Source organism: Mus caroli, chromosome 16, assembly GCF_900094665.2.
Source record: "Mus caroli chromosome 16, CAROLI_EIJ_v1.1, whole genome shotgun sequence".
NCBI classification, from domain to species: Eukaryota; Metazoa; Chordata; class Mammalia; order Rodentia; family Muridae; genus Mus; species Mus caroli.
In genome coordinates this window covers 34,842,652-34,914,740 of record NC_034585.1, presented here as the reverse complement: position 1 = coordinate 34,914,740, position 72,089 = coordinate 34,842,652, and the positions used below count along the sequence as shown (strand labels likewise).

Here is a 72,089-nt window from a genome sequence, read left to right as displayed (position 1 = left end):
ACACCTGGTCAGAACATTGGCAGACACCCAGGTTCGAGGAGCGGCCAGAGCATTCTGTGCCTCTATTTTTCTAAATCAGTGAAGCTAGTTCTACTAACAATGAAATCTATTTTGCCAATTTCAGGGCTTCTGTGACCTTTTACATTCTGTCAGGATCTTTCAAAACAAAAACAACAACCCCTGACCCCAAACAAAACCAAAGAGTCTATCAGTCCAGAGTGTCCCATATTAACAGAGTCTGGCTTCTTTATCTTGTTTTTTTTTTCTCTTTTGCTTAAAGATTTACTTTATTTAATCTCGCTCTTCCAACATGTCAAAATCTGAGTAAAATTCAGAAGTCTTCATTGCAAAATAAAAGATTAAAATTATAGAGGATTGTGTGTCCTGTGTCCGTCTCACTGGGGTATGCATCCGTGTTAGATGACTTGGTGAGGTCAGAGCAGAGCAGACACTCTATCCTTCCTCTACAGCAGGGTTTTCCTTTGTTTTTATAATGATGTGATTTGGGTACCTTGCCAACTGAGGAGAGCCTAAGAAAGAGATACTTTCCTCAGATTATCATGAATATGTTTGCTAAAGTCCTTTATGCATTACTGGCTGTAGAAATATCAGAGATTAAACGCCGATGCTAACTTGAACTTTTCTGTTTGTCCAGTGACTTATTTTATCTTCATTATTCTTGTATCTAGATTTCTAAATCTTTGCCATCTCTGTGCTTTTTTGTAAATGGATTTCCTCTACCACTCTGCTGTGGTCTGAATTGTATCTTCCCCTCAAATTCACTCTTTGAAATTTTTACAACCAAAGTAATGGGGATAAGAGATTGAGTCCCTGGGAAGTGTCTGGGTCGTGAAGGCAAAGCTCTCAGGATGAGATCAGTGTTCCGGGAGAGGGGCCCCTTGTCCCTTCTACCGTGTGGGGACAGATGAGAGGTGCCGTGTATGAGCCACAAAGGGAGTTCTTGTCAGACACTGGATCTGTCAACAGTTCAATCTTGGGCCCTCCACTCTTCTGAACCATGAATAAGTCATCTTGGTGATGATATATTGTTATAGCAGCACATGTGAAGTTAGGCATCTTCCTTTGTTCTATTTTGGGGACCTTGGTGTGACCGGTTCTTTCCTGTTATTCGAGTTCACAGGACTCAAACTTAGGTTATAAACAGAGGAGAAAATAGTAACAAGACATTAAGAAGAATAGAAAAGAAAATTGTTCTGGAAATATTTTTAAATTTATTCTATCAAATATTGTATACAACTGCAGTTTCCCCTCTCCTCTCTCCCTCTAGTCCCTCCCCTCCCCTCTCCTTTTCTCTAGATCTGCTCTTCCTGTTTCCCTTCCAAAAGGAGCAGGCCTTCTAGGGACATCAACCACACCCTGCAGAACAAGTTACAATAAGCCTAGACACAAACCCTCATATCAAGGCTTGGCAAGGTAAGCCAGCAGGAGGAAAAGGGTCTCAGAAGCAGGCAAAAGAGTCGGAGGCAGCCCCACTCCCAGTGGGAAACAGACTTTTTAATTGGTTCAAAACCTTAATTTTGTGAGTTAGATAATTCAGGTGATAAAATAATTTTATTAGTGGGCATAAAGAATATATCTGCTTCTAAAAACCAGTGCATAGGATATTCTAGAAAAGGGACAAATCAGGGGGATGGACCTGTGCATTTGTACAGAAATGATATCTATATTCCTGTTTACTTTACTCTTTTAAATACTTGTGTATTTATTTATATATATGTATGTATGTATGTATGTGTGTGTGTATGTATGTATGCTTGTGTGAGCTATGTTATCAGTATGCATGCAGGTGCCTACAGACACCAGAGGGCATTGGGTCCCCTGAACCTGGAGTGACAAGAAATTGTGAACTTCATGATGATGGGTGTTGGGTAACAAACCCTGGTCCTCTCTCTCTGCCAGAGCAGTAAGTGCTTGTAACGACTGAGCCACGCCTCTACTCCTTGTTATTAAGGTAAGCTTTGAGGTATGTGCTAAGGGTTGCTCATACCTGTGGGAAATCAAAGCGGGATGTGGACCACTTTAGGATCCCTGGTCTGAAAGTGAGAGGCTGTGCTGATGTCATTAGAACTGTCAGAGATGGGAGATGCGTGTATTAATTCTGTGAATTCAGCCATTTCATTACAAGGAACACTGACTGGAAATGAATGTTTTATGTTAATGTAACAATTTTAAAAACAAAAAGGAAAACGTTATAGAATGGGAGGCATGAGGATTTGATTCCTGTCTCTGTCTATTTCTAGTTCTGTGGTCTTGGAGACGTTCTTACGTGTATGCCTGCCTCCCTGTTCCTCTTCTGTGAGATAGTTTGACACAGTATGGAAACTGAGGCAATATTTGAGTTAAAGACATTGATAATCATGATAATTGACACAATATTTCTTATATGTCAGAAATTTTTAAATTAACACACATTAGCTTATTTAATCCTAGAAGGGTATAGGGGGAGGGGGGTTATAGGTGTAAGAGTTAGAGGGGTCAGGACCTAATAAGAGTAACAGTAATAATTATTATTTTATTAAAAATGATTCAATGAAACTCATTACTTTGTTTACTAATTTGCAAAATACAGAAAGGACAAAAGAGATGCCTGTGAGATGACCAGCAGGTAAAAGGCACTTGCTACCGAATCTAATAACCGAGTTAGAGCCCCAGAGCCCACGTGGTAAAACGAAAAGAAAGAAGGCTTCCACAAGTTCTCCCCTAACCTCCACATTCACACCGTGTGTGTGTGGCAAGGCTCCACCACGTATACACAAAAATAAGTAAGTGCAAAAGTATCTTAAACAGCACAAAAAATACCATCCCAATTAAATATATCGGGGCTTACAAGAAGAGAGAGAACAAGAAAGAAAGATATCTGTGGAAGATTAAGAACCTAGGAAAAAAACTATAACCTCAGGGCTTGGGAGGCTGAGGCAGGAGAATGGCGAAGTTGAGACCAGCATGGACTGCAGGGTGAGACTGTCTCTCAAAAGATAAATGAATAAGATAGCTGTTTACCAGATCTGCATATGGATCTAGGGCAAGAATATTAGAGCCAACAGAATTGTCTCAACTCCTTGAAAAGGAGAAATTCTGGTAGTTTCTGTATTTAAAATTAGGTCAAGAACTAGGAAGATAAGGTCCCTTTTCTTCTGTAGGCAAAACCTTCTCACACATACTTTACTCTTTTGACAATTCTACACCTGTCTGGATTTAAACAGTGTATCCTTGGCTTACAACCGTTGTAGCAATTCATTCTCCTTACAAACCTGTATACTCTCACGTTTCTATTTGTTTTACTCCTTTTATCTGACCCCAGCTGGTCAGGCCAGGCATCGTAGCACTGGCATCTCAGTGCTAAGAGTCAGCTTGTGGTTTCCTCTTCGGTCCTCCCTGGTTTGCTCATTCTATTTTCCATCCAAGTTGTGCTATTCCGTGTGATGCATAGATGGTGGATGATGCTTCTGTGCCAGTTTTGATCTCCAGCAAGCCTCAGACTTTCCTTTCCTATCTGGATTTCCCACATGTGCGTGTTCTTTAGTACAAAGCAGATTCATTGTACAATGTTTCTGTGTTGATGAGGCCAGGAGGATTCAGGAAAAACATGTCTTGAGTTTCTTAAGAGGTTTTTCCTGATATCCAGGAAGTTGAGACAGGAACCTCTGGAGTTCAAGGGCCTCCTAGGCTATGCAATGAGACTCTGTCTTTAACAACAACAAAAGGATACAGGCATTTGGCACTTTACATCAAGCCTGCCCAACACAACAGCTCCATCTCTTTATACGTGTCCATGGCTGCTGGTTTGTCCCTGCCCGGAATACTCTCTCTAGCCCTGGATCCAGATATGCAGTGCAGCCTAGATCTAGAGCCTTCCTATTCAACTACAAGATGTGTTCATCATGACATCTCAAGATAACTCGGATTTAACGTATGTAGGACTCTCATTAATTCTCTCCCCACTCAAGTGTTTTATTTTCACAGTCTTAGATAATGACACTATAGACCAAGAGCCAACTCCTGCTGAGGCTACCTCCTTAAACTTTTGTTAATCTCAAGGCCATTATCTCTGTCCAAATCACTATGATTTCTTCCTTCATTTCTGTAGTCTCCTGTCTTATCTGCTAGGACTTGGCTCTTCCTGTCTATACTACATCTAATCTAAAGCCAGATCTGGCCATGCCTCTCTCCCCCCCCCCCCAGTCATTAGCCCCCATTAGTTTTCTGCTATCCACAAGATACAGGCTGTACAAATATCTCTACCTCAAGGCCAGCACTGATTGCTTTTTCCGTTGGCAGTTCACTGTATGCCAAGATCTGAACATGTTTGCTTCATTTCACTTACACATAGTGTTCTGAATAAATGTTATTTTTTTGTTCTATAGAAAAGGATAGCTCCCACTATAAGAAGAATGGCAAATACTCAGCATTCATTAGGACTTTTAGATTTTTCCTATATACTATACTTCATTTTATTCTCATAACAACTCTATAAAATCCAGATGATTATTGTCTCCATTTTATAAATGAAGATACTTAAGGCACGTTTGTTTGATGTGATACAATAATTGGGATTCAGACCCAGGTCTGGTCCTGTAGCTCTTGTCACTTCTCCTCCATTTACACATCTCCGTATTTGGTACTCCCTCTGAGTGCAATCTGGGAAAATCCTGCTTGTGCCAAGTCCACCTTGTTGTTTATGGTGGGTTTCTTTTCTTTTTTCCCATCCTTTGAGACAGGGTCTCACCCCTTAGCACAGTTGGGCCTCAGATTTGTAATCCTCTTGCCGCATCCTTCCTTGTTCTAATGTGTTGGGGCCACAGGCAGGAGGAAAGAGAATGAGCAAAGGGCCTTGGAACTTCCAGGGGACGTTGGGAGTATGTTAATATCAGTGTGCCAGAGTTTAGCCTTTGCAGATAGCATTCTCTAGTGGAAATAACAGAATCACTGAAGAACACTGATGTAGATAGCAAGCACTTCGAATGTCTGGACAAGTAAGGTCTGGGGTCTCCTAAACCTTACTGTCTTAGAGATAAAATTCTGTTTTACAACCAGCCTAAGCCCAAGATAAGGAGAAAAATGACACCCGAGACCTAGATAAAGAAAAGGGAGGAACAATTATTGCCTTGATGAATTTTGCTATCCCAAAGCCCCACCCGTGGGGCAGTTGTTCAAACGTTGCTTGTCCTGCCTGCTTCTTTTCCTCTAGACATCATAACCTTCAGCCTACTCCTTCTTGTAGCTAGCTGCCAAGGTCAACCGCTGCCTGCTTGGCCACTCAGGGGACCGTCCCTCTGCCTCTGAGAAACTGTCCTTGGGGTCCTAGCTGTGTTCCTTAATGTATGAAAATTCGGAAGCGAATAGGACTCCCATTTAATCATGGCGACCCCTTCAGTGTTTCATCCCCTTCCTCTCCCTGTGTCTCCTGAGATTAGAGGCATTCACCACTACATCCAACCTCAGAGTTTGGTTTAGAAACCTCACCCATGATTGCTGACTTCACAGTGCTGATCTTGTTTCCCAGACTGGTCTCTTATCTTTGTTGCAATGTGTTCATGAGATAACACAGCGGCCAGACACATTTCCCGAGGACAAGAGGCTGATTCTGATTTTATTTGCCATGCCAACTCCTCTTTCGGTGCCCGGTATCAGGGACTGCAGAGACGTTTGCTCCACTCTATTTCCTTTATCTGTTCAGACTTCCTAGTTCATTTCTGCTAACAACGCATGCATCCACCTTTCTTTTCTACAGATTCAAATGGTATCTATGGACCTAGAGCTCTTACAAATAGGAATCCAACACTCCTCACTCTATCAGAATCATTGTGAGGTCCACTTCACAGGCCACTGAATGTACAAACGTGCAAGAGAGAATAATTCTGGTTGACACAAAGATACAGAAGGAGTTTTAAGGACTGGGCACACAGGCAAAGTGAGAAGCACTCACAGTTTCCCCATTTGCTGAACTGTAGATGCCTGTCTCTCATCCAGAGTAAAACCCAAGTCTTCACATGGTTGTTAAGAAACACTCCCCTCCTGTAACTTCCGTCCCACCTGTCACTTCTCCCTGTGCATGCCCGCCACTCCCTCTCTCTCCTGACACTCATGCTCCGGCTCCCTCATCTTGCTATCTTATTGCTTTCTTACATATCATGTAGTTTATCTTTTATTATCCTGCTATCTACCTCTCCTTACTGGAATAAGGGCTTCTCGAAGCAGAGATAGTTATCCCCCACCTACACTGGTTCCTGGTGCATCCAAACACTTCATACAAATGCTTAGAAAATGCTTAGAATATCCATAAATGGTATTGACCTTAGCATCTACTTTATCTCAACAAAAGAGCTAGAAATCACTCCTAATGAGTCACAACACAGACCTGATTGTAGGATGACATGACTCAGCTCAGATCCTCTCCTGAGCTTCTCATACTCGATTCTGGAATATTCCCAAAACTGCTATTCTAGATTTGGCTTATACACATCTCAATTCTGGTAATGACTGCATTACACCATGATCCGAATATTCTCCAGAGAGTTTTTGTTGTTGTTGTTAGTGGTGGTGGTTTTTTGTTTGTTTGTTTGGTGTCTATTTTGAATAACTTTTGAGTTATTCTGTGGTTGTTTTCTCTTCTTTGGCTTCTTCAGTGGCACACATTAATGATAAAGGAAAAGATGAATAAGTGCGCTTATATAAGCAGTGAAGTTTGAGAGGGAAAAAAAAAGAAAGAAAAAAAAGAATACCACACATAAATCAAGGAAGGATGAGCAAAGTAGGAGAAAATAATTACTAATGCTTAGGACATGAAGAACTAATTATTACTGACCTAGAGCATAAAAGGCCAACAAATCACAAAACACGAGCAAAAGGAAGAATCCAAGCCATGGATAGATGCCTAGTCTCTCAAACAGAACAACAAAATCAGTAACGAAAAATAAGCACACAGGGAGCCTCATATCCGTCCTTGGTAGCCAGAGAGTCTGCAGGCACAGGGAAGCCGACTTTCGTAGATATGTACTTTCCGTGGGAATGTCTATTGCGTAACCACCTTGAAAGCAGTTACAAGCACACATACAAATGCACTCATTCTATAAGATGATTTTACCTGTTACGTTTTCTTTGATAGACTCTAAGAATTGTTTTTTTTTTTTTAAATCATGCACATGTATCTTATTGACAGGAAGAACACCTATTAAGACCCCAACACTGACCTGCTGCATCCCACGGTGTAATTGTGGGAACCGGATGAGGTCCCAAGAGAATATGTGCTGTTGACAGTAGCATGGCCATATCAATGATGCCGAGGGTTGGCACCATGTGCAGTAAGTATCAACTCCAGCTTCCTCCTCCCAATAGCTGGAAACTACTCCCCTGCAGAGAGGCCCTGCCAAGGCTAGCCAGCCTCCTCATTCAGCTCTATACCATAAACCCGCCTCCACACTCAGACACTCTGAGTTTCTGCACTGCTGGTGGGTTTCCGTCAGAGGGCATGGCTCACTCCATCGAGGCCTTTCTGTACACGGGTCTGTCTTGCTTCATTCCCTGATGCTCCAGTCAGATCAGTCTCAAAGCAGTGCAGGATTTCATAAGTGGAGCCTGAATGGGAACCTTGACCACAGGGTACCCACATCCGTCAGGCGAGGGAATGCTCTCATGAGAAGGGCCCCAATCCAGGTAAGGAGGAGGCCACTTGTGTGTGTTGGGTGTAAATCAGGAGGTAAGCATAATCTAGAGACACGCTGTTGTTACACGTTAGTACTTTGAAGATTTCGAGGAACCACAGACAGAACATAAAATCATTTCAGCTCCATCAGCTCTTAGGCTGTGTTAGGGAGCTGGACGCTTGGTTTCCATAAGAAGGGATGGAATTGGCTCCTAGAAAAAAAGAGCAGGTAAGTTAAGAGCTGGATACATAGCTGAAGCCTCTGAATGAACTCCTGTTTTGACTTTTTTGGTTTGTAGAATCTTACTTAAACTCCCTGCTACAAAGGACTGGCCCTCTGTCCCTGAGAAAGCCACAGATAGTGACAGCTGCAGCTCTTACGATGCCACCAGGACCTGAAGAGACAGAGAGGCAACTTTGATTCACATGCCATCCTTGCCCTGACTTACCTGACACCTCAGACTGGTACTGAGGAAAGTGAGGAGAGGATGGGGCTACCCAACCCACAGTGATAGTGCATCTTGGGTCTGGGCCACTGAGAGCTTTAAGGTGATGGAAACTTAATCCTCACAGCAACCTCGTTTAGGGGAAGACAGTTGGGGAAGACATTAATATTTTTAACTGCTTTCCTGTGTTTGTGTGACCTGATCCACAAAATCCAAACCAAATGGTGTGTTATCATGAGACACTGCCTTTCAAATCCTTAAAGAAGATCAAACAAGCCCATATAGCCAATGGGCCTAGGCTCCATATGCACAAGGATTTATTCAGAGTAGAGTATCCTTGGAGACAATTCCTGGCCTCATTCTGACTGGCTAAGCACAGCAAAATCTTACCTCAAGCCAGGGGATTCAAGACTGAGTTTACAGAATCCTGTCAGGACCAGGCGCAGTGGAATCTAGTTCACGGAGCTGCTGTAACTGCAGGCATGCTCATGGGTACAGGATCTCAGGGAGGGACTGGCACCAAGTCACACTGTCCTTTGCAAGCCAATCAACAAATCAACATAGTCACCTCAAGGGGAGAGAGAGAGAGAGAGAGAGAGAGAGAGAGAGAGAGAGAGAGAGAGAGAGAGAGAGAACCCACCACCAAATTGGAAAATGCTGTTGAGATTCACCAAAGCCTACAAGGATTGTACTAAGACTTTGTGGCCTGGCTCTTACAAACTTAGAGGCAGGAACAGCATTTCCAAGACAACTGGCTTTTGAAAGTGTTAAGACTTGAAGGAGTTACTCAGGGGTTTGAATAAGCACATAGGTAGGAGCTGGTTAGATTCTAGATCATGTGTGCACATGGGTCCTAGCCATCTTCGAGGTACGGCTCTGACAAGCAGCCTCCAGAGAGCCATGCTTCAGGGAAGGACTTCATCCGTTTCCAGGTGTTTCCTGTTTTGGTGAAGGATGACCTGAATAAGCGAGCCCAGAGACGGAGACGTGGAGACGTTTTCTTTCTTTCTCTGTTGGTTCTGGACACTGCACAGAGCTGGATTAGAAGTCAAGCTTCGTCAGGAGCAGTTACGAAAGAAGAAAGGGGGAGATGTGTAGAATAGATGAATCTCCTAAGTGGATGTGTACTGTTGACATAAACACGGCTGGGTCAAGGAAGCCAGTGCCTCGGACACATGAAAATCGCAAGTCTCCCTGGTCTGTGTGTAGATGTTGACAGGATGTACCAAGAGTATCAACCACAGCGTCTTCCTCCCAGATAAACTGTGGCCTGAGACTGCTCCCCTAAGAAAGGCGCTCTACCAAGGTTAGTTAGCCTGCCTCCATCTTCAGTTATGAATAACACACACACTGAGTTTCCAGGATGCTGCTGCATCTTCATCAAAACCAATTCCAATTCCACCCAATCGATGCTTCCTTGTATATGTGTCCATTGTATCTCTGCTCCCTGTCACTCCAGCCAGGTCAACCTCAAGGCCATGTGGGTCACGGTGTGTAATAGTGCCTGGTACCAGCAGCCCACTGATGTCTTCATGTCCCATCTCTATGCTAAATTTATTCCAAGGGTCTGATAGCATCTGCTTAGATCTATCTAATCATTCATATTCTACTTCTTTATTCATTCATCGATAGATATTGAGGCTGGTCCTATTTCTCAGCTATTGTGGGCAGTGGGTGCTTACAGTGTAGCTGAGTCAAGTTGCAGTTCTACTCTTGGTTTCTCGAGGGACCTCCATGCTGCTTCTGAAATGACTACACCAGGTCACATGCCCACCAGCCGTGGGTGAGGGTCCTTCCTCCCTACATCCTTTCCAGTACCTTTTGTCTTTTGCTTTCTTCACAAGAGCTGGGCAGAAATGGAATCTAAAATTACTTTTAATTTGCATTTCCCTGATGGCTAACAGTGCTGAAGACTCTTGCAGTATTTCTTTGCCGTCTGTTTGAGGGTTGGCATTAGTTCTCTTTATTGATTTACTTTTTTACCACTTACATTTTGCAGTTCTTTATGTATCCTGGGTATCGGTCTCCTGTTTGACGTGTAATTGGTGTAGGCTACCATTTTACTCTAGTACAGTGGTTCTCTACCTGTGGGTCACGATTGGGGGGGGGGACAGGGCTCATATCAGGTATCCTGCATACCAGATGTTTACATTACAATTCATAACAGCAAAATTACAACTATGAAGTAGCAATGAGAATGGTTTTATAGTCGGGGTCACCACAACATGAGGACATGTGTTAAAGGGTCATAGCATTAGGAAGGTTGAGAACCACAGCTCTGGTGCCTGTTTTATTTGCTGTGCAGAGGCTGTTGCACGTCCTGTATTCTCAGGTATCAATCCTTGGGACTATTTCCTGTGCCATTAAGTTCTTCTCAGAAAGTGCTTACCTATGCCTCTCACTTTAAGGATTTTGACTGCTTTCTCTATATATCTCAAATCTTCTGCTCTTATGCTGAGGTCTTTGCTACATTTGAATAGATTCTTGTGTAGGCAAAGAGACACAGACCTAGTTTCTCACTCTTCTGCATGTGCACAGAAGAGTATCATCTGTTGGAGAGGCTGTCCCCCCTCCCCCTTTTTCATGTATTTCTTTTTTGACAGATTTGACAAAATCAGGTTAGCTGTAGCTGTGTGAGTTTCTTCTGGGTTCTTTCCATCCATCTCCATCTCTTGGTGGGTGGGGGCGGGGTTCAGTACCAGGTGGTTCTTGTTACTATACGTCGATGATTTACGGTTAGTTACCGGAATTCCTCCAGCATTACGTTCTCGGTTTGTGATTTCATTCGCTGGTGGTCTTTTGTGTTTTTATACAAGTTTTAGGATTGTTTTCCCCAGTTTTGTGAAGAAGGGAATTTAAATGGAGATTGTATTGAACCTGTAGATGGCTTCTGGTAACGTAGCTATTTTCACAATACTGATCTTGACAATCCATGTACATGGGAGTTCTTGCCATTTTGTTTAATTCTTCAATTTCTACCTTCAGTGTTTTAAAGTTTGTATTGCAAAACTCTTTCATCTCCTTGGTTATGTTTATTTCTTGTATGTGTCCGTGTGTGCGTAGTTGTACATGTGTCCCCCTCCCCCAATATAACATACAGGCCAAAAGAGGGTAGTAAGTGTTTCAACCTTCTTCCTTTGAGGCAGGGTCTTTCATTGAACCTGCAGCTAGGCTGGCAGCCAGCAAGCTTAGCGATCCTCTTGTCTTCTCCACTTCTCTGGGGCTATAGATATGCACAAAGCCATACCAGGGTTTTTACATGGGTGCTAGGGATTTGAACTCAGGTCTCTGTGCTTGCTCAGCAAGTGTTCTTAGTACTGGAAATCTCCCAAGGGGACTCCTGGCATTTTGTTTGTTTGTTTTGTTTTTGCCAATGAGGATACTTTGACCTCTTTCTTATTTGTATCGCTTTTATTTCTTGTCTTATTCTTCTCAATAAGACTTAGCTCATCCATTAAACAGTGGTGAGAATAGGCATTCCCAATTTTAGAGCAAATGTTTTTGGTTTCCCCCACTTAGTGTTGCCTAAAGGACCGAAAAGACGTTCCTTCTTATGTTGTCACGTGCTCCTTCTGTCCCTAGTTCCATAAGAGCTTTTACCATGAATAGATGTGGAGTTTTGTCAAAGGCTTTTTACCACATGGCTCCTGCCCTTATTTCTGTCTTTGTGTTGTATTATAATTACTAATTTATGTGTCTCAGACCAGACTTTCACCCCTGGGGTGAAGCCATTTTGCTACAGTATGATGTTTTTAGAATGTTTCATGAACTTAACTTGCCAGTATTTTACTGAGAATTTTGATGTCAAATTTCATCAGGGGGATTGGTCCATTGGTTTGGTTGCTGTTCCTCGTGTCTGTGTTCTGAGCTAGCTTTGATATGAAGGTGATGCTGGCTTTGCAGAATGTATAGGTAGGGCGCCTTCCTTTTGGGGGGCTGGGGAACACTTTCAAGAGTATTGATACTAGCTCTTTTTAAATAATTATTGGAAAAAAAAACCCACTTCAGCTGGGTGGTGGTGGCACACGCCTTTAATCCCAGCACTTGGGAGGCAGAGGCAGGCAGATTTCTAAGTTCAAGGCCAGCCTGGTCTACAAAGTGAGTTCCAGAACAGCCAGGGCTACACAGAGAAACCCTGTCTCGAAAAACCAAAAACCAAACCAAACCAAAACAAAAATTATTGGGTAGAATTTCGCAGTGGATGTGTCCAGTCTTGAGGGATTTTTTTTTTTTGAGGGGAACTTTTTATTAAAACTTCAATTGTGTTGCCTGTTATAAATATGTATCAGTGTTTGTATCTTTTAACAGATTATATGCTTTAGAAATAGATTCATTTCTTCCATATTTTCTAGTTTTTTAAATGTAAGTTTGCAAAATATGATCTGGATTTCACTGCAATAAATTTTAGCACCCCCCTTTCATCTCTAATTTTATTAGGGTCTTTTTTTCTCCTTGTGTTACTTAGTTGAGCTAGGAGTTTATAACTTTTATCATTTCAACGAAGCAGCTCTTTGCTTGATTCTAAGTATTATTCTTTTAGTCTTTATTTAATTAATTCTTCCCTGAACTTCCTTCCTTTTTTTTTTTTTTTTTTTTTTTTTTTTTTTTTTTTTTTTGTTTTTCGAGACAGGGTTTCTCTGTGTAGCCCTGGCTGTCCTGGAACTCACTCTGTAGACCAGGCTGACCTCAAACTCAGAAATCTGCCTGCCTCTGCCTCCCAAGTGCTGGGATTAAAGGCGTGCCTGGCTCTGAATTTTATTTCTTGACATCTATTGCTCTTTTTCCCCCCTAAGACTTCGAGGTGCATCCTAAGGTTATTTATTTCAGATCTAATTTTTTTCTTAATGTAAACACACATAGCTATAAACATTACTCTGAGACAGGATGACCTGTCTCTTGTCACCATTACATTTTGGAAGACACTTCCTCTGGGAAGCTTGCTGACTAGTTTTATGTTGCTGTGACATAAACTAGAATCATCAAAGGAAGGAAGCTCAATTGAGAAAATGCCTCCATTAAGACGGGTCTGTAGGTAAGCCTGTGGGAAATTTTAATAATAATTGATGGGGAGAAATCCGATCATTGTGGGTGGGGCCATCCCTGGGCTGGTGGTCCTGGGCTCTCTATGAAAGCAGACTGAGCAAACCATGAGAAGTAAGCCCTTAAGCAGCACTCCTCCATGGCCTCTGCACAAGCTCCTGCCTCCAGGTTTCTGCCCTGCATGAGTTCCTGACCTCACCGCTTTTGATAGGGAACTTTATAGGAAACTGTGAGTGATATAAAGCCTTTCCTCTCCACGGTGCTTTTGGTCATGGTGTTTAGCCACTGCAATAGTGACCTTAACTAAGACAGAGGCCAAATGTTTGGAGCTGTGATCAGCTTTGATTCTTCTCCATGTGCTGTCTTTTACTTAGCCCATTCCAGCCATTTTATCGCTGCTGTTGTTAATTCTCAAGATCTTGTTCTGTCTCCTTGAAACAGACTCCAGTCTTATACTAACTCTTCTCCTTAACCAGTTAGACAGAGCCATCTTAGCTGCCGAATCCCACACCAATTGGCACTTGCTTGAGATGGACACTGGTAGATCCTCTTTAATTTATGTAAAAGAAGTTTCTTCATAGTTATGGACCATGCTTGCCAGACTATCGTCTTCCAGGCAAGATGTGCCCATTGGTGCAATAGAAGCATGACTATGACTGATGCAACCAACTCTCTTCTGATTGGACCCAATGCCCATTCCATAGCCAGGACTTTATGTCTGGTACTGTAAGCCAGAGAGAGAGGTGAAAGAATAGCCATAGTGGGGGAAGCTACGGCTATTGCCTTAAGCAGCTGTGCTGTGCCTATTAAATTGTCTTCTAGACACTTCTTTACTGCCACAGAGTTTTGTTGCTGTCAGCCTTGGTCAGTTATGGGCAACACTTATTGCAGAAACTCATAACTGGTCAAACTGCTGAGAATAAGTGACTGTTGCCATGCATGGTGGCTCAATGCTTAGCATCAAAGAGAAGGAAATAATTATGTATTCATATCACCCCTACCAAGGCTCCAAGGAACTCAGAGCCTACTTTTACACGGTCAAAGATTAATATCCTCATGATTTCATTTGGCCTTCATTGGCGATAAGGAAACCAACTATTATTTTATTTTATTTTTATTTATTAATAGTAACAAAAATCAGAAGTAACAAAAAAAAAAACAGTTAAATGGAATACAGAAGCACAGTAAATACAAATGCATTTTCAAAACCACACGGGCACAGAAATCTGTTGAAACCATTTTCTGAAGTTTAACTATTTAGGTCATAGGACTAACCAAGGCATTCGGAGTGTTCACATGGATTTGGTTGCCGATGGAGGAGCCTGCTTCCCCAAGACTGACAGTAGTACCCAAGAGTCCTGGTATATGTATGTGAAAAGACTTCCCTGGGTCCTGGATCTTAAGAGACACTGATGTTAATAAAACAACAAGAACAACAAAAAACCACAGAACAAAACCCCAGAGCAAGCCCAGGGAGCTTGCAGTCTTGCTTTATAGGCTTCTAGAGGACTCTAGGAAGGGAAGTAGATGTAATCCTGCGTGTTGGTCCCATGCAAATCTCAACCCAAGTCTCCCAAACCAGGCTACTTAGCAGCTTTTCATGAATGGTTCAAGGATCACCTGAATCTATGGTGGTTCAGACAACAGCTGCCCTAGTTACACTGAAGTAGCAGAAGAGGAATGTAGGCTTGCCCTCTGGTATTCAGTGTTACAGGGTTCTAAAGATGATTGGCCAACAGACACTGTAGCTACTTGACCAGATTGATACTCCTGCCCTCTCCCATCTCCTCCAAGAACCAGCAAAACTTTTGATGATGGCATTGCTGCTGTGAGCTCTCCAAGGCACTTGGAGAGGGGGATGAAATCTGGGCTGCATGAGTGGGGCTCAGAGCTTTTGAAAGGGATGGCGCAGAACACTAGGCAGAGCCAAATCATCTTGCTCAGATGAGATCAGGGAAAACTAGGACGAATTCCACTCCCATCTCAAGAGCTCAACATTCCACACTTTCCTATGCAGGAAAATCTCCATAGTTTATTCGGATGGTCTGAAGTTTGAATTTTTCAAATGAGATAACGGTTAGATTTTTTTGTTATGCTAAATGCACAGGAAACAGGACAATAAAGGAGTTTGAGAATCAGAGGCCCAAAGAAAGGATTGACTTTCAATAACAGTTTCTCCCCCAGTGCTGAGTTAAATCTCAATCCAGATTCAATCTCCAGTTTTAACGGCTCTAAATCTGAAAAGTTTTATCATTATGTGTACCTCTGACTCCAGAGATCACACTCATGTGTACCATTCCTAGGGAAGCTGCTAGTTGTCCTTCACACTCTCTTCCTGGGCAGAGTGACCATGAAGCCCTCACACCCAGTCACCTGCTAGGATCATTTCAACCAAAGCAAAACCCATCCATGCTATTCCTGGCTGTTTTTTCTTATGGTGTGGATTCATCTATCCTAAGAAGGTAGCTCTCTCTGGACCAGTTGGCTAAACCACGAGCTACCACTTATTAAATTCCAAGATTCATTCTTACCAGTTCACTAAATAAACTGACACCCAGAACCAGGAGCAGCTAAGGACCAAAGTGGCTGACTCTGCCAGTTAGCCACAGATCACAGCAGGCTGGCAGGCTGGGATAGCCTGAGCGTCCATCCTTGGAACTTCTTACAAGAAACAAAAGCAAATCAACTGTTTGGATCTCAATGTCTATGAAGATGCTTTGTCCTATGGCTTCTGTCTGAGGGACCTCTTGTGCTTCGTGGCATGTAGCTGATCTTCTAGAAGCTCTGGGTTGGGGTACAGCTCCGGACTGCATCCGGTCTAATATGTGACAGGGTATGGGCTGTTTGTGTTACAGAGTTCCCTGTACCTGGAAAAATGCCCAAACCCCCTTCACCTTCACTTCTGAAATAGTAGGACTAATGAAAAAATAATTACAAAAGCTTAATATCTAGTCAAAAAATGAAATATTAAAAAACAACAATAATATAACGGTAATAACTGAGGAATGAAGTCAGCTTGGAAAAAAAGTCTTTTACAGAGAAATAGCACCTTTGGTAAAAAAAAAAAGAAAAAGAAAAATGTATTTTAAAATTTTGGTTAGGTCTCCATGGCGCTTGAAGTACATAAGTGTCTGCATCATTTAAACACATCCTCCAGGAAACTCCATGCAAGGCTGAGGGACACAGGTAACTAGTTGGGCGGCTGTGTATTCAGGTGACTGTTGGGACCAAAGGGAGAAGCAGACTTGCTGCAGGTCTGTCATGCTGACAGTGGTGACAAGGGTCAAAGCAGCAGGGTTCCTCCCCACAAAGCTCCCCCAACTTCCTCCAGCAGGGCTAGTTCAATGTTTCTCTACGCTTCTCCTGTAGTCTCCTCGCAGCTGCTGTGACCCCAGAAAGGCTTCATTCAGACCTGCCTCTGCTCCTCTGCCAACCCCATGCTGTTTCCTTAGTTGCCTCTCATCCCAAGGCGTCCTTTAGTTTCTCTTAAAGCATTCCTACAGGTGAAGGTTGTGGCCTTCCCTTGCTAGGCTGGCCACCCTCATTTCCTTTATTGCAAAACAAACAAAATAAGATTCGCTGCCATACAAGCAAATACTAGTGATTTGGTGGTTGCTGCAGACTCTGTGTGTACTGGGCTCAGCGCTGAAGGGGAGGCGCTGGGCTCCGGACACGGTGCTCTGTGCCTCTTCTTAGATCTCTTTGGTGTTCACCTTCTTGGTCTTTTCTGCTGTGCCCTTTGAGATGTAAGAGGATATAATCATTACAAAGATATTAAAGGTTGATGGTGTTTATCCAGGTCCCCAGACCTTCCATAGCATCAGTAGACTCGCGGTTATGCTAGATTTTAGTTGCTGACTTGTATGGTTCCTTCTTGAGTGATAAACATGAGGTTATGTCAGTTTGTGGCATGGTCTTTTAGGGGTAGTCTGGGATTACCAGCTGACCCTGTATGAACATCCTATGAATCAGATATTATTGTCCCAGTTTTAAGGATAAAAGGGTACTAAAGGGAATGTGTTCTGAATCCAAATCCCACAGATGTAGTAAAAGCAATGGGCCTCAGGGGCGTACTTGTCTGGGCTTGAACTTGATCATGCCTAGTGTCCTTGAGAATATTTTGAAGTCTACAATCTTAACACTTTCAACCAAGTCTTACAATAGGGCCTGACACATTCCTTCAAATGTACAAGATGTACAGATAGCCAACAAGGGCTTAACACCACTAGATGTTAGAGGGGTGCAAATGGAAACACAATGAGACACGTCTACACATTCAGTTGGTCGGATGAGATAAAGAACAGTAGTAACACACGTTGGCAAGGATGTAAAGAACACGGAGGGGAGGATGTACAGTGACTGGTATTTGGAAAGATTAAAAGAGTTATCTTTTGGTGGGGTTTCTATTCCTAAATATACAGGGGGAGTGAAAACATATGTCCACACAGGAACTTGTACAATAACGTTCACAGCAGCATCGTTCATCAGAGTCAGAAGTCACCTAAATACGCATCACGTAATGAATACATTCACAAACTATCACATATATGGAGTGGCACTCACATAAAGGGGAGGGAAGCAGATTCATGCTACAAGCATGAACCCAAAGAGCATTATTCTAAGTGGAAGAAGTCAGACAGAAAAGGGTCATTCTCTATGACGCACCCAGACCAGGCACCCTTCTAGGATCTAATGGTGTTAATAAGCCCTTACTGGCTACCTGCACCTCTTTGGAGGAATGTGTCAGGCCCTGTTCTAAGACCTGATGTAGTATTGCTCTCATGTAACAGTTGAAGACGTTAAGATGTAGACTTCAAAGGACTCTAGGACAGTTGAATAGTCAAGTAAGGCCCAGATAAGGGCACCTCTGGGACCTATTGTTTTTAATACTTCTGTGGGATATGAATTCCGAGTCAGGAAATAGATTAGCAACTGTCAGAGGATGAGGACAAGGAAAATGAGGAGCAATTTCTAATGGGATGGGTTTTTCAGGGGAGGTTAAGATTCTCTGGAATTAGACAGTGGGGAGTAGCTGACAAACTTAGGAATACATTGAAAGTCACTCACTTGCATAGCTGCATATTTAATTTTATTAATTATTATATAGCATTATTTTATAATATTAATTTCATTAATTAATTTAATTTTAGTTTTTCTTTGAGACATGGTTTCTCTGTATAGCCCTGGCTGTCCTGGAACTCACTCTGTAGACCAGGCTGGACTTGAACTCAGAGATCCACCTGCCTCTCCCTCCTCTCTTGGGGAGTGCTGAGATTAAAGGTGTACACCACCACCACCTGGCCAAAATTGGGTCTTTGAAAGGGGTAAATTTTATGACATGCTAATTCTCCTCCAACTTAAAACCTGAGCTAGGAAACTGCTGACAACCGTGGCTGGCATCTATGAGACAGAGTTGGTACTCCATGTCCAGCTGCCTGGCACCGAACCTTCCTCAGCGAACACCAGCTTGATGTCTCACTGACTACACCTGCCTCTCTGCCTCAGGGTTTCTCTGATCTTAGAAGCCCATTCGGCTCACACGTGTTGGAGGATAGAAATGCTAAGAACTGTTTTCCTGGTAGCAGCTTTCAGGTGATGGCTGAGAGAAGGTTTTCTAGAGGTACCCCAGCCCCTCCCACCCCTGTCACAGTAACTCCCTCAGGGAAGGGTCTGTATCACAGTCCGATGGGACAGATGAGGTCATCATCTGGTATCTCCTGTGTTGAATGAAGTGAGTTTCTCTCATCTGCTGAGGCACTAGACACCTTCTTGGTGGTGTTAAGAGTCTGGTTTGAAGCCGGGCGAGGTGGCGCACGCCTTTAATCCCAGCACTCGGGAGGCAGAGGCAGATGGATCTCTGAGTTCGAGGCCAGCCTGGTCTACAGAGTGAGTTCCAGGACAGCCAGGGCTACACAGAGAAACCCTGTCTCGAAAACAAAAACAAAACAAAACAAAACCCAAACAAACAAACAAACAAACAAAAAAAGAGTCTGGTTTGAACCGGCACTGTGATTGCCACTCACCTGGTGCTTCTGGAGTTCCTGGACATATCTTGTCTTCTCCTCCTCTGTGTGGGTCTGGACCCCTTTCTGATTCTTTCCTGCAAGAAGAATCAAAGTTCAGAGAAAGGGGGCTGTGCTAAGCCAGGGAAGACACTACCTAACAGATTCAACATTTACCCTGTGGAGGGAGAGTTAAACTGCCCACCTTTCTCTGAGTATTACAACATCCAAGGTCATAGAAACAAGAAAGCTATCCTAATTCTTTGGCTTGTGTTCCTGCTATTTTCCTTAATGCACACCCACAAGACATGCTAGTCCTACAGAAAAGCAATGGGGTCAACTGGGGTCCTGGCTCAGGAAATTCCTCTGGGGTAGCGATTCTCAGCCATTCCCACAATGTCCCAGATGTAATTTTTGGCTCCGGATGTAGTTCACTGGCAGGGTGCTTGCCCAGCATGCAAACCGCATCCCCACTCCCACGCACAACTCCCTAGAACTGCAAAACAAAGAGAAAAAAAAATTGAATGGCCTGGCTTTCACCTGCTGGAATTTTGATGTAATTGATTGGGGTGGGTGGAAGCTGGGTGCCAGAGATTTTGCTTTTTGAAGCGTTCTCTAGGTCGGTCCGCACACCCAGGGCGGATTGCTACAACATCTAACAAGTATTTCTCAAGCACAAGGATAAAAAAACAGTAAAAATAAACAAAACAAAAAACCCAAACAAATGACCAAACCAAAAACCAATCCTTCTCAGATCCTCAAGCTGTTCTTTTGGTAGATTACGACCTAGAAAGTTTGAAAGGATGCCTGGGACTCAGTTTACTGAACACAATATTTACCATTAGGAAACTGCAGATACGGATAATCAATTCATCCCTCATAGCCACTTCTCAGGGCCCCGGCTCCTCTAGGCATTATTTCAACGCCCCTGATTGTTTGTGTCTTTGAGATCTGTGATCTAAAATGGTTCTGCTAGTTTCCAGGTACTAGCCTGAAAATGCCTCTTGACTCTCCTCTTACATCACACAGCCTGTACACCAAGATGTGTTGAGGATCCATAGACTGTACTCTCTGGGTGGAGGGCATGCAGCTCTCAGTGTGGCTATGGCAATCTCATGGGATTAAATTCTGTTTGATGCACTGTGATTGGGCTTACTCAGATGATGGTGTTTAGGGTTCCATAAGTCAGTGCACACTGACTTCTACATCTTAGAAATGGAGGAGGGATACCTTCACAAAGCCAGAACCAGAGCAGCTCTCTCTCTCTCTCTCTCTCTCTCATATATATATATATATATATATATATATATATAGAGAGAGAGAGAGAGAGAGAGTTTGTATATATATATATATATATACAAACTGAGGATGCTTCCTGGTTAAGGCAGGTGGGTCGATGTTTAAAGGGGCCTTCGGATGGCTTCAGTAGCTACCATGTGTGAATCTGGCTATCAGGTCCAGTAACTTCTAGAATATTCTTGTCTCTTAACAGTCTCTTCTGTGTTTTCATCTGCTCCTATGGTTAGGTTGGGCACCTACTCTCTCATGTTGAAGCAGACTTGGTCCTAGGAAGGTTATTGCATCTATGGATAACACTGGCTTCCACTTACATGTTGGTATTCTGGGCTCCCTGGCTAACGTGCTTTCCTGGGGCTTTGACTTCTGTCTCTTAGTCACCATCTTACCTGATCTCCCTGAGCATAATATTGAGTATCAGCTTTTTCTGCCCCAGTTAACTTCCTAAAATATAAGTTCAGGGTCATTCCTGCAGGTATAACTTTTAAGTCTGGTTCTAACTGACATGAGCGGAATTCCTATTCTGGACCTGGCTTTAAGACTGGTCTCTGATTTGCTTTCGTCTTGACTTGAACCTGGCTTTGATATAAGTTCTCTCTTGATCTCTGGCGTCACTGTAGTAGAGGTCTCTGATGGGACACAAGTGGTTCTAATTTACTCTTTGACCTCCACTCTGCCTCCCAAACTCCGACACCTATATGTCCCAAATCCATCTTGTTCATGTTGCAATGATCTTAATTTTTAATTTAAAAAAAATTTTTACACTTCTTCTTAGATTGTTTTTCCTACACGTTATGGCAAGTTAAGTCATCTTGACTTCTGAATACCTGACACTTTTATAAAATATACAGTATTTCCTTAAGTGTCATAAGGATGAAGTTGGTTAGGATGCAAAAACCATGGAAGAGCGCTGGCACACACTTCTCACAGATCAGTGTTTTCTTTCATGATGATGGTTTCAGTCTCATATTGCTATTTATTCATGCTGTGGCTCAGCCTTCTCTCTAACTGGAGGCTTCTGGGGTGATTGTCACACCTGACACACCTGAAACAAGCGCTTTACACACAGTGCTGCCACTGGGGAGCTGCGGGTCTGCTGCTTCCTTCCTGGCCTTTCTTTTCCTCATCATACCCCTGTCACCGTCTCTCATTTAAGTCACAGCGCTGCTCCCTCCTTCTGCACTAAGTATGGCTCACCATCACAGGTCATTGCTGTGCAGACCCAGTGGCCACAGGAACAGACACAGCGATTGCAGTCCACCTCAGTCTCGGCTCCATCTGCATAGGTTTCGTCCTCCAGGGCACACTCTGTTGGACCATAAACAAAGGCAACAGTTGAGACATGAGATTTGAGCTGGGTGATGTTTTTGATACAGTCTGGGCACTTACATGTCCCTTTCTCAGACAAGGACGGCCTTGTATCTCATGGGGAAATGCCCCATATGTTTATGGCCTCAATCTTATCATGGAGGTGATAGGCTGGTGACAGCCCAGTTTTATGGATGGGGGCTAGATCAGTTATCTCTGGAGAGTTCTACCAGTCTTTCCTTCCCTGCCAAGCTTCCATCCCCAGCAGCACTCAGTTTCTAGGTTGGACATACTCTTCTCAGGAGGGTTGAAGGATGGATTGAGACACTTGAGGAACTCTTGGAAGCTGAGTTTCCAGTCAGCGTTCTCATCAGACAGTTCAATGAGGGCATCAACACAGAGGCTTCTAAAACGAAACACAGGAAAGATGCCATCAGCAAGGCCTGGTTTCTCCCCCTAAGAAGGAAAGCAAGCATCAGGCTCACAGATACCTGGAGCCCCAGGCAAGATGACTGTACACTGAAAACACTTCCCTCCTCTTTGACCTGTCACACTGTGGCCCAGTAACCCCAAACCTCCAACCTTCAGCTTCTTAAGCTGTGTCCCAGATCACTTAAGCTGCTCATATGCGTCCCCAGTGACAACCAACGTCTTGTGAATAATTTAGTCCACCTTTGGTTAACAAATGCTCCCACCATTTGCATACCTCCTCTAGTGTAGATTGTCATCTGTTAGATGACTGTCAAGTCAACCATTCCAGAAGAGAGATGACAGATGATATGAAAAGGAGTATAGGGCTTGAAATAATGTAGTGGGTTCGTCTGGTGCTGCTTGTATTCAAATGCTAGATACTGGCCCCCAAGATCTGGTTGGCTCCCCCATGAAGAGATCCTCATGTAGACCAACTTTTGTTGGGTAAACCTTGCCCTCCAAGTTATCCCTGATTGGTTAATAAAGATGCCTACAGCTTGGGATGGGCAGAAGAGAGGAAGGTAGAGCAAAGGTTCACAGGCTTGAGGTTGGAGGAGAGATGAGAAAGAAGAGGAGGAAGAAGGAAGGAAGTCGCCATGGGGTAGTTGGATGGTGAGCACATGGCCATGAGGGATGGCTTGGTGGAGTACGAGTAGCTCAGGCAGAACATGGCAAGTGATATCTTGGGGATATTGACAGGGAAATAGATAAAATAGCATATAGGGGTAATATCTGCTCAGCTCTAGTGTTTTTCTTTTTACCGTATCATAATCTAAAGGCTCTGTGTCTTTTATTTGGGAACTATATGGTAGAAACCCTTAATATATTTCCAACAAGGGAGTGTAGCAAACCCTCAAAATAATATTTATGCCGACAAAAGAATATTAAACTTAAACAAGAATCACCTCATTGTCATTCTAAGAGTTCTTTTTTTTTCTTTTTACATATTTGTTTGTTTATTTAATGTATATGAGTATGCTGACACTGACACACCATTTACAGATGGTTGTGAGCCATCATGTGGTTGCTGGGAGTTGAACTCAGGTCCTCGGAAAGAGCAGCCAGTGTTCCTAACCACTGAGCCATCTCTCCAGCACTAGAGAGTTCTTTCAGAAGTTTTATTGAGTCTCCCCAGCTCTATCACCCCCTGTTGCCTACGACTTGGGCCCTGGCTCAGCCATTTTCTACTCAAATGATCTTGAACTAATTATTCAATCTTTCTGAGCTTATTTTCCATAAGGTCAAGGACTATGGCTAGGAAGAATCACAAAAGCTGCACTTTGAACTTGTTGTGAACAAAAGAGAGGCACCTTTCCCATGTTTAATTCTTACTGATGTACCTACCAGCTCCATACTAAAAGCTTCTTTGTTTATTAGTATTTTTCTAAGGCAACACTAAGAAGGACATACACGCATAACAATTAGGGAAATCTACACGGAACAGCTTGGATCATCGTAAACACCAGGAGCAGAACAACATTATCAGTTCCTTCAGAAGCAATGTAGGTATGACATGACCTTGATCATTTATTCTGAAATTACATTCTTTTATCCTTGCGAGTCCTGACCCCAAACAGTAACTGCTTGATCAGATATCAATGTGGCTCGATACTCCATTTTTGTAATGTTCACAGAATAGATTGGGACAGAAACCTCACTTTTCGGTTTCTTTCACATTGGCCCTGGCAGTACCACTGTTGGTAGAAGGGGTTCAAATCCCACCCCCCCCTTTCAGGCAATCTTCCCTGGAGACCGTAGGCCCAATCACCCACTCCTCACCTGAGCAGTTTGTTGTTCTCCTGATCTGCATAAGTGGTGATGTTGATGGCTGTTTCATTCTGCTCCACGAATTTCAGGAATTCACTGGAGTCCAGGTGAGAGTCGCCATTATCAAAGCTCTAGAGAGAGATGACGAGGCCTCTCAGCAGTGCTTAGACAGCCACAGTTTTATTGGTGCACCCTCTGGCCTGACCCCTCAGTTCATCTTACTCTTAACACACTCCACCTATCCTAGCCCACAGTAGTAATGGTTCAGATCACTAGGAACCCCCAAGATGAGCAAGTGTAAGTGCCTAGACAGAAGCCATGGGGAGAGGGATTCTTTCAGTATGGATCCTGCTCAGGAGGGCAGCCTGAACAGATGTCTGACCCAGTCCCTGACACTGTCCTATAGACCTGGGTTCAGACGATTGGTAAAGTCACTGTCTCACACCCTAGTGAACACATAGCAAGGTGTGGCATTATAAGCAGTAACTTAGAATCTGGGAGGTGAAGCCCAGGGGACTCACAGAAGTCTATCTTGCTATTTTAAGACCAGCCTCCTTGCCCCTATACCCTACGCTGGGGCCCCAGTGCAGATGTGTGTACAGGACCTCAGGCCATACAGTGCAGGCAAGATGACCTGTTGATACCCCAAGAACACAACTGAACAGGGAGTGGTGAGGTCAAGCATTAATCCCTCTAAAGCAAGATGCTAAACCAAGACAGCAGCCATTGACAACTATTCAAGATGCCTATGTCCTAAGCAACAAGAGGAGGCATCAATCCGAAGGTTTAGATCAAATTCCATGTTGAAGGTGGCTGTTCTCCTAACTAGGTCCAGCAGTACCCCTTCATTCCCCACGCTTTCTGAAGGCTGTGCTGGATAATGATCAGCATTTCCATGTTGCTTTCAAGTTGGTTCCTTACGCTATGGAAGAGAGTCTGGAAGAAATATCTGCCTAGACTCCTAGGTAAGGGCAAAACATAGCCATTTTTTTTCTCCTCTCATGGCTGCCACAGGTCATGTGTTGTAAAATTTCCATGGCATATATAGTGAGGGGAATCCATGAAATACCCATTAAGCCTTTGCTTAGAACCTGCTTCTCACTCTCGTCCGGATTCTCAGGACCACGTCTCAGGTGTGCTTTATGCACTCACTGTATGCTTGCCCTGAGGAAATCTCACAATAATTCACTTGTGGGGTTTTGATTAATTAATGATGTGCAATTCAATCAGCGTGATCCGGGAGCATTCAGAGGACCAGAGAACTTTCCCGAGGACAACTAGAACAAACCCTGTCTGGGGACAAGAGTGAGTGAAGAGAAAGCAATGGTCCTGCAGTGTCTTCATAGCTGTTGACTGGGCTATCTGGACCTAGAACTTCACCAGTGACTGCACAGCCATGGACTGGGTGCTCTGGACCTGGTATTTACAGTATAGCAGGCTCTTAAAAGCCAGTGCTTTGTGCACACCCTTCAACTATCAGGGAACCAGAATGCAGGCCTAGAACTAAGGGGCCATTCTAGCTCTTGGCAGCCTCATCTCATAAATCTGATACCTGCCTAGAAATAGCATTAAACTGTGAGGCATTTCAGTGTCTGGCCAGAATCCAGCATAATTCACTCAACTAACCAGATGCAAGGACCCGATACTTTTGCATGCCCGTATCTGTAGCTCTATTTCTGAGACAGTAACATTTCCATTTTTGGTTTTATGACTATAGAAAGGAAGGAAGATGAGTATTTTGAGACCCATGCTTGAGAGCCATCCTTATATGTTCATTTAGTGTTCAGAAGAGGCGGGTTGAGCCCGGCACTCACTCACACGAAGCAGCTGAGGCGATGGGGTGTATGGTGTTAGGGGCCGGGAGGTAGGAAGGCTGGCTCCAGTTTCAGTGCCAGGCTCCGAGAGTCTCCCATCTAGTGCCACAGGGTGTGAATAGCATGGGGATGTAAGGCTTTCCCTACCAGCCTCCCTTTTGATTCTGTTCTGTGTTCATCAAAGAAATGGTGTCTGCAGGAGAAAGGCAGTTTGGGCCTTACTCACATATTGATTGGATTTGCTGTTCAACTATCTGGTATGAGGAAAGCCAGCTGGGATGAAGAACTAGGCTCTGAGATATTCTCTCTCTCACCTACAGGCAGCTGTGGACCGGGCAGGATGGCATCTCCCTCAGATGTCTTGAAAGAGGAGCTTTGTGTCTGTAAGCTGTGAGCATGCTGTCTCAGTACAGTACTCCAGAGAAAAGCTGCTTTCCCAAGCGGCCATGCTGAGATGCTGCTAGGAGCCTCCAAGAGTGTTTCTGCTTGGGGACATGGTGATGTATTGGGTAGCCCTGTGGCCTGGGTACTTGGCAATCAGATTTAATAGCAGGTATCAGAAGTACCTGAGGCCAGGTGTCATCTACAAATGGTTATCAGATCCCAAGTGGCACTTGGAAATAGTGTCATGTGCCCAACAGCTCCATGTTGTAAGGACAGGATAGAGTGACTACTTACAATAAGCCATGTAGATACTGCTCATTTGGCTTCAGGAAAAATAATTTTCTTTTAAAAAAATTAAAATTACATTTATTTATTGTTTATGTTTATATGTATGTATGCGTATGTATGTGTGTGTGAGTGAGGGTGTCATGATATAACATGTATGTGATGGTCAAAGGACAATTTGTAAGAGTTGGTTTTCCTTTTTCACCATGTGGCTCCTGAGAATTGAGTGCAGGTCATCAGACTTGGCAGCCGACCAGCCCCAAGTTATCTTCGTTACATTGCTTCTACCCCCATCTGACTCCCCTGCTCAGTGAAGTGATGTGGTTTTCTGTAGACTTGCCAATGTCTTCAGTGCTTTGGCAATGGCCAAGAGACTGCACGCAGAGAGTGGGAAGAGCTATGCTTTCTCTCCAGTGTAATATCAAAAAACTAGGAATCCAGAGTTTAAATCTGTGTCACAGTAGAAAAAATGTCTATCCAATAATACAGGAGACGCCTTAAGTCAGTAGTTCTCAATCTGTGGGTTGTGACCCCTTTGGGGGCTGCCTAAGACCTCCAGTAAACATAGAAATTTACATGACAATTCATAACAGTAGCAAAATTATAGCTATGAAGTAGGAATGAAAATAATTTTATGGTTGGGGTCACTACAACACAAAAAACTGTATTAAAGGGTCGTGCATTAGGAAGGTTGAGAACCACTGCCTTAAATGATCAAATATTTATTTCCATCCAAACCAGCATCTCTTCATCTGTGGGTATCCATAATGCCAGCTAAGGAGCCCATAGACTAGGCTGGAATGAAACATACTTGGGGAAGGGGAGCACAAGAACGTCCAAGTCCCCTGGATGTGTGGAGCTACTCTAAATTCTGGCTGGCTAGTGGTTGGGACAGCAGGCTTTGTGCACAGGCACTGGAGTGGGTACCCGAAGCACTGACCTCATTATGTACATCTGGAAAATGCAGGGGCTTGGTGCTTCTGTGCGCATGCAGTACTTGAATGTGTGGCTGAGTATAGGGAGTGTCTCTGTGTTGGAAATATTGTAGGTGTGTGTTTGTGTTCTTGTCAACTAACTAGCAGAGTGCCTTTAACAGTTTCTTCCAATGTTTGCTCCATGTGGTGCACTTAACCCCTACCAAACACAAGTTCCTCACTCATTCCTCCTTCAAAATCAGTATCTGTCTGGGCCTCCAATGGAACTGCCTCTTCTACGGTAGACATGGTAATATGGTAGACAGCCACATTATGAGGATTTGGAATATCTCTAGTCCCACGTATTCCTGGCTTCTTCTCAGACGAAGAAGCTACAAATGGCCAAGTTAGTGATGTGGAGAAATGGCAAGCTGGGCAGGAAGGATGAAGTGGGTCTGGTATAGCAGAAGGTGCTCTGTACCAGCGTTTGAAGTGTTACACTGGGCAGGAGAGCGCTTGGCCACATTTCCCACGGTAGCTCCTTGAGATGTTGGTGGTTTTAAGGGAAAGAAGAGCACATTCATGTTGGATCTTAAAGGTTAACTGCTGCCAACCCACTGGTCAGACAGGTCACAGGGCACCTTTCACAGCTCTGTAACATAACTGGTGGAGAGGACACACTCAGGCCCCGTGTCTCCTGGGAGTCATGCAAGGGGCAGATGGCGTCCTCCTTTCCCTTGGTACTGAACACGGTTGGCCTCAGCTCTGCTTACCTTAAAGTACTTGTCTAGGATCTCACTGTAGTTACTGCCTTTAGAGAACCAGCCATCTGGAATGATCTCAGCTTCCAGCCACTGGATGAGGCGCCGTCGGAGCTCATCACGGTTAGCTTGATAGCAGACAACTGCAGGGAGGAGAGGAATGTGAGGTGAGTGGGAGGAGGTGAACCCTGTGGTCATCAGCACCCCCTGCACAGAGCCTCGTGCCATTCAGTTCTGCATGTGCCACCCTGTTCAGTCTTTAAAGCATCCAGGGAGGCAGGGCTATTGCACCAGAGTACAGAAATGTGTCTAACCCAGGAGTGATGCTCCCCCCCCCCCCCCGTGTAAAACATATATAAAGACTAGGTTGGGGGCTGCATAACAGGTACTTACATTACGATTCATAACAGTAGCAAAGTTACAGTTATGAAGTAGCAACAAAAACAATGTTATGGTTGAGGGTCACCGCAGCATGAGAAACTGTGTTAAATCGTCTCAGTAATAGAAAGACTGAAGACCACTGGACTAGAAACTTAGAAACTTGAAACAGAGGAGTTGTCATTTAAGAAAAAAAAATAAGGAAAAGAAATAAAGGATGTTTTCATGAATGTTAGGGAACAAGGAAGAAAAACAGTCATTATTAAAGAAACTCTCTTGGTTCTGAGATGAGCTGAAGGTATTGACATATCAATAAATGAAAACATTACAGTTGTTCATGTTGCCGGATTGCTGCTCTTCTCCCAGCTCACCGACTGAGCTTTTAAAACTTTCTCCCATCACCCTTATTATAAACAGCAGAAAAGGAAGGGCCAAGCCTCAGCCCTGCTGTGGGTGCTGTTGCAAGCCATGTGGGAGCAGCAGGTGGGAATCAAATGGGAAGAGAGGCAGGCTAGAGACAGCTCTGGCCAAAGGAAAATCCTGGAAGATAGCAAATGCTAGGCTCTGAAGAGGGTACAGGGCCGGGGAACAAATATACGTGCCTTCCCCACTCTGCCTTTCCTAGCTATGTGATTTAGGGGAAGAGACTTAATTCTTTGAGCCTTTACACCTTAAGGTAATTACAGTGAGACCCACAAGGTTACTGTGAGGTCTGGGACTATAAACCATGTTGAGATTTTAATATATTTTTAATAGAGAACTCTGGTAGTCTCCACACTGGCATTCCCAACTATCCTCTTTCAAAAAGAGCTGTGTCTTCTGATTTCAATGGGTCCATGATATGAACATGTCTTACAAGGCCCTGAAGGGAGGGCTCACCGGTTGTCCCTACAGTGAGGTCACTAGTCAGCAAAAATGTAGCACAGCCAACATTCAGATTCAAACAGATCCTTTGACCAGTTTACTCCAAAACAAAGGAACATCTTAAAAATGCAGTTTCATGGTTTTACTGAGCTGTGCTGTGCTCAGACCAGATGTGAATCAAAAGTCCTGACTCACAGATGACCTTGGCAGCTCAACAGAACCTGTAGAAGACAAGATGCTTGCTTCCTGGAACTTGTAGAAGACAAGATACTTCCTCCATGAAAAGTCTCCACCCTAAGGTGCACACACACTGCAGAAAGGTCAGGCACTTACCTGGGCTGGCAGATGGACTCGCAGACTTCTTTTCTGCAAAAAACAAAAACAAAAACAAAAAAAAACAAAAACGAAAGGAGATGTGTAAAGCAAAGAGAAGAATAAAAGAAAATGTCTGTTTCTAGAATTAAAACTGCCAGGTCTTGCAACCTTGTCATAATTTTACCTTAAGTCCTTCCCCTCCCCCCTTTCTTCCTTCCTTTCAACTCATTTATTTTTATTTTATGTGTATGGGGTTTTGCTTGCATGTATGTCTGTGTGCCAGTGTGGCCAGTATGCATGTTTGGTGTTTGAAGGTCAGAAGAGAGCGTCGCATTCCCTGGAACTGGAGTTACAGATGGTTGCCAGCTTCTGTGTGGAGGCTGGAAACTGAACTCAGGTCCTCTGAGAGGGTAGTCAGCACTCTTAACCACTGAGCCATCTCTCCAGTTCTCTGCCTTCAATTTTGAGCTTTTCTTTCTTGTAGCATCTAAGGATGTCTGTCTGTGGACACGGGATTGACCTTCTAGATTTATATTCCTTCCTGCTGGGTTGAGCAGTTCCTGGGGTTTTGAAATTTCACATGGAGATTAATTCTGCACAGAAGTTGGAGAGGAGACTGGTATCTGGGACAAAGCTTTGTGTTTTTCCAGGAAGTCAAGAATGGACTGTCTGGGCAGGCTCTAAACTTGGAAAGGTCTGGTGGCTAATTACCAATTATGCTTGGAAATCCATTTTTCCAACCCTGGAAAATGGTAAGAGTGTAAAATAAAGGAAAATAAAATATTGCTAGGTTGAGAAATGCCCTAAAGCAGGGTAGGGAGAAATTGACCTATTTTTTTTTTCTCTAAAATGTATGGAAGTCCTTTAAGGACATTTTTGCCATTGTGGACTACTGATGCAGTTACCTTACCTACTCTACAGCTGCAGATACTACCGAAAGCAGACCCAGGTCTGATGCAGGAAACAGGACAAAGGCCCCAGCCAGTCAGTTCAAACCTAGTAGGCTCCTGAATGTGAGGAGGGAGCATCTCCAACAAGAGAAGAGGTCTCCCCTGCCGGGAGCTGACACTGGACAAGCTAGTCACTAGCAGGTGGTCTTCCTGAGATGGATTTGCCTTAGATTAAAAATTTATGACAGATTTGCTCTGATAGGCAAAACCTAGGAAATATCCATTTTAGGAAAGATTTATGTTATTAATATGCTTTTCCTGATATTATCAAATATATATATAACTGTCACTAGGTATTAGCCCACCATTTTGAGCAGATCTCTGCAGAACAACAACATCTATTTGTCTATATAGGGGTGCTATATACACAAATAGATGATTTCTTAATTCTTAATGATGATCCTATAAGGATTCCTAGAATTATATCAGTATTTATTAAATCCCTTTTATAGTGGGACTGCTATTAGGTCTTTTGTGATAGTCAACACCGCAATGAAAACTCTACCAGTCTTTAGTGTCATGAGTTAATTGCTTCTGAGATAGTAGGCAGGCATCCAACTCTTCAGAGCACATTCCAAAATGGTAAAACCATTAACCAAAGGTCGTAAAAAAGGAACTAACAATCTATTATAGGTGTTGGGACAGAAGGTAAAACATTGACTGGGTTTATGTATACGAAACTTCACTAATAACTTAGTCATGTTTTTTTACCTCTCCATGAACCTGTGGAGCTTTGACAAGTGATGAATGTTTAGCCAGAGAGTTACACCTAATGGGTATGCATATAAAAATTCCCTGTTTAATAGAACAAAGGCTGCTTCACTTAATCTCCTGCTGTTTTAGGATGCGGTGCTAAATGGTTTTCCCCCCTCTGCCTCAGAGGAAATCAGAAGGCAGGTCAGCTAGGGAAGCAAAGTGACTTAGAATTGAGATAGGAAAACATTTTATTATTATACAGCAACCCTACATTTCTTTTAAGACTTTTAAGTCTTAACCCTGTTGACACTCTTCCTCTTCTGCTGCCTGAAGAAGAACCAAGAAAAAAGAAAGAGGACCCACCAGGGCTGCCCACCCCCCAGCCCCCAGCTCCCAGCCCCCAGCCCTCTCCCCCCCAGCCCCAAGGCCCCAGCACTCTCAAGCTCTAGGTAGTCGTGGACTTGGTAAAATGGAGCCAGGCCACACTGCTCTGGTTTCTGTCTCTGTCTCCCCATCATAAGACCCACCATTCAGTGATGACATATGCCTTACCTTTGCAGTGCCCATCATAATCAACCTGGATCTTGGATCCAGTGAGACAGGCATCTCTATGAAGTTCACAGTGGTTGAGGTAGGTCTTGCCATTACTGCCACACACAGGCCTCTTGTGAGGTTTGCATTGCTGAAACAGACCAGCAGGAGGGTGTTTGTGTAGCCATGGAGGCCATATGCACTCACCCTGCCATCTTGTCAGGTGACCACCTGACAAACCACCATCAGAGATGGAGCCTGTATTCCGTCAGAGCCCAGGGAACCCAGTTCTAGTCATCAGTGAGTCTACTATGCTTGATGCAGCAGACACTCATTACCTCAAGTTCTCCATGTCCCTCTGTCTATCCTAGTCCAGTGTGAGTACACAAACACTCTGCTGTTGCTATAATAGTTGTACTACATGAATCCTCGCTGCAATGGCATGAAGAGGCTGTGCTTTCAGGAGGGGATGAAGTTACCAGGGCTCCTTCCTCATGAACAGATTTCAGGCCTTTACAGAAGGGATTTCAGAGCATTTATGTCTTTGGCCTGCTATCCTTTCCTTGTGAGAATACAGTGTTCAAATGTTCACTGGCAAGAAGAAACCAGGCCCTCACCAGACAATAAATGAATTTGCTTTGATTTTGCACCTCACAGCCTCCAAAACTGTGAGAAGTATACAAGTCTATGATTTAGAAAAGTATCTAGCTCAGGCATTCCACAATGGAAATTCTGTCTCTGTCTCTGTCTCTGTTACAAGGACTTCTTTCTCTTCTTCTCTGTAGTATCTGGGAGCTATTCAGCTTTTGTCCTGATTTCACAACCAGTGTTGTAAGGCTGACAGAGAGGGTGAAGGACTGCAGGAAACCATAATGGACAGAAATACGGAATAAAGTTCATTTGGCTTGTAGGCACACTAGAGTTACGTGAGGTATGAAGGGGAAAACAAAACAAAACAAAACAAAAACAGCTATAAAAAGAAGCAGAGTTCTGAGCCAGGAAGTGACTCTGACCCCTTCAAGGTAAGAAAGGTGGACTGTACTTATTCACTGAGCCGGCATTTACTACTGTTGATCACCATGTTTTCCACGCTAGGCAAAACCAACATGGGTATTACAGCAACTCCTGGGAATTTGTTTGCTTAGAATCACACAATTACCATGGACAAGCTGAGCCTAGAAGTCAGATTTTTAGTCTAATTTATGTTACCATATGGTAGCATACATACTTCTAATGCAGACCTCCAGCGTGAAGGGATCCTAACAGGATTAGGTTTTAGGTTTCAGGTTGGTACATTTTCCCTTAAATGCAATGAGTTAGGGTCTAACCCATTTCCAGGATACAGGGCAGCTTGATAGAAGGGAGAAGAGAAAAGCCCATGGCCATTGTATTCACATTCATATTAAGAATGAAGATTTATTAAAGTCTTGCTTACTTCTCAAGGCTTATTTTGCCTTTCAAATGCCACTTAAAAACAAAACTCAAAGCTGACACTCTGTCTGATAATTTAAAAATTTGCATATCCTTTGACCCAGAAGGTGCCCAGTGGCCATCATTCTAAAAAATAAAGGCTATTTGTAAAATGATACTATTGTTGTGGTAAACAACCCCAGAGAACCACTTAAATATCCATCTCTCAGGAAATGAATGAATAAATTTACATTTCTAAATATTACACAGTTGTTTTAAAATGAGCTAAAAAAAAAATCTATGCTGATATGGGTGGCTTCCATGGCCCAAAGGTTGCAAAGTAAATTGCACAGAGCTATGTATGGCAATGTTATTTTGTATAAAATAGGGGAAACTCTAGTGTTTAGAAAAGTTGTTAATGCCAGTTACCTAAGACTAATGAGAACTGAGAGCCATTAGTACAAATGTCTAAATACCTATGCTATTTAACACATAAACAATTAGTAACTTTTTAATTTAAAGATAAGTTTAAAATGTACTACCATACCTAATTTCATGTATTGCAATACTGTTTACATATTAAGTAACACTGCAATGGAGTGACTTCATAGAGTTTTAAGTTGAAGGAAAAAAGGAACCATTTACTCTTACAGAGTCTCCTCAGAACATTTTTTTTGGTCACTTTTTCAAAGTGGGTCAATGTGACGAAATTACTTGTGACTAGCCATGTGACGTCTTGTTACACCAGCAGTCAGTGGAATTACAAAGATTGTTCAACTATCACAACCACTACCTCAAAGAATGGACACATGTTGGATTTGTATGGAAAACTACATAATTCTTGCTCCTTCAGATGCAGCACAAAAACAAATAAACCCAAAATTCAAAAGTTAAAAACTCTGACAGACTAGAAACTAGACAAAATATTGATGTACATCCTTTCATGACTCATGCGTCCCTCTGTCCATCCTTCCTCACCGATGACCGCATCGTAACACCCCTTCCTCTCTCAGCCTCAATTGTACCCTCCTGTACACCTCTCTGTGTTATATGTGTGGTCTGGGATCCACATGGGAAGGAGAACATGCGTTTTGTTTTTCTTCCTGAGCTTGAATCATCTCACTTAATAGTACACCTTCTAGGTCCATTTATTTTCCTACAAATTTCATTTTTCTTTAAAGATAAATAATATTTCTTTTTATATCATTTTAAAAACTATTATTTTATGTATGTGAGTGCACTGTCACACCAGAAGAGGGCATTGGATCCCATTATAGATAGTAGTGAGCCACCAGGACCTTTTTGAACTCAGGACCTTTGGAAGAGCTGTCAGTGCTCTTAATCACTGAGCCATCTCTCCAGCCCTGAATAATAATTCATTGTCTATATGTCCCACATTCACATCACCTGCTCATATGCTGATGGACAACCAGACTGGTTCTATTTTCTTGCTAACATCATTTTTTTTCTTTTTTGGTGTTCATGTATGTATCGAGGCCAAAGATCCATATTGTGTTGTCCTTGGTTGTTAGAGTTATCACTATGCCTGGAGCTCATGATTTGGCTAGAATGACTGGTCAGTGAACTCCATGGATTTGCCTCCTCTCGCCCAGCACTGCGGTCAGCACCTCCTGCTGCCATGCCAGCCACCTGTGTAGGTCCTGAGGCTGTGATGGCAGCAAGCACATCCCCTACTGAGCAAGTTCTCAAGCACCCCCTAAACAGTCACCACCGTCCATGCCTGACATCAGGACTCACCTCAATGCAGAGGCACGTGGGCTCCCCCTTCTCTGTGACGGCACATTCCCTGCCAGCTCCACAAAACACATTGGCGCAGATCTTGGATTTGCTTCTTGATTCCTCCTAAAACACAGATCATAAAGGATGCCACGTTACTGAGATGAGCCCAACACAGGATGAACCATTGGTGGTAATGACCTTTCAGGCTTGGGGCTTCCGTGTGCCACAGGAAGCATCAGACTCACAGGCATTGTCCTGGCTCAGGTACAGGCACTGAAGATTGTTCCCCTAAGAGCAAAGCAAGAGTGACTTTCTTGCATCCTTCCTCATTAAAAAAAAAAAATACGGTTTGAGCATTTGTGATAATGCTAGCACTACGTTAAGGGCTAGAGATACACAGGGCAATCTTTGATCTCATGAACTCTGTGACTCTCAGGGAGGAACACTCTCAGGAAGGGCCACAGTGGGTGCTCTGGGGAGCAGGGATGTATGGGAGAATCAGATGGCCCTTCCTGAAGATTCCACACCTTAACTGTCTCTTTAAGGATGAGAAGTCTAAGCTAGGAAGAAATAGAAACACTGGAGACACATCCAGACATCTTAACACCAAGGCATTTAAGTGCAATACCATCTGAAAGGATAGAAGGATGGTCACCATGTGGATATGCTATGATATTCAGCCACTCTCTGTGTGTACCCAGGCTACAAGATGAAGAGGACCAAACCCACTCCAAAAGGAGAATGGCCCCCAAGCTTCTTGCTGGTCAGGTTTCCTGTTCAGACAGATGTTACAGAACTGCAGGGAGAGGAAGGTCTGTAGGCCACATGTGGATTGTGATAGGACCGGTTTGTTGGTGGTACATTCCTTTACTCCCACGACATTCACCCCCCAGCTCTGTGGTAGTGGTGGATAAACAAAGACAGGGATTCCCCCGGCGCCTCTGTTCCGCTAGGCTGGCCTGGCTGAATCACCCAAGGCTTCCAGGCCTTAGACGACTGGGCTGGAGCTGGTTACGAAACAACAAAGACAGAAGAGGCCTAGGAATGACTTGGGTAACAGCAAAGTCCACGTTTGCAGCCCTTGCCTACAGTGTATCTAAAGAACTCATACCTACAAGGCTTACTGTAACAGTAAATGTCTTAAACGGGGGAACCAGGAACAGGACAGACAGACACCACACACACACACACACACACACACACACACACACACACACACACACACACACACGGAAACAAAGTAGAGGCTTGAGAGGTGATGGGTCCAAAATAGCTGCTCTGCTGCCACTTGGAGGCTGCTCTGCAAACTCCAGGTTATTCTTGTCTCCCATAAGCCCCCTTGCCTGCCATGCAGAGCTCTCATTGGTCTAGAACTCATTTGCATTCTCAGATCTCATTGGCTTACATGCTGTTGCTAAACTAACTTTTTTTAAAATGTTGCTAAGGAGAATTCAAAAAAGCTGGCAGACAGTGAAGAAAAGAGGAAGTAATTCCCAGAAGGGTGGAGGATGGATTTAGATCTTTGTTTCCTAAACAGAGAGGGGGAATAAAATTGAGCAAACTCTTCAGATAGACAGGGCTCTCCCTCTTGTGGGAGCTGTGTCTCCGAGCAAAAAGCAGAGCCAGAAGGGAATAGAAAAAGACAGTGCTGATTGTTATAAAAGACAATTCCAGTGGCCTCTTCAACTTCCCTGAGCTGAACACTTTAACCCCTGGGCCCATCACAGGAGCTGAAGATACACAAATGCACACAACAGTGAGCTTTGGCATATGTCTGCATTCAAGGAAAAACTCAAATGTTCCCAGTGTGTACTTAACTAGTCCCTCTGATCCTTCAAACTACACATCTCCTCATCTGTGGGGCAGGAGAAAATGGGGGTGGGGTGGGGTGGGGGAGGGGGCGAGTGTGATCAAGGGGACACCTTACAGGGCTGCTTGCAGAAGATCCTGCCGAGTTCAGAGCCTCATCTTGTCTCGTGTGCATGTATATTGTTTAGTTATTGGTGTGTGGGAGGGACATACCAGTCAGGGCAAGCATGTGGAGGTCAGAGGGCGGCTTGTGTGTGTGTGTGTGTGTGTGTGTGTCTTTCCATCGGGTAAGTTCCAGAGATTGACCTCTGGCCCTCTGGCCTGGCTACAAATGTTTTTACCCAACGAGCTACCCCCTCTTCTCTCCCACTTTGGTAAATATTACTAATAAACACTATTATGTGGAATCTGAATTCAACCCAAGTCATTTATTTGCACAGGCAGCTCACAGACGTTATGTTGGGAGGAGAATGCCTTTTTCTTTCACCCTAACGACTAGTACTTGAAGAGTGCAATTAAAAATGTGAATGTTTTCACACACAGCATTTCACCTTACTGCATGGCTAACCTGAGAAGAGCATGCATATGAGTATTAGCTCCATTTTACAAACGAGCAATTTGAGGCTCCAAAAGGTCAAATAATTTGCCTAAGTTCCCCAAACTAAAAAAGAGAGAGAGAGAGAGAGAGAGAAACCTCTATTCAGTCCACAGGTAACTAAGAGTCCATTTGTAAACACCTGGCGTCCCTCAAAGTGACCTACTATGGTTGGTGCCACTTAAGCACTATATATGTTCCTACAGAGTCATATTATCCCTCTTTTACAGGTAGGGAAGCTGACCTGAGAGGCCCAGTAACAAAAAGCGATAGAGTTGGACGTCCCTCCAACCAAAGGCAAATGATTCCTTTATGTTTGGTTGGTTCTTACATCCGTATGCATTAAGGTTAGGGAAACTATAATGGGAATATGGATGTTATAATAGCAAGTGTAAGGCGTTGAGATCCCATATGCAGCACTCATACCCAACCGTCTTCTTTATCTGCCACAAGTATTCTCTTGCAACCTCCTTCCTTGGGTGCAGACATAAAACATTGAAGGTTAAAATTGTCTTGAGAATTAACTGAGTCACGCCATGTGCTGTGTAACAGGAAGCGACTGTCATTACAGGGGGTGATTTATTTTCAGTTTCCCCTGCGAAATGATGTCACTGTCACCTTGGACTGTCATGACCCCATTCTTCCCTGTCTCATTGACAGTGGAAAGGTACCGCCAGTGCCGAACTAACAGGATGCAAAATGCAAAGGGCCCTGCAACCCCTGGAGGGCCTTTCATACAGCAGAGGTGGAGGAGGCTCTGGTTATACAAGCGGTCTCTTTGCAGGTGATATATCTGTCAATAGGTGGCAATCTCTCTCTTTGTCTCACACAGCCCTGAGCCGCATTGCAGAAGAGCCTTCCTGGCTGCTGCAGCTCTGCCCCGCTCTGTCCTTTCAGTGAGAAATGCAGGCGTGAGGGAGAGGAGGGTAGACCCACCAGGGACACAGGCAGAAGGATCTGCCAGTGTGGAAAGGCTGTCTATTCTGTGGTGCTCAAAGCCATTCCGTCACCTCCTCACAGTGAGTATGCTTGATTACAGACATCAAGGTCAAAAATGAAGGACACTTCCTCTAGGGAAGCGTTTCTTTGTGCCATTCAAAGCCGTCCATTAAACCCCAACATCTTTGAGAAACCAAAGTATCAGAGCCATTCCTTAAGGCTGTTGGAAAGTTCCTTAGAGTCATAAGTGGGCTTCTGTGGAGTGGCTGGTTCTGGCCAGAAAGTCTAAGGCAGTAACCTAGTCAGGGGTTGCAAAGGCCTTAGGCCACGGACTGACATACTGATGCTAACTCAGCCCCCACAACAGTGCGAGCCTCTGCAGACATCTGTGCTCACCATTCCTGTTCAGGTGTTGGCATTTTCAGTTGCATGTAATAAATGCAGGAGTATTTGGGACTCAGAAAAGCTCCGTGGGAGCACCAGCGACAGGCAAGTCAGGAAAGGGACACAAGTTGACCTGGTCCCTGAGTCTCCACAGTCCCTTCTCAAGTAAAGCCAAGAGAGGGCGCTGCAGGCAGAGGGGCCAGCTGCACGGCCTGGCACAGGGATGACGTGCAGTTCTTTCACTGTTTACACTGTCATCAGTCATAATGACTTTTGGGAAAGATAACCACATTGGCCTGTGCACAGTTTCCATACAAGGTCTCAGGCATGTCCATTCTTATAAACGTGTGAACAGACACATAGATCTGAAGGTACTCACGATGGATGAAGTATTAATAGGTAATAGGGGCTATGTTCTTTTTGTTTTGTTTTGTTTTGGTTTTTTGAGACAGGTTTCTCTGTATAGCCCTGGCTGTCCTGGAACTCACTCTGTAGACCAGGCTGGCCTTGAACTCAGAAATCCGCCTGCCTCTGCCTCCCGAGTGCTGGGATTAAAGGCGTGCGCCACCACGCCCGGCTGGGGCTATGTTCCTGAAGCCTGAACACCTAGATGTAGCTTTAAAAGCCAACAAAACACTTGTATGGTGGGCCGTGAGAGACTGAGGCATGAAGATATTGAGTTTGAGGCTGTTGTGGGCTACATAACAAGATTACTGTCTAAAGCAACAACAACAACAAACAAACCCAAAACTACAAAACAAAGCAAAAATCCCCCAAGCAACAACAATTAAAATAAATAAACAAGAAACAAGTAATAAATAAATAAATAAATAAATAGAAACTCAACAAGCTTTCTGCTGCTGATTTAGTTAGGGTTACTATTGCTGTGATGTAACACCATGACCAAATGCAACTTGGAGAGGAAAGGGTTCATTTGACTTCCACTTCTGCATCTCTGTTCATCATCAAAGGTCAGGCCAGGAACTCAAGCAGGGCAGGAACCTGAAGGCAGGAGCTGAGGCAGAGATCATGGAGGAGTGCTGCTTACTGGCTTGTTCCTCATGGCTTGCTCAGCCTGCTTTCTTATTGAACCCAGAACCACTAGCCCAGGGATGGCACCACCCACAGTGGGCTGGGCCCTCCCCCATCAATCACTAATTAAGCAAATTTGCTGACAGCCTGATCTTCTGGAGACATTTTCTAAAATGAGGTTCCCTCCTCTCCAGCTTGTGTCAAGTTGACATAAACTAACATAGTCTCCAAAGAGAAAAGCATTAGGGACTCGTAGCTAGGATCTTCCACCTTTGACCTGTCTCCATGTTGTCTTCTGAATGCATATGACAAGCTAGACTTTGAAGAGTTAGTCTCATGGCTAATTTCACACTACAAAATTCTTCTGGGCCAATGAATGCCTTTTACCAGTTGAAAACTTTCAGCTCTTGCATGTTAACGATGCTGTGTGATTGCATAGCAATTTTTAAATCAATTAAACTTATTTTAAAAATTGATGTGTGTGTGTGTATGTGTGTGTGGTGTGTGCATCTGTATGAGGATAACCTGTGGGTGCCCAAGGATGCCAGAAGAGGGTACTGGGTCTCCTGGAGCTTGAGTTACAGGTGGTCATGAGCCAGCACACATGTGGGTCGTTCTCTCTCTCTCTCTCTCTCTCTCTCTCTCTCTCTCTCTCTCTCTCAAAGGAGCTTGACACTAAGCCCTTCCATATCTGAGATGCTAACATAATGATTGCCCCAAGATGACATTCATTATGCCCTGGCCCTAGCCTCCATCTGTCAAATTCAGTCTAGTTCCAATAAACCATTCTATCTCTCTACAAACCAAGGAACAGATCATCTTCAGCCCAAGGTTTTACAGATGGGTAATTATTATTATTATTTTGGTCTTATTGCAAATAAAAAAAAGAAAGTTATTTGGAAAAAAAAAAAAAAAACCAGTAGAGGAGATCCTGTGCCCTAGTCTCTGGGTTGAACAGCCCAAAATATACATTGAAAGGTTTCTAAAAAGCCTGTTGAGGTAAAACTGTTTCTACAAAACATGGGTTCTGGCAAGGACGGACGTTCTTAAGCAAAGCTGTTCATGTTGGCTTAATGCAGCCTCGTTGTTTTGCCAGTTGGAACTGGGTCAGCAGCATCGTCTCTGTTCTTGCCCCCACCCCACTCCATTCCTCCTCTCACTCTGTCCTGCTTATGCCAAGGTGGATATGCAGCCCCATTTGCCCCAGCTCTGTAGTAGAGCAACTTTGTTGACATGAGAAAGGGTCTCCTTGCTTCGTCAGAATTAGCCACAGAAACTTCACGAGACTATCAGGACCTCTCAGATGCTCTCCCGGAGTACAAGTTCATAAGAAAGCTAGAGAATTTGGAGGAGAAAACGAAACCTCTTCCAGCTGCTAAAATCTAGCTGGAGCATCTGTCACATGACCCCATGCAGTCTCTGCACTTCAGCTTTGAAATGGAATGTGCAAGCCATCAATGGACGGGGAAAAAGAAGGGGGAGAGCTGCTCTACAGCAGTTGGCCCGATTTGCTTGGCAGTACACGAAGCATTTGTGCCAACCCCACACTTAAGAGTCCTTTGCCTGTGTGTGTTCCCAGCCACGGCCTTACCTCAAATTTAAGAGACCAGGGCCACGTGTGGATTTCGGGAGGCCTAAAGCTTGAATGTTTGGGGCGGGGCTCTATAAGAACTTGCAACTGTGAATGCAAACTGGAGCCCAGGGTTCTGGGTGGGAATGGCAAGCAAAACCAAGGAAACATGTGCTTAATTAGCATCTAGGTCGCTCCCACTGGCCATTTGCTTCATTGTTTCCGTCTTAAACAGAGCTTTCTAACAATGGCTTTGGGCCTTTTGTCAGTCTGTCCGTTAGAGCCCTGAAGAATAGCCTGCACACATATGGCTTATCTCAAGCAAGTGGCTTGCATACTTTGGCTTCCCACAGACCCACTCTTAGAGAACAGTTTTCACATTAAATGCCATTTGGGAATTCAAAGCTTCAGTTATACGAGATGAGAAGTTTCTGCAGACTATGTATGGTATTTTGTGAACTAAACTGTAATGGATGGTTTTAATTTGCAAAAAAAAAAAAAAAAAAAAAGGAGGGGACCTTAAATCTTCTCAGGGCAGGCACACAATAGTATCCATTACTTAGAGGTAACAGAAATGTTAGTCCATTTGGTTGTATATGAATTAAAACAAAACAAAACAAAACAAGAATTTTCTGTGTACTTTTGTTTTTTGATTTTTGTCTCAAATACATATTTTTTTTTTGTATACCAGTCAAAGCTTAGACTACCTGATGAAACTTCCTAGCCCAGAACATTTATCTATTCGAAATTAGCCTAGTAGATCCGTACAAGAGATTCATTCTCCATGCTTTCAGCCTAAGGTTTGTACACTTTAGTAGTCAATGTAGGGCATATAAATAGTTCTCCAGGCTTCTTCAAATAAGGAAAGGAAATGACTTCAATGTATTTAACCTTAGATCTGATATATGCCATATTAACTAAAGAATGATGACAGCACATGCCTGCAATCCCAGCACTTGGGAGGAAGAGGCAGGCAGATCAATGTGAGTTCTAGGCCAGCCAGGGCTGCACAGAGAGTTCTGCCAGCCAGGGCTATATCATGAGGATCTAGCTGAATATGGTGTTGAGCACACCTGTACCTCCAGCTCTGAATGAGGAAGATCACCTGAGTCTAGGGGCTCCATACTCGCCTAGGAAGTAAAATGACACTGCCTCAAAACAAGCAAGCAAGCAAGCAAGCAAATGAACAAAAAAAAAAAAAACAAAAAAAAAAAAAAAAAAAAACAATGAAGATAACAATCTGTGACCTACACAGCACAAGGAATATAGCATAAGTTTAAAAGGATCTGAGGGCATGGCCTCCATCTTTAAGAGGTTTCTAACATAGCAGGGTGCTGAGACAGGCATGTTGACACCTGTAATCCTGCCAAAAGGGGGGCTTGTTGTACCCCCTGTAGTATGGCAGGGTCTACCCATAAGCCCTGTAGATACATGGAGAAACAAAGAAAGGACTGGGAACATGCTGAGACCACTCATGAGAGGAGGGTAGAGACATAATTAAAGGACATTTAAAACTTTCTAAAGAATATGGAGGTCTGCCAATATACTGGGTGTTGGGGAAGGAAGGAGCCATGGAGGCCTTTAGTCTTGGGGGACCATCAGGTGGAGGAAGGTCTCTGTCAGAGACACAGCCTTGGCAAGAGGGTAGGGGGACACAAGGTAGGCAGAGTCAGGTATGGACACAAGTCTAAGCAGACAGTAGAACATCCCCACTGGCAGCTGGAAATAGGGTTGGAGATGCACATCTGGATGTCATCTTGTAGGAGTGAGAGGTGGGGGAAGAAGAGCCTTTGGACTTAGGAGAAAGGGTGGGGGGAAAGGCTGAGGGCAGCTGTGGAGGGGAGGGAAAATCGGAAACAGAACCCAAGAACAGCAGAGCGTGTGCCCACCAGCCCACCAGGGGTCTCTGCGAGCAGAAAGGACACCTTCTCTCCAGGCAGATGCAGTAGCAGACTGGTGTACAGGGCTTGGCAAGCACAATGCAGGTAGGGTTACAGGCTCTCTCCTTTCTCCGTAGTCAGCAGCCTGCTCAGCGTGCGAGGGCTCTAAAGGTAAAGCTGCCAAGAGAGTAGCAGAGGAAGATTCAGGATCCTGGGAAGGAGGCTCTGAAGAATGGAAGATGAGTGAATGGTGACTGGGTAGACGCTGGGGTGAGGCGGTGAGAGCATTTCAGTGCTGAATCAGGCACCAAGAGGCAGGCTGGACCTAGGAGAGGGACCCTAGATATGTGCCTGCCACCTACACAGTGTGACTCGGGGAAAAAGCTTCATCTCTCCGAGCCTTAGTTTACCAACTTCTAATAAACAGCGGCTGTACACGATGCTCAGCTCCCTTGGACTGTTTGAAGTCCATTAAATAGCTCAAGGATTTACTACTTCCTGCGATCCTGAATACCAAGTGTTTATCTCCCTAGGAAGAAATGTAGAGAATGAGTCTTTATAGACTTTTTGAGATGAGGGTCTCACTATGTAGCCCCGATTTGCCTCAAATACAGTGTGTGTAGCTCAGGGCTGGTATTGAACTATCAGGAGTCCTCTTGTCTCATCCCCCAGGGTACTGGGATGACAGGCATGCCCACCATGCCCATCCAGTGCACTTGCCATCTGGATGGAATTTCAAGGATATTGCTGGAAGCATTGGAGTAGATTCCCATAGTCTAAGGACTTCATAAGCAATGCTTTCCCATTCTCTCCGGGGTCACTCTGGAGTAGCACTTCTCAACCCGTGGGCTGCTACCCCTTTGGGGTTGAAAGGCCCTTTCACAGAGGTCACAAAAGACCATCCTGCATACCATATATTTACATTATAATCCATAACAATAGAAAAATTACAGTTATAAAGTAGCAATGAAATGATTTTATGGTTGGGGGTCAGCACAACACGGAGAATTGTATTAAAGGGTCGTGGCCTTAGGTAGGTTGAGAACTACAGCTCTAGAGGAAACAACAATGGATACCCAAGTGGGCTGACTTCACTGGTGAGGAGCCTGCTGGAACGTTCTACCCCACTCAGATGCTGCTAATGTAGTTTTAATTCTACTTACATTTGCCTTGTATGAAAAAAGGGGAGGGGGGAAGAAAGGGAAAAAAATGGCTAACGGAAATTCACTGGAGATTCAGTCTCTTTTTCTGCCAGGAACCTGTCACTGAGGTATGTCCTGCGCTGCCAGGACTCACATTCACTCTGCATTCATGCTCCAATTATTTCCACATGTAGTTCAAGAAAAATGGTTGACTGAGGGTCTCATTTGCTTTCTTCTTCTTTTTTTGTAACTTCCCCCACACCTAAATTCCCAATTCTCTCAATTCTGACTGGTGAACACTCCAGGGCAGCTGGCTGAGTGGTCCCAGACAGCCAGTTTTAGAAGCATCCCCTGCAGCGACAGCCACATCTGCACGAACATCCCTGCTTGCTCTCTGTCCTCCATCCCAAGCAAGCTGACTCTCCATCTTCCCAGGCTTTCCCAGCCAGGAACCAATTAGCATTCATTCTTCAGAAATCTCAGTGGAATGCAGAGTTCATTGCTCTGATTTGGTGGGAGGAAGTTAAGAGATGGATAAAACCAAGAGCCATCTTGCTCCCTGTTAGTCAAGCCAAGCACTATCTGGGTGTTGCTGACAATACATGCTTCCTAGGGAAGGAATTGGCTGTGGCAAAAGAACCACAGTGGTTTCCTTGATTAGGGAGTAGCTTACTCTACTCCTCACACCTACCTGCAGATTAATTCCATTATCCCAATTTGCACATGGCTCCCTGTTTTAGTCACAATGTCACTGAGACACCGTGACCAATGCAACTCTTATGAAAGAAAACATATAATTGGGGGCTCACTCACACTTTCAGAGGTTTAGTCCACAATCATCATGGCAGGGAGCACGGTGGCAGGCACACATGGTTTGCAAGCAGGTAGAGTGACTCTGGGTTTGGCATAGGCTTTTGAAACTTCAAAGCCCACCCTCAGGGACACACTCCTTCTGACAAGGCCACACCTTTTAATCCTTCTAATCCTTTCAAATAGTGTCACTCCTTCATGACTAAACAGTCAAACTTATGAATTTATGGGAGCTATTCTTATTCAAACCACCACAGTTGCCTATTCTGAAGAGAAGCCATTGTCCTGCAGATTGGTTTCCATTGGACGTTTCACAGGTTGGCTGCCTGACTTTTATCTATCAGCACGTACTTAGACACATTAACAAGTGCACAGTATATATGATCTTTTCCTCTCTCTTATGTGATGTCACTGTTGAATGAGGCCTTGCCATACTTGGCCTCACTGCCCGGGATGCTCTTCCTTCAAGACTTCCTTCTTGACTGTAGACAGTAGGGTGAGGGACCTGTGAGTAGAGTGAATGGCCAGGGCAGATTAAAGGTATAAGGTAGACTAAAGTACTAAGCTCCTGCAGTATTTCATGCTGAAATGAGAGTGCATTGCCTTTTGTAAGTGTCAGTGCTATAAGATACTGCCGGATGCTTCTTTAACCTTCAGATGGGCAGAGAATGGCCCATTAGACCAGCTTTAAAAAACACCCTCACCATGTGGGAGGTCTGCTTTACTGTCTGCTTGTCCAAATCCTTCTTGTCCTTCAACATTTAGCTCAGGCTTCACCCTCAGTGAGCTTTTCTTTTTGATTAGTGAGAATTCCTCTTTCCTTGTCTGACTTGCAATTCTCCTTTGTATGAACCCACTTAAAAACATATTAGTTGATTGTATATATTCTTTTCTTTCCAGCTGAGCTTTCTAGGGGACAAAGGTTAAGTTTTAGGGTCCTTTTGTAGACCCTAGTATATCACCCATGTCACCTGATCAACCTTAACTAAAAGAGTAAAGAGGCAGGCTTGAGTCACATCACCCTGGGTTGGGGCAGCAAGGTTTGGTGACAGTATCAATCCTTTCCCAGAGCGAACACAAGGATGGATTCTTCCGTGGAAAGAGCCCAAAGACCTCACTCTTCTCCACTACACCATCAACATTCAGCCTGAAGTTTTACCAATTTGGGATAGTCTGAGACCCACAAGAGATGCAGTGTGTGTCTCTATGCCACACATAAGCTGACAGACAGCTCTCAAGGCAATGGGAGGCTGAAAGAGCTTTCAGCCTCGTCTTTTGCCTATGACGAATGTATGCTGTAAGTGAGATATGCTGAACGGATAAGAAGGGAGAGAAAGAATGTTGCAGAAGTCAGGTGGGGCTGCAGGGTATACAGTCCAGCTGAGTAAAACCAGCCTGACACCATGGTCATAGTCATTAGTGAAGCAGAGGCCTTGGCAAGTGAGACAAAGCAAGAGAAATAGTGACTTGTTATTAGCACAGTTGTTTTGTGACCTCTTCTATGGACCTTGCCCCTTCATTATCCTCGAACTTAGACCTTGTGGATGTGTGAACATGCTTGGTTCATGGGAAGTGGCACTATTAGGAGGCGTGACCTTGTTGTAATAGGTGTGGCCTTGTGGGAGGAAGTGCGTCACTGTGGGGGCGGGCTTTAAAGGCTTCTAGTGCTCAAGCTCTGCCCAGTGTAGATGAGACCCTTCTTCTTGTGTCCTCCTTGATGCCTTCAGATCAAGATGTAGAACTCTCAGCCCCTCCAGCATCATGTCTGCCAGGATGCTGCCGTGCTTCCCACCATGATGTTAATGGACTGAACCTATGAAACTGTAAGCCAGCCCCAGTTTAACAGTTTAATATTGTCTTTATAAGAGTTGCCTTGGTCATGGTGTCTCTTCACAGCAATGGAAACCCTGAGACGGACCTGAAAAGAAACTTGCTTTGCTTTGTCCCTTCTCTTTTGGCAGAACATTTGGGTCTCCTGGCTCCTGGCAGAACGTTTAAGGCTTGGCTTCTAACACTCCTTCTGGCTTGTGTGCTATCCTGGCAATGGGCTGGAATTTACTAGGAAGAGAATTGGGAGAAAGGGCCCTTACTTAGCTGGAACTATGGAGTGTGCTTTCCCTGGGATTGGGTACTGTCAACGGGATTGTGATGGCCAACTGAGACTGAGCTCATTGGTCAATAGCATGAGCTGGGGCTAGCGCTGGATGACAGGAAGGTCAGGTATGATGAACAAGATGGAAGTAGAAGACCTGGTCTAGAAGTGGGGACAGAGCTAAAAATGGGGAATCTTTTGGGGCTGTGCCAAGATTTCAATATCCTGACAAACATTTTCTTTTTCCTAGTCTAAGAGTGCTGAAGGGGTTAAAACTCAGAAACTCCCAACTAAATGAAGTCTCCATATGTTTGCTGCTCAGTAGGGTTCTAGGAGAAGCAGACAGATGTAATTAGAAGTGCTCAGACGCTGTGTTGCCATGGAAACCGCTGGCCAGGAGGAACCTGGAGTCCCAGGAATAGTCTTCCAGAGAACTGCCTGAGGCAGGTGGTACTCCTCCAGCTTGCCTGCTTCCAGGCTCCTGGGTCCTGCCTAGTTTCCTCCTGTCCCCTATCCCACCTCTCAGTGATGCTAAGCGGGAACCAATGGTTCCCTTCAGCAGCAAGGAAGGACGAGTAAGTTGTTAGAACAAAGTTCTCTGCACTGTCTGCTTTTGCATCTGAGGCCTCAGAGCAGGAAGGGAGGCCTCAGGCTCCATTTCTGTTTTATTACATAGCCAGTAATTCTGGGAAGGTCAGTGATACAGGACAAACAGGAAAGTGTCTGTGGATGTGGCTTTCAGCTGCCTATCTTATCCACTGACACAACTGAAAGTAAAGGGGACCTTTCATGTAGCCCCAGGCAGAGATAGCAGGCACAAACTATGACCACAATCACATTGATGATGAGGTCTATGGGGGATGGGAGGTTATTTTATAGAGTAGGAACTCTAGCCTAATGTCTGAGGGTCCCCAGAAACTCAGCTACAGATCTGGGAACTGGATTTCAATGGGACGAATAGATACTAAAAAACCCAAATGGAATTTTTTATGAGCTGAGAAACTGTGAGGAGCCTAAGAGATTACTACTCAGGGCATAGACTGCCTCTTTGCAGCCCCTGCTTCAACAGTCATAGGATTCTTAAAGGCCCTGCTACTGGGATGCTGGGAGATTGGGGGTGGGGTGGGGGTGGGACCACCTATGCTGGGAAATCGGGGCAAAGTGGCTGCTTACCCTTCTAGATGTTATCACTAGAAATCTCCTTTGCTTCTCTAAAAAGGTCATTGCATACATTGTCGTGGTGCCGACGAACTGCTTCCTGGTAATAAAGTGGGCAGTAGTTAATCATCCCCAGCAGGGGGCTTAATAAATCTCTCCAGAAGAGGGGACATTTCTTGGAGGTATATTTTTGTACAGTTCTTACCCCAAAGCAGTGGTTCTGGGATCCTGTAGTTAGGAAGTACAGGGAAAGGTCAGAGTCCCCCAGGAGACCGGCAGACATGCCTGTACTCTAGGCGTAATAGATACAGACTGAATATTATGAACATCTGGCTGAGCCACAAGCACAGTTAGAAAATTGTAGGATGGTTAGAGGGTAGGGCCCACCCAGGATGCATCTTCTAGTATTTCCCCAGATGCTGGCAACCCCAGCCATCTATCTAGTAGGGGTTTCTGACAGTTCCTGCACACTGGTGGTGGCCCTGATCTCTACTCTGGCTTTAGATTGGAAGCCACGGAGCTCACATCTTCATTTACCTGTACTTACGCCCAGACTCTAAGACTGGTAAAGTGAGGTACAGGGGTCTTTGACAAGTTTGGGACTGTCCCAAGATTTCTGAGGTGATGAAGAATATGTGTGGCTTACAAGGACACATTTTTAACCACTGATTTCCCTGTTCTGCCAGGTGGAAGGATCTGGCAGGTCCCGGGTTTTTAATAAGTAGGTTTAGAGAAATATCAATCTTTCAAGAACAAATTAAGAGCTACATAAAACCAGTTCCTGTGGACGTGGTCAAGGGTCTAAATCCACCTTTGAACAATCCTTATTGCTGTCCAATTTGAAATGAGTAGACTCCATTTCAAAGACAGTAATGAAACAGGGCAAAAAATCAAACAGTAAAATAACACAGACAGACGAACGGACAGACAGACAGACACACACACCCCCTTTCTCCCTCAAATCACACTATGTCCATCTGTTGTAGGCTCAAAGAACAAAGCCCAGCCCATGTCTGAACAGCTTGTAGCTTAGGTTTGGCATGAACACGTGGGGTTTCAAGCAACAGAAACACTGTGGTCTGATAATGGTGACTCAGTGATGCTGTAACTCAAATCTGAAATGTCCTCCCACCCCAGGCTCATGAGTTAAGCCTTTTAAGTATTTTGAACTTGGCTGTTGGCACTGTTTGAAGGCTGCGGACCCATTCCTTAGGAGGTAGGGTCTGGCTAGGAAATAGGTCACTAAGGGAAGAAGGCCTTTGAAGATCAGACCATCCCTGTTTGCTCTTCCTGTCTCTGCTCTTGGTTAGTGGCTGTGATGAGGAGCCCCAGGAGCAAGTCCCCAGCACCAGGGACTTGGCCACTCTGGTCACCATGCCTTCCTTGCTAGGTTGGACTGAACTCTTTCTGAAAGTGTGGGCCAAAGCAAGCCTCTCCTCCTGAGGTGTTGCTAGAATGTTCTAACTTGTCAGGTACGTTTGCTCACCAGAAAGGCAACCAACATAACTGACGGTCGTCTGGACGACAAGCACGGAACACCAGTCTCCGATGCAAAGTCTTCTATTAATTTAACACTGGTCAAAAGGAGCGCTTTGCAAAAAACAAATAAAAGCTAAAAATTTTATTTTAAGCTGTATTTCCCAAATGTTACCATTTCAACATGTAACTAGCATTATTAAGAAATCTTACATAGTTTTCATACTAACTTTTGACTTAATTATATATTTTTAAATTAATGTATTAACTTCCCCTTTCTGACAATTGCATACCTGAGCTTAATGCATCCCGTTGTCTTTACCCTCACCCCAATCTCCTACGGCCCCCCACCCCTCCCCCACCCACATTAACACTCCCAGTTCCCAAAAGTCCCCTTTGTACATTCCTGTCTTTTTATTTTGCTTTATGACCCACTGAGTTTATCCAGGGTGAGCTGTGTGGCCATGAGTTTGGAATCATCTACTGGAGCCTGGATGGATCATGGGTCACTGAAGACAATGAATGCCCTTCCTCCCCCTGCCCCGCAACCCCCCCCCCCAATCTACTGTTGCTAGCCATTTAGCAGGAAGGGAAGGAACCCCTCCGCCATCCATGAATGACTACTGACAGACCTAGTCTTATGCAAGCCCAGTGGAGGCTAACTCAGCTGCTGTGAGATCATGATTGGGATGGCTGCATCACATCCAGAAGACAGTATCTTGTAGCCTCTAGCCCTACCTTGGGCTCCAACAGTCTTCCTGTCTCCTCTGTGACAGTGTTCCCTGAGACTTCCAGAGGACAGAGTACTCAGCTGCCACTCTAAGAACCTTGAGTAGCCATGAATCTCTGCCGTCACCTCCATTCACGGCAAACATGACCCTCTGACTAAAGCTGAGAGCAGTATTTGTCTACGTTTATAAACAAGTATTTCTAAAACAGTTTGGGAGCATGCCAATTTGGCCACACAATAGTAAGTCACCATCCAGGGCCTAAGACCTCCTCAACCATGGATTTTTGACTGGAATTACAGTGGCAGGCATGAGTTCCCTTCTGTGGAGAACCGGGGTTGGGGGAGGGGGAACATTTTGCCTGGCAGGTTGGCACTGAGATTTTGTAGGAGTCAGAGCTGGCTAAGACCATCGAGGCCTGGAGCCGCCTGCAGAGTGCTTTTTGAACTCTGAAAGCTAGTCTGATGAAGGAAGCTTCCATCCTAGGTCACTTTAGTTTCTCTTTAGTGTGGTGTCTTTAGTGATAGGACCTGATCAGCTAGTTGGCGAGTGGCAAGAGATTGTATTGTTTTGGGGCTTCTGGGCTCGCCTGATGAACAACTCATAAGAAGATATTTGGATATTTCTTACTGGAACTGGCTCCGAAGGCATAGTTATCGCTGCTGGGTGGCTAAAGTAGCTATTCACACTAAATATCTTGATAGTGAGTGTCCAGTTCTGACCTTACTGAATCAGAGGAGGAGCTTGGAGTGAGGAGAACGGGGCAGAAAGACTTTATATAGCTTTGAATGCTCTAGACGTGCACAGATATATAACTGACGTCCACAGATAATGTGAGCATATGGGCAAGGCATTGACGGAGCTCATCTAGGAGCAAGCTAGGAACGTAATGAATTCCTAGATTTTTGCAGCGGGCAGGTGCTATGGGGCACAGAAGCCTCACTTTGGCTCTGCTTTCAATGTCCGAGGCCCAGGTATTCCAGCATCATGGTTGGGTCCAGTGAGTGGGCACAGCAGACAAAGGAGCTTGCTGCCAAGACCAGTGTCCTGCATGTAATCCCTGAGCCCACACCGGGGAAGGAGAAAGTTGACCAACAAATTGTCTTCTGACCTCCGCACACGTGCCATCGCACACACACCCATCTTTTCCACATAAGGAAATGAAAATGCATTTTTTAAAAAAGGTTTGTTATTTCCTATGTTTAGACTTAGCTCACAACAGGGATCATGTAAGTAAGGGGCTAAATAAGCTATTTGGAGCTTTTCCAGACAATGAGGTAGATATATCTTGTCAAACCTTTTACTTTTCATCGTTTCCTTGGTTAGATTCTCTTGTGTTCTCTCTCTCTCTCTCTCTTTCTCTCTCTCCTCTTTTCTTCTCATTTATTTATTTTATGTATGTGATTACACTGTCACTGTCTTCAGACACACCAGAGGAAGGCATTAGATCCCATTACAGAGGGTTGTGAGCCACCACGTGGTTGCTGGGAATTGAACTCAGGACCTCTGGAAGAGCGGTCAGTGCTCTTAACTTCTGAGCCATCTCTCCAGCCACTCTACTTCTCTCTTTCCAACCTACACATACACACACACACACACACACACACACACACACACACACACACACACACACTGTTGTTAATGTTTTGAGACTAAATAGCTGAAAGCACACACATTTTATTATTGAATAAAATACTTCTGCCTTGCATTGTTCCCCCAGAGCAGCTAGGAAGAAAGAGCTGGAAGATCTATATGTACTAGCTAATGGGACCAGGGCTCAGCTGGCAGGAGACCTAAAGAGTGACTGGGAGGTATTTAGTTCCAGTGCACTGAGATCTTCTACTATTTGGGAGGGGTGGGGTGTTAGGGAATAAAGTCCCATGAGTCCCCTCAGCCTGTATCAACAATGCACAAAGTCCTCCTTCTCTGTCTAAAAGGGGTAACAGAAGCTGTACTCCTTTAGCTGTGGCCAGATCTGCATTTATGGGACAGAAATATCCCAAGTACTATGTAACAGGATAGTTCCTAAAACCATCACCCTTGTTTTAAACCGACTGATGCTGGAGAAATGCCATCTATTTAACTGCTTTTGGTTACACTAAGGGACTTCCAACTCCACCTAAAGGTGTAGCAATGTGCAGAGAGGTAAGTTAGAAAACCCCTTGTCTGTGGATCAAATGTACGAGAGTTTGGAAAGCCTGGGTTCAGGTCAGTTATGGGTTGGGAGTTGTAGCTCCCTGCTCTCCAGGTCTCCATCCAGTGCTGCTCACTGTGCTGTGGAATGGAATGTTTCTGCAATAAAGGACTTTCCCATTGAGACAATGCTGAACTTTTTTTTTTTTTTTTTTTTTTGCTTCTTGGTTTGGAGATATAGCCCTACAGTTGCTGTGACACATGAACACAGGCAGAGGAAGGATTCTCCGAAGTCAGGGTCTCAGTACACAGCAAAGTTAGGACTGAAAGAAACATGTGGGCTATGGAGGAGGAGCTGGAGGGAGGCAGGTATGGGTTACGGAAAGCTGAGAGAGAAGGGATCCTTACTGGGTACAGTTGTTAACATTTGAGTTGAAAATGGAAGCCTGGACAGTTAGTTCACTCAAAGGGAAGGAAAGTGCAAAGCAGGATGGGATTTGCCATGTTCCCAGAATAAGGGAAAAAGGCCAATGTGACCGTGGTACAGGGCACAACCGGAAGAACTGGGGGCAAGGGCCCAGAGCCACTGAGAAGATAGTGCAGTAAAGGACAGTGTAGGGCACTGCACAGAGAGTGACGTGTGTGGACAGAGCTTAGGGTTGCTGAATGGACAAACAGTACATCTTAGGTTGCTCCTGTATTGACATGCAGGACATGGTATGATGGTGGCTGGGACTGGTGTGGTGACCATGGTGACAGAGAAGCACCACGGGTGATAAACTCTGACAGCAGAGCCTGTAGTAGAATTTGCTAAGAGCCTGGAGAATAGGTAGTGCATGTTAAACACCAGAGAAAGCCAGATGTGGGAGCATATACCTTTCACCCCAGCACTTGGGTGGGGTTTAGATTATCCTGGTCTACATCATGAAATCAGGTCCCCTAGAGCTCCTGTCTTAATTCTGAGAAAATTCTTGAATACTTTTGTTTGATACCCCAAATATCCAGAGGTAGTTATGGAGAGAACCATGCTGATGCATAGACCCAAGCCATTCCCCGAAGACTCTTCCCTTGGACTAGCCCAGGGCTCCAGATAGGTCCTATCTTAGCCCCATGAAATGGGTACACTGAGACCCAGGGTTGGAACGAGATAGACTCTGCTTGCAGGAAGTTGTCCAGATTAGCACCTGGAACACTAGCCTTGAAATATTCCTGAAAACTGGGCTCAAACACAATCCCAGTATTTGAAAGCTGAGGCTGAAGGGTTGACCATGAATTTTAGGCCAGCCTGGGCTATAGACTGAATATATACATTTCTAGGATGAGAATCACCATGGAATAGTTAGTTCATGCTTTGAATATTCTCAGCCTTAGAAATCATTAATCTTTGTTTCTTCCTAAAGGGAATGTCATAGCTTTATGAATATGGCTACTGTTACATCTGAGGCCACAGATTGGTAGCCTAGAGCCTATAATAGTATCCAGTTACCTAGGAGTCAAACACACTCACACTACATACTCACTCATGTGTGTGCATGTGCAGCCACACACACACTACAAACATAAACACACTACATACACAAATGCACTCATGCTACATATATGCACATGCACACATTCACACACACCACAAACTCATACTACACACATTCACACACACACACACACACACACACACACACACACACACACACACTACACACACATACTCACATACTCTCTCACACACAGGCACATAGCCAATAAGCCAGCCAACACAGAAAGCAAGCCCTGCCCCATACCCCAACAGAAAGAAGACGTTTCCTATAATTCAAAATCAGCCGCCTGGGAATGAGGTCTTTAGATCCCAGGCCACTATAACATGAGTAAGCATGAACCCTAAATGACAATGCCACTTACATTAAGAAAAATGACATCACCTGTAAAAACAGCCCAGCCAACCAGAGAATCAGCCTGTGTCTCGGAGAGCAGGCTCCCAGTTAAACCACCATTCAGTGGAACAACTTAAGCAAGAAATGAGGAGCCTTCTGTTTGATACGACATGTAAAGGGGTTCTGAGGAAAATGCAGTGTCCTAAGCTATAAAATGACAGAATCAGTCTGAAACCCTCCAACATTAGCTGTTCTTACAGGATTCTCTATCACCACTGAGGATTTTAGGGGGATTTAAAAAAAAATGCCTAAAATATCAAACACATAACCAAACAAACAGTTCTGTATCTCATACAGATCAAATCACACATGTCTTTAGTAGAAAATAAACAGACTTTTGTCTTTCTGGTTGTATTTCCAGGAGAAAGTAATATGGACTCTTAAAAATTAGGAAATTTTATTAAGAAGTAAGGCGCTGGAGAAAAGGCTTTGTTAAGAGTGCACACAGATGCTGGGTGTGGTGGCGCACGCCTTTAATCCCAGCACTAGGGAGGCAGAGGCAGGCGGATTTCTGAGTTCGAGGCCAGCCTGGTCTAGAAAGTGAGTTCTAGGACAGCCAGGGCTACACAGAGAAACCCTGTCTCAAAAAAACCAAAAAAAAAAAAAAGAAAAAAGAAAAAGAAAGAAAGAAGAGTGCACACAGATTTTTCACAGATTTTTCAGAAGACAAGAGTTCATTCCTGGCACCCACATCAGGTAACTCGCAACCAACTGTAATGCCAGCTCAGGGAATTGATGCCTCTGACCCCCCCCCAGTTCATTAATTGATTGATTGATTGATTAATTAATTAATTATGAAAGCTTTGAAAAAAATAAGCCCTGGCAACCCCCAAAACAATCCAGGCTGGGTCTCCCATCCTCAATAAACCAATCAAAAACAAGTAATAGGAAAAATAGAAAGGAGGAGATTTACTCACTGCGGCCACCTTAGGGAAAGTGCCACCCAAAGTTCACCCTCGGGGTTCTAATGGTTTAAACAGGGGGTATCACAAAGTGTACTAAGTAGTCCAGGCAAAGGTGTGGCCCTCATCACTGTCTCTGGACTCTCTCGAAAGGAGATCAGACAAGTTGGAAGAACTGTGCTGAACCTTCTTCCAGACACAAAGCCCCCTCTGGCTGGCACTAGGCTTTCCGCCTTTGCCCCCTTTCCAGCATGAGCTTCCTGGAGCACTTTGATTCTCTTGGGGTCAGTTGTTTCGATAGTCTGATAGCCCAAGGGTGGGGCACACATGTGGAATGTCCGTCGTCATTCCTGCCATGACAGTCACACAGTGAAGATTGAACTTACTACACCCAATCTTTAGTAAGCCCCTGGATGCCAGCCCTCACTCTCCTCCCTCCACCATCCAGAAGGGAAATTGAGGAAGCCAAAGTCAACGGGAGTTCCTCGGCTGGGTTTTTCTTGGTCCTTAGCCAGCCCGTGGTGCACTGCAGGAATCTTGGATGAACAAGATGCAGACACCGGCTGATGCAGAAAGAGAAAACCCTGCCTTTAAAATAAATGCCTACCCAGGAATTCTGGTTCTCTGCATGCCTGTCAGTAGGCCAAGACGACACAGGTTAAGACAAGAAAGAAAGTGGCAAATGAAGGGGACAAGGGGAAGCGACAGAAAAATGACCAAAGATGACTGGGCACATTCACATTCCAAAAATTCTTGGGACTAGTGGAGCCTGCAGTTTCTGGGGTAGCCTGGCCCCGCCCTAATGGATGGTGGAATCCTAGCTACAGCATTTTGAGAAGCCTGAAGCAGCCATTTGTGAATGAATGGCTGCAGAACATTTGCCTCTTTCCAACCAAAGCTTCTGTGAACCGGGCTAGGCCAGCAAGAAGCCATGAGGCCTTCCTGGGCCCTCAAGATGGAGGCTGTCAGTCATAAAGGGGCCTTGGGTGTCTGTGCTCACTGTGGGCACCTGCATATCTGCTTCACTAGATAGAGCTGCTCCAGCCGACATTCCTCCCATAGCAGTACCACCTCACCGTTTAAACCACCCACGGATCCCTGGGACAGTCACCAGGAATCCCCCTGGGCTGGCTTTGAGTCCCTTATCCATTTTCTTGCTTTCTTAAAAATGCTATGCCCCAGACATCACTCCCTCTCCAAAACTTAGCTGGCTTAACTAATTGCAGATGTTTTGACCATTTTTGGTTAAAGCAGAATGACTGACCGACGGGCTGAATGACACGAGTTCACTAGCAGCTAAGTTTCATAACCACAGAAGATAAGCACTGCGCCTAGGCTTAGACATCATGACAGTATACAGAAGCCACAGGTACAACAAGGCGGTTAATCAGAGAAAATCCCAACACATGTGTCCCTCTCATTAGTTTCCATAGGAATCTGTTGTTGAGAAAAGTCTTACTACAAGATACTGGCAGACGGCTTTGTTCCTGAGGGGTGAAATTTAAGCCAGTGTGCATGTGTGTAGATGTGCACATGTGTGTACAGTTCTAACTTGTACAAGAACCTCTATTAGGAAGGACACAGACATTGCATGGCTAGCTCCTATTCATGACCAGAAGTCAGGGCAATTTACCTGGCTATCTACTAGGGTTTGGAGTCAGGGCATGGCACCAAGCACACCAGTGGGCTGAAGCCTCCAGGCTAGCCTTGGCTTGCTTACAAAGGTCACTGGATCTCAGTGTTGATGACAAAGACAAAGACCAGTGCCTGACGCAGCCACAGACACTCCTTGCTGACTCCCAGATCAGGGACAGGGGATGGAGGCAGGACGTTCATCAACACCTGTTCAGGAGCTCCTAGATCCTGGTCATGGGCCAGGCAACACGGTGAGAGGCGAGAAGGATTCCAAACAACATTTCCACACAGCTATTTTTGTAAGCCCTTTGCAATGCTACAGCTGAAGGAAAAGTCGGAAGAAAGTCGGTTTTCTCATGAAAATCTTCGGAGTTTGGATTGATCTTCATTTTGTCATTGCTGTTGTTGTTTTTAGATCCCTCCCTAAATCCCAGGGAGATCTGGGATATTCCAGCCCCTCCCCCCATCCCCACCGCAGTGTTGATGCACAGTTGCCAAATGACTCATATCTGTGGGGTAATCAGGACTTGGGATTGCAGGGCACAAAGGCACTTGAGGCACCGCACTCCAGAGCTCGATGATGCACTCAATACCTAAGAGGGGGATCCAGGGACCTCTTGCCTTTCACCACTCTGTTTTCTTGGTCCTTGGCCAACCTCTCTTTGCCATGGCTCCCCACGGGTAGGAAATTGAGGTAAGAGCTAATCAAATATCCTACTTCTAAGTAAGAGTATTTTGATGATCCAAATTGCGTGGACTTATAGGGATAGATTTTACATTGCAGGTCACTCCCACTCTTTTGAGGGGGATGAGGGGTTAGATGTTTGTCTCAGTCCACACTTGGGGTACCACTGGGCTATTCATCCCAACCTTCTCTGGCCCAAGATGAAGGGAGCTTGCTTGATGCTAGGACAGTAATCTCAGCCACGTGGCCGGCTGTAACTTCTCAGTTTAGAACCTCACAAAGCAGCTGAATCCTGGGCAGGCTCATACTTCACTCACTTGCTTCTTATGTGTGTGGGTACATGCCAGCCCCCCAAGACAACTCAGGGCCGACGTTGAGAAAAGCAGGAAATGAGTAAGGAAGGAACCAGAGTGAGCCATGCTGAGGGAGTCAGGGCTGCAGAGCCCTGCAGGCTGCTGTGAAGGCGCGGTGCCAAGCAGCCTCTGCTGTCTAGACTTTAGCTGGCCTCTCCCAGTGCAGGAGAGAAGGAGGGAGGAGGGGAGCCAGGCGAGAAAGCCTGCAGCTGCTAATGCAAACACAGGACACAACTTCCGACAGGCTCCAGGCTGGGGGCTCGCTCTATCTAAGACATTTCGTCCCAGGAGCTGGACTCCTGCTATAGGCTGAGGGAAGTTCCGTTAATCCATCCATCATGGGGAGCTGAGGATGATCTTATTAGTCCCGGAGAACTCACAGTTCCCCACCCAAATTGAAGTAAGTAATATCCAAGAGATGCACACTGTAGGGGTGAAGGACCATGTTTTTTTTTAAAAAAAGATTTTCTAGTTGTGTTATTTTAGCTTGTTCGTTAAAAAGAACTAGCTCTTGAAGGGGCCTCAGGATTCTGATGAAACCAGTTGATTAAAATGTACAGACACAGAAACGGCAGCCACAGTCCAATAGGCTTATGACTCGGGGGTAATGTTAGCTTTGGGAAGCTTTGCTAATCTAAGCTGGTGGGGAAAGAGGCCTTTTCTTCTGAGTGGCAGGGGGGCCCTGTGGCAGAGCACATGGCTTTATGAGTGCCGTGCAGGGTGGGCTTGGCCCAACTGACCCCCTCAGGCAGGCATCTGTGCGCTACACAGCCATATTTAGCAATCAGATTGGAGTTTAGAGCCATTTTGCAGTTCGGCCTTACATAGTATGGAACAGTTGTGAATACATTTCAAGGACACAGAAACTGCCTTAAAACATCTCCCGAGTCTCTGGCCATTAGCTGCCAATATTCCCAAATAATAACTGCAGTTCCACACATGTCAGAGAGGCAGCTGGGGCTGGATTCGAGTGGAGATCATGTGGTTGGAGCAGGCGAGGCTGCAGGATCAGCTCAGGTACTAGAGCCATTTAGCACTGATGTGCCTTGAATAGTTAGTGACTAGGACTGTACAGGGCTGAAGCCATACTACAAGCAACATTCATTGTTGGTGTGTTTTCAGAGTCTGGCTTCTGGAAATCAGACCCAGGGGCACAAAACACTGAGCTTTGACTTTGGGATATCAAACCCTGGGTTTGATATCCCAGTTAGGTAGCTGATGTAGGGTAACTGAGTAGTTTCTTCATGGGTAAAATGAGCCTTGTAATAGTGATTTGTCACTTTTTGAGGATTAGATAGAAGCTCTCTTTTCTGCCTATGCTACACTGTAGGTCCCTTTCCAAGTTCAGCCGCAGGCTACTTCCTCTGACAGACTTTCCTGGACCTCTGCACAGGGTAGATTCTCAGCCCTGATCCACTGTTTCTCACACTGGACAGTTCTGAGGCCGTGACCTTCCCTGCCTACTTCTCCTATTAGACCAGAGGTTCTCAATGTTTCTAATGCTGGGACCCCTTAATATAGTTCCTCATGTTGTAGTGACCGCCATAAAATTATTTCACTGTTACTTTGTAACTGTAATTTTGCTACTGTTGTGAATCATAATGTAAAATCTGTGTTTTCTGATGGTCATAGGCATCCCTGGGAAAGGGTCATTTGGGACCCACAGGTTGAGAAACACTGCACAAGACCAAAAGCTCCAGAGAGTACGTTTTTCACCAGCTTTAACTTAGTGCCCCACAGGGGGCACAAGTGTGGGAGACCTTTGGCTTTCCTCTTGCTAGTTGATTATGAAAAAAGGAATTATTTCAGGGGAGTGATACAGAGGAGCACACCAGGGTCTGTGAGTTTAAACTGTGTGGAGACGAGCAGAAGGTTTGTAGGTATCCGTCAGCTCCTAACAGCTCATGCACTTTGGGGTGATGTCTATAAGGAAAGTGGGAAGAGCAAGAGAGGAAAGGCTAGACAATAAGGATGAGGAGAGAAAGGGAGAGGGTGGCAGGGAGGAGCCCTGGCCTGGGAATGGGGTCTGTGAGCACGTGAAGCTGGAGTCAGGCTGGGCTCCGGGTGGAGCCGTGCTCTCTTAGCAGAACCCAATGTTTTCCTTCAGAGCTCCAGGTTCTGTATTCCTGAAACAAGTCCCAGGACCTACCTCAACATCATGGGCTACCTCATTGCTCCCCACGATCACTGTCACCTAATAACAAAAGTGCTCTGATGTAAAAGACAGACCTTGGGGGCCAGGCAGCGTGGCACCAGCCTGTTGAGGCAGGAGCATTACAAATTCAAGGCCAGCCTGAGGCACACAGCAAGATTCTGCCACAAGGGCCAGGGGACATGCTCAGTGGTGGAGCTCTTGGCGAGGTTGAGCTAGGCCTAGGGTTCAATGCTTTAGTTTAACTAAAAACAGATGCACAGAAAAACAAAAGAGACTCGGGTCAAGAGCAAGGGATAATGAAGGGGGAGATGTGGGGAACCTCAGAATGACATGAAAACAGGAAAACGCCAGAACCCAGAAGAGACACCATTTCAGATAAAGTTCTGTACAAGACGCTGCCACAGCGGCCACACTGACAGAGAAGACAAGGTCAGTAGGAAGAAACGATCCCAACTGCCCTGGAGCAGTCCCTGGAATTCTGGTTGGCAGGGACCACACATCCCACTGCTGTCTCTAGGAATTTTCTAAATCAGATGCAAGAGGTAAGGACAGGCTGCTCATTCCTGTTGTCCCTAGCGGCCAGAGCCATTTGGGCTGTCTACAGTGATGATGCAGGCAGCGCCTCCAGGAAGGTCCTGTGCAGTCCTATTAGTCTCACACTGCTGCTAATGGAGGGAAGTGTGTAAAGTGACTGATATCACACCCCAGGAAGGGCCATGAGGTAATGCCTGAGGCTTCTGCAGATTAATAAGTCATATTTATGAAGTATCAATGAAAGACTGGGGGAAGACAACGTTTTCCTCAGACTTAGGAGTTTACTTTTGAAAACAAGAAAGGAGAAAAAGCCACTTTCCCTACATGGATTCAAATATCCCATCTCACACACACACACACACACACACACACACACACACACACACACAGATAGGACACACATAAACACACACGCATGCATGCAATGTACTTAGATGTGTACACACATGCATACACACACATGCACACAGAAAGACATACACAGACACACACATGCACGCACACACACACAGACACACACATGCACACGCACACACACAGACAGGACACATATGCACGCACATGTATACACATGCACACACATGCACACACTGACACACACAGAAACACACACACACACACACAAGAACACACACATGTGCCTGCAGTACAACATAGCTTTTGTCATATGTCATATAGTTCATCTGGCAATGGCCTGATTGGTCACAAATAGTGCCTGGCACACTATTTAAAGGACATACCAGGCATCATAAATTTAAACTTAATCCTGGAGCTAGTGTAATAGTTATTACTTCCAAACGAGGACATAAAAAGTCTGTGAGGAGATTACACGGAAATCTTTCAACCAAAGCAGAAAATGCAAATTTATAGGCTATATTTTGTACTCCAACTACCTAGAGAGTGTTCTATTAGCAAGTTACTGCCAGACGCTGTTAATGCAGAAGATGCTTTCTGTGATAGCAGCAGCTCTTCCAGTCTTAGCTAGGGCAAGGGTGCATTTCATTAGAGCAGCCAAGAGACGGCTCACTGCTGCATCCTCACTGATGGCCAGCGTGAAAGGGTTTGTTTTACTTAGTTACTTGGGCCTGAAACTTGTATATGGCTTCTCCTGAGACTCTCAACATCAGTTCCAGCAGCTCTTCTTCTCTCTGTTGTCTATGTCAGTCATACAGTCCTGAAGTCTCCCATCTAATTATCCTACTTTCAGTTAAAAATTGTCGGTGCTTGCCAAACTGAATTGAGTATTCCAGCAGAAATGACAAATAGCTTTCATCTCACACAGGGACTCTGACTGATTGCTAATGGCTACAAGGAGTGTTGTTGAATGAGATTTTCAAACCTCCTCTGAATTCTGTAGGAAAGAATTCTGTGATTGATTAGTCATGTCTGTCATGGGTAGGGGAATGTAGGAGCTGTACGCATGCTTTGTTCACACGAGCTCAGCAGGCCATTTACTCCAGTGTTGGCAGGTCTTATTTTCATTGCCTATGGTGTTTAATAAGATCATCACATATTACTACTGACGTGATCAATTCTCTGGAAGACACACTAGTTGTTGAACCTCACTTTCTATAGTGTCCATATTCCCTGTTACTCCTATTCTTTTTGATATTTCATCGTCAAGAGAATTCCTGTGACCATTTCCTTTTACAAGAAGAATTTATCCTCCTAATGTCACTTTAAAGAAAAAGTTAATGCTGGGCTTGGGAGATGGCTCAGTGGAAAAGCATTACCTGTACAAATCTGAGAAATGGAATCAGATGCTCAGAATACACATAAATGCTGGACAGGCATGGTGGTCTCCCTACAGCCCTGTACTTTGAAGGCAGAGACAGGAAACCCTTAGCGTAAGATCAATGTCTAGTCATATCTCTGAGCTCTGGGTGTAACTGAGATTCCTTGGCTAGAAAGGTGGAGAAGGATAGAGAAAGACATTCAACATCAACCTTGGGACTCCACATACATTTACATACATACCCATGACGCCCCATTAAGTATCCACACACATGTCAATATTGACCCTTACACATAGGTCACATGACCATACACATGAGAAAAAAGTTAGGATTGTGTTCTCATGCGACATGAAGCTAAGATACATTCAAAAAAGTTTAGAAAATACAGAAAAGACTGGAACAAAGAATAAAACTACCCCTATGGGCAAGGTTTTCCAATTCAGCCCAGAATGGTACCCATGGCTGTACCCTCCCTTCTTCAACTACATGTCTGGGTAGTTCTAATTTTACAGCTCTTCTAAATAACATGATTGGCATCTTATGGAGACTCTCCTTAAATGTAACAATTAGCTACACATCCAAATACTTATGTAACATCTAAATCACAAGACTCCTGGAGAGAATGAGTTAACCTTTTCACTGATTTGTAAAAATTTAGTATTGCTAAAACATAGACCTAAGAATCTGCCAAATGTCACTACACACCAAGATACTGACTAAAAACTCTCTCTTCACCAAGGAATGATGAAATGCATGCTGGAGCAAACCCTTTGACACACAGTTCCACTATGTGACTTTTCTGCCTTGAACTCAGAGCCTTTCTTCACCAGCTTCCTCTGTCTTCACTGGGGGAGTGGCTACCTGAGAATGTCCCGCTGTAAAAGGTCATCAAGCTACATATTATAGATGTATGGATTTTATTAACTTAGAGACAATTTGAGAGCTGGAGAGATGGCTCAGAGGTTAAGAGCACTTGTTCTTGTAGAAGACGCAGGTTTGATTCCCAGCACCCACATGGAAGATTACAACCATCTCTAAACTTCTGTTCCAGGGGCATATACCCTTTTCTGACCTCTAAAGGGAAAAAGTACACAAGACATACATGCAGGTAGAATATTCATAGACATAAAATAAAATAAATGAACCTTTAAAAACAAAAAGGGGATTTTCAAAATTATGGGAGAACCTATGTCAATATAACAGAAAAAATTCTTTTTGAAATTGGGTCTTACTATGTAGGTCTGGCTGGTCTAGAACTTTCTACGTTGACCAGGCTGTCCTTGAGTTCACTTGCTAATGATGTTATTCTAATCTAATATCATCTTTTAGCACTTGCTGCTCCTGACCCACCAGTAGGCTACAAGGAAAGAGCATAGAAATCAAGCCTTGCACAACATGCTGGATTCCTCAATGTGTATGCAGAGCATTCTTGACCTGGGCCAGGCACTGTTACCTGATGGAAACAGTGAAGGGAAGTTCTGGGCCCTTCGTGGCTCACTCTTGGAGAGAGCATCCTTGCCAAAGCCACAGAGTTTGGAGTTGGGCAACCTGGGAAGATGTATGTATTTAATCTCCAAGGTCACTCTTCATCTGACTTACAGAACTAACATACTTAATTTGTCCTAGTAATATAACAGCTGGTATTATTATGAAGTCAATAAAATAGATGATTGTTCAAAGTGTTCTTCTGCATGTCCAGTTATGTGAAGAGGAGAAAGAAAAAGAAACCATCACACCGGGCATGGTGGTGCACGCCTTTAATCCCAGCACATGGGAGGCAGAGGCAGGTGGATTTCTGAGTTCGAGGCCAGCCTGGTCTACAAAGTGAGTTCCAGGACAGCCAGGGCTATAAAGAAAAACCCTGTCTCGAAAAAAAAAAAAAAAGAAAGAAAGAAACCATCACATTTCCAATCCATCAATGTGGCCCTGGGTATTTACAGCTTATCTTTTATTTTTAATTCTTGTCCAGGCTTGTGCTGCTGTCTAGCCAACTTCCTTCTCCTCCTCCTCTTCCTCCTCCTCCTCTTCCTCCTCCTCCTCTTCCTCCTTCTCTTCCTCCTCCTCCTCTTCCTCTTCCTCCTCCTCTTCCTCCTCCCTCTTTTCCTCCTCCTCCTTCTTCTTTTTCCTCTCCTCCTCTTCCTCCTCCTTCTTCTAAATCTTATTTATTTACTTGATATATGATGAATACAGTGTTACTGTCTTCAGACACACCAGAAGAGGGCATCAGATCCCACTATAGATGGTTGTGAGCCACCATGTGGTTGCTGGGAATTGAACTCAGGACCTCTGGAAGAGCAATCAGTGCTCTTAACCTCTGAGCCATCTCTCCAGGCCCCCCGCCCCCCTCAACCACTTCTTATATCCTTATATCCAACTCAACCATAATCTCTACAGCCACTTCCTACTACAGCCTTTCAACATGTTGGCCCAAGCGTCCTGTGACCCAGTCCACTTCAGTAGGAACTATAATGCATCCACCTTCCAAAGACCTTGGAAGCAGCAGCACTCCCATCTGCCAGGTGCTTGCCCATCTGTTTTGGCTCTTCAGTGGTGTCTAGCTATGCTTCAACTTCTCAATTCCCAACGGCACCTTTAGAATCACAGCAAGTAGTTTATTTGCTACAGGATAAACAGGAGATCATTTTGCTAGCTAATGTGTAAGCTGCAAGTGCTCTTTCTGAAGCTGTAGTTGGGGGTGGGGGTGGGAGGTTTACTCTGTAGACTCATGAACAATTCTGTAGAATGCAGAGGCACTCCCAACCCTTCCCAGCCTGGCAGATACTAACCTAGTGGTTAACTACATGCACGTGAGGAGGTGTAAATGCCATTAAGCAGTGTGGCTTCCTAGGGACAAAGCCCTGACAGTCTGCTAGCATGGCATGCCTAACAGCTAAGCACAGCGCATCTGTCTGTGGAGCTGTTATTGCCTCTCCACACTACTGTCTCAAGAGACACACTCCCAGCTCATGGCTCAAGTGTGGATTCCTTGCTGGAATGAGTGATCTCCTCGGTAAATCTGTCCCTTGTATATGTAATTTATCATAATGAATTCCTAGACCCAGAATGCAGAGTAAAACTAAGCCAGGGTGCATAGGGGGACACCGGACACTTACTGACATTGTCCTCTTGAAGCTGGCAGTTGGGCTGTGTGTCTCCTCTAGCCTGTCATGTCAGAGGAACTAAATTACACTCCTCAAGACTCCCAGGGCACACAAAGTTATACCTGGAATTGTCTATACTACCCTTGGTCCCCCAATTGCATAACCCCCCCAATAGTGGTCATTTCAGTAGAAGGGGCATGGAAAGAGAGAGCAGGCCAAGGGATGAATGTTAGTAGAAGCCTTCCCTCTGCTGCTGCCCCAACTAGAGCCTAGTCCTGTCCAATATGTGTATATCTAGAGCTGTGTGCAGAGCTCTGAAGAGCATGTGGGTGTGTGCTCACATGGGTGGGGCATTATTGTGATGGAGGCTGGCTGCAGGGACATCCTGGAGGTAAAGTAGAGAAACTACAAAGGGAACAAACAGCTGTAGTGTTACTCTGAGGTGGCAAGAATAAGAGCATTGAAAATACACGGAAACAATGTAATACTTGCCCTTAGTGAGACTTAGTAGCAGTTTCTCATATCCAACCAAAGAGAATTTATACACTAGCATTAAGAACATCACAGCCACCCTTACCCAAGAAGGAACAGCTCTGCTTCTGAAAGCTGACTCCAAAAGCTTTGGGCTTTTTCAAAAACCAACAGAATTTGTAAAACAATCGTAGCTTTTTAAAAAAGTGAAATAAATGAAATAAATCTTTGGGTTTGATTATTAAAGCAAAGAGCACCAAGAAAATTCTCTGTATCTTCTATGCCTCTCTCTCTCTCTCTCTCTCTCTCTCTCTCTCTCTCTCAGAATTCAACAATATTTGCACAACGTAGCAGATTTAAATTTTGCTAAAATGGACTCATGCCAAAAGACTAGAAATACCATACTTGAGTGTTTGCTGAATGTTCTTATAGTTAACAAGGAAAAAAACCCTCCACTGCAAGCATCATTAACTGCAACTATAGTGTATAAAATGTATTCCAAGTCACGTCTCCCACGGAGAGGGTTAATTTACTTTTTTCACCCATGAGTAAAGATGTAGTATTTAGCATGTGCATTAAAACTTGCCAAGTGTTATCTGGAAGGGCAGGCACCAAAGGCTTGGTTGATTAAAAGATAATAATCCTTAGGACAGTGAAGTTATGAAATGTGCGGTTATGGCTCTTGCCTGGGATCCCTCTTCACTGTCCGTGTGTCCTGACTTCACGGCCTCTCTTCTGCACCAGCTCCCCTGGTTTTCATGCCTCAGCACTTTGCCTCTTTGTCTGCAGGTTTTTCCTGGGAACTGAATGTTCTTCCATAGAGCTCCAGCGGGAAATTGCAGTGAGGGGCCCTTCCTACCTGGAGTGAGCTGTTCTCTGCTGTGCAGTGGGATGAGGAGGCTGGAGTGAGGAGTAGGTTACCTAGAACAGATCCCAGACCTTGGGACTCACAGTCTCGTGCTGACGAGACACAGAGTCCTGACTTCTGCAAACGGTTCTGTCTTTTCACAAAGTGGTTGGCAATTCCTAAGCTGGTTGTGAAATTAACCAAGAATTCACTTCATCTATCACAGAAGAGTAGCTCTCTTTTTATTGACTGACTAATTATTTTTTGTTTGGTTTCTCTGTGTAGCCCTGACTGTCCTGGAACTCTTTGTAGACCAGGCTAGTTTCGAACTCACAGAGATCCATCTGCCTCCGCCTCCTGAGTGCTGGGAACAAAGGCATGTGTCACCACTGCCTGGCTATTTTATCATCATCTTAATCATCAGGGTCTCACTGTGTAGCCCTAGCTGTTCTGAAACTCACTAGGTAGACTAGGCTGGCTTTGAACTCACAAAGCTCTACCTGCCTTTGCTTCTAATGTGTTGGAATTAAAGGTGAGAGCCACTGGCTAACAGTGTTGAGGGCCATCACAAGGATGGAGGAGCATTCTTTAACCAGGGTTAAAAAACGGAGGCTATTTCCGCCACTCAAAGAAAATGGCTGAGGAGCAAACGGGGCTCAAGGTGTATCTGAAAGGTAGAGGGAGCTGGTCATATACTGATCTACTTCCAAAGCTAATCAGTTGTCTGAGCATGGGCCATTTAATGCGTTTCCTTAACTTTGTTCCCTGCTCTGTAAAATGGAACTAACAAAGCCCAACTCACAGGGCTGAAAGGCTTTAAAAGAAGTGGTAGAAGTGATCCGAGCAGACACAAAACACTTGGTAAAATTCTAAGCCCTCATGTTTGTAAGCCGGCCAGGTAGTGATGAACTGTCTGGAGTCTAGAGCCAGATGGCTTGAGTTTGCATCTTGCCCTCACTATTATAACTTATTTTGTAAGTTGCACAAACTTCTCTGACTCAGTTCCCCTATGATTAAAGTAGAATCTTAATACAAGTGGTAGCTACCTAATAAATACTTGCTGCTTTTATTTCTCTAGAAATAAAAATAAACTGCTTCTAGCTCAATCAATGATACAGTGAATTAAAGGAACACACACCAGTACAGTGTGTGTGTGTTTAAAGTCCTGAAGACTGTGTGCATTTATTAATTCTGGGATTGACTCAAGCTGTGATGCAAAGGGTGGGGCTAAACTGTAAAGTGAAAGAAAAACTCTGAGGGGCTATAAACCACCCACCAGGGAGCTATTTCTTTTGTAATGTGCATTCCATTTCTTCTCTCTCATGCGTTTTAATTCTTTCCACATTTCCTGCCACAATTATCAAATGTTTAGTTTCTGACCTCACTTTTCTGGAGACTGGAGCCCAGGGAATTTAGAATTGTTTATTTTCTGTCCCTAAACCTTTGAGTTAATGGAGGGGCTTGTGCCATAGGGTTTGTTGGTTTGTTTGTAGTGTCTCAGGAAGGTCACTGGAGTTGAAAAGAAAACATGAGAGAGAGAGAGAGAGAGAGAGAGAGAGAGAGAGAGAGAGAGAAAGAGAGAGAGACTCTACATGTTTTAACTGGAAACCAGAGGCCCCCAAAGGGTAGAGCCGCAGATTCCTGCATTTGCTCAACCGAGTTTAAGGGGAAATTTGGATTATAAAAGGCTCTTATGGGGCCCAGATAATAACAACGACAACAACAAAAATCCAGGACATTTTACAAAGAAGAAAATGCATTTCAGGAAATCTCAATTCACTCTATGAAGGAGAAAGGAAATTTCATTTTGCTGTTAAAAAAAAAAAATCTTTTAAGTCCCCCCCACCCCCACCCCGCTAGGAAAGACTTGGAAAGAAAAAGTCCGTAACTATTCTCTGTTTCCTCTGAAGTGAACAGAACTCAAGGCGCCTTTTTGAACTCTGCGGCTGCTCTGGCCGCCGCCTCTGCTCCTATCCACCCAGTCTGTCCTCTCTCCCCACTCCCCAGCCTCCCTCCATATTAGGCGTGGTGGGGCTCCAGCTTATGGCCCAAACTATTTCAAGAATTGAGATCTAAGTTTGTTAGGTAGAATTTCTGCTACTAGCGTGCCAGAATCCCACTCCATCGAAAGGCTGGGGGACCTTCAGTCCCACCCCCAGAGAGCATCCCTAGAGTGCACACTCGACCGCTGGGGCGCAAACCCCAGAGACCGGTCACCTACCTCGCCGTGGACCAGGGCGATGGTCACCAGCGAGAGCGCCAGCCAGCGTTTCCACATCTGCGGAAGAGAGAAAAGGGTGAGAGTGAAGGCGCTGGGCCCCGCTCAGACCCTAGAAACTTCTTCGGGTCCCACAGATTCATCCCCCTCCTCCCAGCACCCTCGGTGCCCGCAGCGGCCCGGCCTCTGCACCGCGCTCACCGTGCTCGGGTCCGGGACTCCGGAGGACACTGGGCAGGGTGGCGGCAGCGAGTTAGAGGCGAAGGTGGGAGCGTCGCTTATCACCAGGCTCCGAGGAAGTACGACCTGGGCTCGCCGCCCCTTAAGACCCCTCCTTCCCCGCCCGCCGGCCCCCCAGCTCCTCCCCATTCTCCTCCCCTTCTGCAGCGCTGCCCCCGCGGCTCCCGCTGCGCTCCCTCCTCCCGGCCCCCGCCAGTAGCCCAGGAGCGTCCATGCACCGCAGGCATCCCCGTCCTCTCCTAGACCCCAACCAAGAATCTTCAGATATCTCAAGAGAAGGCACTGGGTGTCCGTGTCTCAGGGGACCCTGAAACAAAGGCGGGGGAAATCACAGAAACCCCACGCCCGGGAGGGGCGCTGGCCTGCGGCAGCGGGGGGCGGGAGTGGGTAACAGAAGGAACTCGCTGAGGACTGCAGTGACAACCAGATGGACAGCACAGTGGGCATCCATGCCAGGGTTGGGACTCGAACCTAAGCATCCCAAAGCCACCCTTCATTGTTGAAAGGGGAAAGGGAGAGTAGAGGATGTGAGGGTATTACTACAGCCCAAGAAGAAAGCAGGAACGGGAGCCCAAGATGGGCTGGTGAGCAGAAAGCTACTTTGCGTTCAACTGTGGGCGTACTAGGGAGAGGGGGCAAGTGCCCTGCTCTGCCGCGTTTTTTATGTTTCCCTCCAATCCAGGAGCTCTAATCCCTCTCCATCTCACCAATCTCCCGTTACACCTTGGCCATTTCTGGAAAAGTCCCTCTTTGAGCCTCTGATCTCCACCAATGTTTCTTTCCCCAGAGGTCTTCAAAGGTGTGCCTCCTCTATAATAAGAGTGCTGATCCTCTATCTCTTTCCTGCCCTGGCTTCCCTATCTCTGGTGGCCAAGAATAAATCTCTGCGTGACACATTTCAGACCCAACCTCTGGTTGCCGACTCCCACTTTCCACCTGCTCAGGCGTCGCCCATTACTTCTTTTCAGGCAGGCCTCCAACCTTCCTGTACTTTTCCCATAGGAGGGCTGTCACCATAGCCTAAGCGGTTTCTCACAGATAACTCCTATGCAGCCCTTCAGTTCTGTGCCCAGGTCTACTCTGTTATTGCGGACTCTCAGTCCTCACTCAGAAACTCACGAAGCCGCCACTGGAAGCGGATTGATCCAGGCATACCCATTCTTGACAGCACCGAAAACTAACAGCCATGTTCTTTCGCTCTGGGGTTTGGACACTACCGTGTCACTTCTTCATCCACTGAGAAACTTCATCCACGTTCTTCTCCCACAGCAAATCCAACCTTTCTGCCTTCCTTGTAAGCACGCCATTACACCCCGTGGCCGAACCTGATCGTCTTCTCTTCACCTTCTTTACCACATACCCCGATGCTCTCATCATACCAGGTTTCATGGTGTGCTCTGAACTTGTCTTAGTTTATCTTCTACCGCGGTCTGCTGAATACCTACAGCTGAAGGTTTCAAAATTATGCCTAAATTCCACACTGAGATAGCCCGAGTGCTACACAGATGGAAACCAAAATGTAAACTCTGTTATGGGTCATATTGGAATGTTGACCATGGCTTTAAAACCGCAGGGGCTGCCATGGGTCTGCTACTGCTGAACCCCAGAATCAAACACACCCCATAGGTACAGGGAGAGTTGGAAAACCTGCTTGTGTAAAAATCAGCTGCATGAAAAAGCAAAATTAGTGAATAAAAATAAATAAATAAATAAATAGTCACCGTCCTCTATACTTAAGAGGGGTGTGCTAGTTAGTTTTGATTGTTGAGTTGACATAGCCTGAAGCTAAGAGAAGAATTGCCTATTAGATGGGCCTATGTCTGTGGAGGCATTGACTTGATAGTTGATGTTGGAGGACCTAGCCCACCGTGGGTGGTGCCATTCTGTAGGCACCTGGTCCTGGGCTAGAAAGCTAGCTATGCATGAGCCTGTAAGCAGCATCCCTCCCAGATTTCTGCTCGAAGTTCCCACTTGGAGATCTTTCTGCCCCGACTCTCCTCAGTGATGGACTGTGACCTCTGAGATGAAATACACTCCTACTAAGTTGCTTTTGGTCGATGTCTTTTATCACAGCAACAGAAAGGAAAATAGAACACACAGAGAATGGTACATTCTTTGAAGCTCACCAGTCAGGTGTTGCATGCCTTCCTATTTGTTGGATCAAGATGAACAGAGTATAAATGGCCCCCATTGGCTACCCTGCCTGTCATTGTGCTAGGTTTGAAGAAATGAGCTTGGATGTACTAAGGTTTGCTTCTGTCCTCTAATAACAACATTGTGTGCCCTCAAAACTTCCTGTGTTTTTCCCATAGGAGAGCTGTCACCATAGCCTAAGTGGTTTCTCACAGATATCTCCTGCTTACAAGGAGGCCGTTTCTCTACCGAAACGGCCTTGATTGCTTTCAGAACTGAAAATGAGTTTCTCGGTATCTCTTGCTTGCCTTTTTCTTGACAACAGCTTGGGGGTAGTAGAAAGTACTTAAGTTTGAAGTCAAAACCAA

The 72,089-nt window shown here is 44.8% G+C and overlaps 1 protein-coding gene across 1 annotated transcript; it reads right to left on the bottom strand.

The window, feature by feature from the left end:
- Positions 1-14,284: 14,284 nt before the first annotated feature.
- Fstl1 (follistatin like 1) lies at positions 14,285-69,669 on the bottom strand. Its single transcript, XM_021185316.2, has 11 exons — positions 69,550-69,669; positions 69,352-69,408; positions 35,054-35,158; positions 31,907-32,036; positions 29,727-29,759; positions 28,164-28,294; positions 24,006-24,124; positions 22,049-22,161; positions 21,645-21,755; positions 19,173-19,249; positions 14,285-16,886 (listed from the first exon to the last, which is right to left on the bottom strand). The coding sequence occupies exons 2-11, from the start codon at positions 69,406-69,408 to the stop codon at positions 16,842-16,844; spliced, it is 921 nt and encodes a 306-aa protein (XP_021040975.1). The 5' UTR covers positions 69,550-69,669; the 3' UTR covers positions 14,285-16,841.
- Between the last annotated feature and the right edge of the window lie 2,420 nt (positions 69,670-72,089).

Excerpts from the sequence above, each read along its gene's own strand:
- Fstl1 (XM_021185316.2), bottom strand. The coding sequence starts at position 69,408 with ATGTGGAAACGCTGGCTGGCGCTCTCGCTGGTGACCATCGCCCTGGTC. Across the intron at positions 32,037-35,053 it reads CCACGTGCCTCTGCATTGAG|CAATGCAAACCTCACAAGAG; the intron begins GTGAGTCCTGAT and ends GGTCTGTTTCAG. Across the intron at positions 29,760-31,906 it reads TTATGATGGGCACTGCAAAG|AAAAGAAGTCTGCGAGTCCA; the intron begins GTAAGGCATATG and ends TGTTTTTTGCAG.